Below are 72,089 nucleotides of genomic sequence, written 5' to 3'. Positions count from 1 at the left end.
GGATAGTTCCTTATGTGAAAGGGTTTACCAGCTGAAATAAGTCATGCAGCAGGTGTGGTTAGGTACATAAAATAAATCTCTGTCTGCATAGAGATAGAAAGCAGATAGAGAACACAGGATCTAATATATTACAAAGCAGATGAGCTAATCCAACTGAACCTAGCGCTAGATGCAATTTCAAGACAATGTGACATATAAAGTGTTATTTTATATTTTCTTTCTTCTCCCCAAGAGGTCCATGAGTTTAATCTATGAGAAATTTCATATAAATTCATCTATCTATAGCTTATTAAGGTTACTTATTTGTGAAGATCACAGCAGGAGCTAATTTTCTTATCTGGCAAATAAATTTCCTTATGATAATAGTATGTTTCTTGAACCCATTCAATCCATGCTAAAGATAGTCAAATCCCAAACTATCATTTTTTCCTTATGTGGGCTACATATACCATGTAAAGCAAAAACTTAATTTTAGGGGATTAGTTCTCTGCAGATTTTTCTCTATTTGCTCCAAAAAGGATGGAGAGAAGAGCTTTAAAATGCAGAGAGAGTCAAGACTTTTTCCCAGTATAATAGGTGATCCGAAAATAAATAACTTACAAAGACCACACATGCATTGCTTTTACAGTTCTTTTTGCAGTTTTCTTAGTGCAGAGAGTGCACAAACGTGCATTGTGTGTTTGGGATGAATGAGAATGACAGAATGGTTGGGGGTAGAAGGGACTTCTGGAGATCATTCTGTCCAACCACCCATGCAAGGCAGTTTCACCTAGAGCAAATTGCGCAGGATTGCATCCAGATGGGTTTCCAATACCTACAAAGAAGGACATTCCACAACCTTTCTGGGCAGCCTGTGACCCTATTCTGTCACCCTCACAGTAAAGAAGTTATTCCTCATCTTAAGATGGATCTTTCTGTGTTTCTATTGTGCCCATTGTCCCTTGTCCTGTCTCTGGGTGCCATATAAGTGAGATACAATATACATGGTGTTTCAGAAATGTCCTTGCAACTTTGATTAAAAAAGATACTCTGGTCCTTAGAAATCAAATTTCAAGGGACATCGCTAATTTAATCTGAGTTATGGATCTGTCAGATGGATGGAATTTTAACTTAAATAAAGAGCATTACTGATACACACAGTGGAATGCTAAGTTTACTACCAAGAAGATAAACTACATTGCACCAACTATGGTTGACTGAGATCAAATTGAATATCCGTTTAGGCATTCAGGTTAAATGGATACCTACTTTTGCATGGGTATAGATAACCAGAGTCTCAACAGAAGCAGAAAAAAAGAATTTGGGAAAATAGGACATAAATATCTGTCACAAGGTATTTTTTAATAGCTCCTAAACAAAGTTTGACCTGCAAACATTTTTATTTGGTCTTTCCACAGAAAAATTGCACCATTTGCCAAAAGCACTGAGATCTCACACACATTATGTTTCTAGCAGCTGCATGCAAACAGGAAGCCTGGCAGAGAAGAGAGAATATGCAGCTGCTTATACTCAGGAGATGGCTGAACTCACATGCCAGTTTCCTTCAGATATCAAGTACCCAGTCAGGAAAGAGCAGAATTTCCCCAGAACATGTTTAATACAGCGTTACACTTATCAGGATAACTAATCATGCTTTATTTCTAAAGGATTGTAGTGGACCTTACAAGCCCCATAGTAGAGTTTCTTACTTATAGATATCCTTTTTCATGTTTTGAAGTACTTGCTATAAAATGATAATATCCTGATAACACACAGTTCTGTCATTAAAATCTTAGGATATGTGAGTAAGTATCTTTAACCCTGAGGAAAAAGGAGAGACAAGAATATTTTTCCTTCCTGAAGATGTTTTATCTCCATCAGAGCTGAATATAAAAACAAAGAGGATAAAGATACTTAAGAGTTGACAGGGACTTCCCAAGAAGAATATCATCACAGTCCCTTTTATTTTCTATTACACTGTATGATGTGGTGCTGTGAAGAATGAGCTGAGAAAAGACATCCTTCCTCAGGCATCAAAAGTAATATGATAATATTGCAACGCTTGTGTGGAGATCTGCATAGTTATTCACCGTGTTTCTGGCTTGGACGTATACAGCTGTGGCTGGGAGGAGTATCTGCCCTAGAAGGTTACTGAGCCCACTAACCACTACACAGTACTTCCCAGCTGTTTGGAAAGAAGGAAGAAACCTACTGATGTCCAATGACTTTCACAGTTTTGTGAGACTGAGGAATAGCCTCATTCATTAGTGCACTACGTTGGGACATCTTTCCAAATGTGTTCATTGTTCTGAGGGAGCTGGTGCACAGAAACCTGAAGATAAGGTCTTACCATGAATTCCTTTTAAACCTCAAATGAAAAAATTTCTTCCATTTGGATACATTCCACCTGTAAAGGTCTCTTCCAAGCCGAACTACTGTGTGATTCTATGATAATTACATAGCATTTACCACATTCTTTACTGTTTTTTTTTTGTTTGTTTGTTTTATATTTTTTCTTTGTTTTCATATCTGAATTCAAAATAAAAAGTCTGTATTAAGATCATCTAAACAAATAATAAATTCTGGAGATCTATCATATGTTAATTAACATATCACCTCTTTAAGTTTACCACCTTACCTTTGATCCTAGTGATCAAAACAGAAATATTTTTTTTAACTAAAATTAATTTTTTTTTAACTAAAAAGCAGAGTTTTAAATAATCTAAGACAGTATACCAATTCTAACCTCCTCTGTGGTAAGTATTCCATGTCAAATGGAAGGAAAACTGCAATTTTCCTATTAAAATTAAAAGAATAACAGAAACAAGACAAGTTAACACTGCAAAAGGTTTTTTTTCTGCTTATGGAGAGAGATTAAAAATATCCAGGGAATTAAACACAATGCAAGGAAAGCTGGAAAAAAATGCATAAGTAATCTTAATGAATCATAGAGTAGAGCAATATACCTTGAGAGATCATACAGCTCATATACTTCCCCAAGCCACCAGTGAGAAAATCAAGAGAAAAATCACTTCGAAATTTCCAGAGTCTTGATGGGCTTGTATTAACAACTATGTTTTCTAAAAGTCAAAACTATCAAGATTAATAGTTCTGAGAGAACAAACAGGAAAGCTGAAGAAGGAAGTGTGACAAAGGTATTTGTAAATGGGATTTTTCCCAGCATCTGTAACTAATATCTTATTTTTGACTGGGTATCAAGTATCACTGAAATAGCATGTCAGAGCACTGATAGGAAAGCTATTTCTATTTTCTTTTCCCTCTGCACTGTGCAGGTAAGAATATTTGATTTCATACATCATTTCCAAATTGCTGTGGGGATTCCAGAAAGGCAATTTGACTTTACAAAAATTGATGAATGAGAAAAAAATAATACTGCTGGTTTTGTGTCTGTTGCTTTTGGAAGCTGCATGCCTGGGACTTTGGCAAACTGGGCGTTACTAATGATTCATTGTCACAGTGCTGCAGTGAAAGTGCTGAAGCTTCTTTTAATCCCCAAGGAACTTGTTCATCAGAATGCATAAATTATTTACATTTTACCGTTTTTTTATATGTCACCCTTAATAACAGCAAAAAAAAAGAAACACTACAAAACTAATCTTTTCAATCTAATAAAGCTTTTAAATTAAAATGGTCAAGCAGCAAAACATAAGGAAGAACACAATACAGGGAATACAGAAACAAATGACTGCAAGGGGGGGAGCATGATGTGCAACTGCTGCTGCATCAGGCGTAGGGAGCTGGTTTGCACAGGACTGTACCCAGTGCTGATGTGAAAGGGGACAGTGAGAGACACACTAATCACACTTTGATTTTTAATCATTTTAACAGAGCTACTTCAGATCTAAATTGAGAAGGAACTTGTAAGATCATCTGAGCTATTACATACAAAAGACCTGGAATCTAATCCAGTTATATTTTTTTGGACGGTAGTGATCATCATTTAGCACACTAAATGAAACAGACTTCCATGAAATAGTCTGTGAACTACAAAGCAATCATTCCCAGTTCAAAAGAGCAAAAATTATAGGCATCCTAAATTAAAAAAATTATTACATAAACATTTGAAAAATGTTACATAAAAGTTTCTATGTGCTAAAAATACTGAGACAATCTTTTAAAATCTTTAAAAAATATTATTTTATATAGAAGCATGTGTGGTTTTACCACTTCATTACATAATTACTAATCTGTGTTCTATAGACAATAATCTGCAGAAATTAATAAAAGTAATTAAATACAAACTAAATATTGAATAAATGTCAGCTCCTTCAACCATAGGTTGAATGGATAAACTTTAAAGCTATTAAAGCCATAGATGGGGGTACCAGTGGTGATCATCATGAAGTTGTTATTGCTGGTTCCAGCTCAGAAGAAACTGGTATTTTCCTGCTGGATGTCAGGAGGCAGATACACCTTATGAGGAAGATGCTCCTGAAACTGCTATTTTTCCCTCACAACAAAATGAGAAAGGAGTTTCCATTTTTCATGCCCATGGAGAAGCCCATTGTAAGGACCTGAACAATCACAGATATCACGTGGATTAGGCAGAATAAAGACAGGATTCTTTTCTGTAAGATGTACACACTACTCCACAGCCTCCTTGGAACAGTCAGATAACTTGAGGATTAAGATTGTAATGCTGTGTCACCTCAGACACACCATGCCTCAGTTTCAGCAGGCAGCATTCAAGACTGATTTCAGTGATAATAGGGAACAAGGCAACAAGGAGCTCATGTGTGAACAGTGGGGACTGAGTCTTCACTGAAGATCTTGCCGGATTAACCAATCTCACTGCCCAGCAAAGGGACATCACAGATGCCTCCTGCTCACACTGACCACACTTCCTTCCCTGTCCCTATTAAATATGAAGTTTGACTGGAGAAATATCTTGGAGAAAAAAAAAACTAACAGTTTTCATCACTTACTGGTTAAAATGTATGCCTGCTTCTTCAACACAAACATCTCTAATAGAAGAGATGATTCTTACTATATTGTATGTGTCCTGTACCTGTAAACCAACAAATACAACTCCATCAATCTTTAGAGAGAAAAATGGGAAGGTGGTATTGCCTAACCCTGTGCCCTAGAGTCCAAAAACCAATCCTGACATAAAATCGGCAACATTTGAATACCACTATTAAAAATCATCAAAATACCTATGAAAAATTAATAATTCTGTGAAAGATGAAGGAAAACATTCATATATCTGTTATGGAAGTTAATCTTGACCTGAGGATATATTAAATATAATGTTAAAAGAAATTATCGCATTACTCCTCAAAAGTGATGTCATTTATATTTTAAATTTGGACACTACCTTGGAAATGCTTACAGAATTACTTCATGTAAAGATATCCATCGTGATATATATGCATTAGCAATAATATGTACAACTACTTTGTGATCCTTGAAATCAACAAAAAATATGAGTGAAAGAATACCACACATTCTTGTTGCATAAACACTTAATAAAAAAATATATTTAAAAATAAGAAGAAATAGACAAACATCACCCAGGTCTCATACTTAAAAAAAATCCTCATTGTTCAATCTTGATTTATCCAAGACAGCACTCTCCAGAGTGCTAGAAGGTGAAAGTGCTGGGAAAATACATGTCCTCACTCAACATTTTGCAAGCTTTCTGTTAAGTCACATGGTAAAAGCCAAACAGAACCCTGAAAGACACAAAAATACAGTGTCCCAATTGATTTTGCTTCCCTCATCATCAATCCTTTACATAAAGACTACCAAAAATCTCTCATATAAGCAAGAATAATTATGTGCAGGGAATGTATATTGGGTCTGAGGGCCCAGGTTTTGGTTACAGGGGGCATCAGGGGTGGTTTCTCTGAGGAGCTGCAGGAAGCTTCCTACCTTTCCCGCAGGGACAATGCCAGCCAGCTCTGGATGGACCTACTGCTGGCCAAGTCCATGTCCATGCCCATCAGTAATGGTGGTAGCAAGCCTGGGATAAAGCATTTCAGAGAGCAGGAAAAATACTTTACAACAGCATTTGCAGCTGGAGAGGGGAAACTGCAACCCTATGGGAAACCGATGCTTGAGCAGGCTTCTGGAAAGACTTGTGGACCTGAAGGCAGAGGAGTCAATGATGGAGCAGGTTTTCTGGTAGGATTTGTGACCCTGTGGGAGACTCACACTGGAGCAGATGAGGAGGAAACATGGCAGAGACAACATATGGATTGGTTACAAACCCCATTTGCCTTCCATCTGTGTCTCACTATATTAGAAACGGTGAAAGTACAACACTGACTCTCTCAGCTGGGTTGCCGTAGAGAGCAAGGTTTATTATTCCCGATCTTCATTTATAGACAGGTCTGGGAAAGAATGAGAGATAAAACTCTCATTGGTCATTAAACCAACACATCACCATCATTGGTCAACTGGATACTACACCCCTTGATTGTTTCTTGCAAGTAAACAAGAAGAATCTAAACAACACCTACAAAGGTTGCTTTCCTTCTCCAAGGACTCTGAATTCCTCCTTATGATTTCTCAGGCCGGAGTGAGAACCTGTGTGACTTAGTTTCACACAGGATCTGTGCTCCCTGCCTGCTTTCTTGCATTCAGCATCCATATACCTGCACCACCATCTAGCAAAGACATAGACAAAATCTGGAGTAAAGGGAGGGGGAAAATTTTAAGATTTGGGTTTATTTATCATTATCCTACTGCCATTTGATTGGCAATAAATTAAATTAATTTGTCTGAGTCAAGTCTGTTTTGCCCATGATGATGATGAGATCTCTCTGTCCCTTTATCTCATTCCACAAGACTTCCATCATATCTTCTTTCATTCGACAAGTGAGGAGGGGAGTGGTAGAGAATCTTGCTGGACATCTGTCTCCAGCCAAGGTCAACCCATCACAGAGTGAAACCTAAGTTCCAGTTTTAATTACAGACTAATGTGACTGGAACAAATCCTTCATATAAATCCTAAATTTGCATTTCCAGGAATAAATGCTTAATACGCATAAGAACTCAAGCAATATCTGTTGCAGGGTAGTACCGCACCAATTCCCAAAGCTCAGCAACTGAGAAAAAGGGGTATTCAGCTTCACAAGTCACCTCAACCAGGCTTCAAACATGCTTTCCACTTCAAAGGATGACAGAACCAAGAACTAAATTAAAATGAAAGCACAATCCACCCAGGCATATCCATTCACACATGCAATACTTTCCCCCAGACTAAGCAGAAGCATCATCTCCCACCCCTGACTAGCAGAGCAAATAACAAAACACCTTAATGCTCAGTAGACCTGACTGGCACTTGAAATGTCAACAAAAAACATTTCTGGGAAGAATAAATCCCAGAAAGCAATAAAAATACTCCAGGTCCCTGCCACAATATCAGCACAGATACAGCCTTCTTTAGCACAACCAAATGTGCAAAATTCAGTCAAACCATATGCCGACTGATCTATCCCAAAATAGGTGAGGACATAAATAGTCAGAAAATATTGGATAAATAACTTATGCTCCTTTCTTAGCATAAATAAAAGCTGTTAAAACTTGATACTACATCATAGCCTTAATTGCACATATACTCAAAGACTAAACAGGAGAGACAAGCGATAGATCAGTTTTGACTCTGGGGAAATTGCATGGACTTGTAGCATTTTCATCTTTAGTACTTTCATGATCAATCAGGTTAGACACAAGAAATTTCACCTCCTAAGAAATTCTGTTGTTTCACCTTGGATCTTATACTGAACTCTAAAAACAGTTGTCACATGAAATTTACCAATAATCTAAGTTTCCAAAAATTTTATGCCTTCATAAAACAATTTCACACTGTAACATTAAAATTCCTGTAGAATTTAATTTCTTTTTTTTAAAAAAAAAATTCTGCCTTCTCAGTTCTGTTCTCTGCTGCAGAAAAAACATCAACAAATCAACTAAGAAACCAAACCAAAATCTCCAAGTCAAAACTAACAAAAAAACAGGGCCCAGGTTTTAATACATTTAAAACTTGCATATTGTCAGATAACTTACCAATCTTACTAATGACAAGCAAGAAAGGGAAGTGCATTAAAAATATTTATTAAAAAGAAGCCATTGACTTTAGACTTTCAGGGAAAATATTATTACTGAGTTACAACTCAATATTTGACATTGATATTATTAATGAAAGAAGTATAAAAATATTCTTGTCTGAATGCAATGTTATTATAGATACATACAACTCTGAATATAGCTTCAATTAAATAATTTGTGGTAATTTTTAATCATAGCCTTTACATTAGAGAGCATGACTCATAATCAGAACAGCAATCACTACTTCTGCCACACTTTCTTAAGAGTTATGAGAAACAGTTGCAAAATTCAGGATTTCACTTTGCCTCATATATTTTTTAATAATTTTTGGTTAGATTAAATTCTTACTGAACTCTGAGAATAAAATACAGAAACATTAATGATGGAGAAAGCAAAAAATAAATTTGTAAACCTCACCAGCAGAACTTACTCAACAAAACAATGTGTTTTAAGGAGTAATTTTATTTCAATAGAAAAAATATTAAAACTATTATATTCCTCTGAATTACCACTGCTTCATAATGAGTTTCTAAGCTATTGTGTAATTTAAAAGAGCCTCTTGTTTTAAAATTAAAAATTCTTTCATGTCTTAAATTAAATGTTAATTAGCAACCATATTTTTTCACCTCAAATGTAACGACAACTACGTTTTTGAATAAACAGAGGAAAAGAAGGATTTGGTTTAAACAACTAGCAAAACTTCTCTCCTTAGTAAATCCACACTTCCCTGAGAGTTTCTTTTATTTGGTTCCATTTGGGCTGTATTTCCTGCCTCATTCTATATGCTGAACCTCAAAAGTTGCAAACAAGGTTTATTTTATTCACTATTCATCAGCATTCTTCCTTAGAATTTTTGTAATCTTATTGTGTTTGAGAAGGATTATGAAGAAAAACTTCAATACACACAAAATAAAATGCACACCTCAGAACATTCTTTTTTTTTCCAAGGAAAGCCCAAATTGAAATAGGTCACCATATTTACTAGGCAATTTAAATAGGTAATAACAATGGTTTCTGTACTATATTTAAATTTAGATTACCAGAACTGTTAAAAGATGCAAAATGCAGCCAGATAATTGCATAGTCTTTTCTGCATGTTCTCTTTGAAGGAGAAGCTTGCAGATGGAAAAAAAAAAAACAACATTAGTTACCTTGGAGTGTTTAATAATTTACAGAAGTTTATCATAAACAATTTTGAAAAGTAAACAATTTGTGAAGGTGTATTCTCAATGCCCACTTCAAATCCTATTTATAAAATTAACTATACAATTCAAATCAGAGTTCAGTACTCAAAACACTGAAATTACTCATGAGTTATATATGTTTTTATATATATATATATATATATATATATATATATATATATATATATAGTATGTTTAGCTTGTTTTAAAATCTCTTAATGTAGTTTGAATGCCAGAAACAAAAAACACATTAGGAGACATTTTGTAATTGTTTCAGTCTTGCCCCAGTCTATATATTTTTAGGAACCCTAATGTGCTGTGGCTGCCAGTTCCATTGTCAGGCAAACCAGTATAAGAAGAGCAGTTTTGTTTACTGTGAATGTGACTCTTATTAGTTTAAAATGGTAGCCAAGTTCTTACATGAGAAGAGAGGGGGCTTAATCATTCCTTTAAACTCTTCCCAGTAACCCATATGGAAACTCAATAAACTTCTTGGTCATATCCTTTCTGATACATAATTTTTCAAGACTGAAGAGTCTTGAAAAGAGTAGCCTATCCTAGTCAAGCCTACTTATTTTATTTATCAGGTATAAACTTTTTCCATGTCTTTGATTACAACTGTTGTACTTCCCTACATTTTCTCACTTTGTGTCATTTTTTTCTCTCAAGCTGAAGGAAGACTGCACAAGGTATAGATCCTCCAGGAAAGCATGCAATTATAGAATTGTTTGATGATTTTCTTTGCTCTGATCTCTACTGCCTTCCTAATAAACCCTAACAATTCTCTTGTGACTGTCAGTGATGAGGAAGTTTACATTTTTGTGGCTCCCTCCTTTGTAATTGAAATCTACCATCTGGCTACAATGACTGCAAATCTATTTCAAACGGCAGTTTAAGGTTTCTCCACTCCCTTTGCCATCAGCATCACTTTAAATTGATATACACTGAATTCTATGCCATTAGCTGGTCACTGAATCTTTTAAGACTTTGTGCAATTAATCTCAGTTGGTCCTTGTCACACTAAATTTTAGTTTTAGACAGGTTCACAGAAGTCTTCTGCCACTTACCACAAGTTGCAGGGTACTTGATATAACCCATGGGATGTGGTGTTAGGTATAGGCCTTCTATAGAATAGAGGAATTTCCAGTCTTTGAAGAATATGAATTCCTGCTTACAGCCCATCAAAACCAGGCACTTATAAATCTGCTTTTCTTAGGACTTCCCAAACAACAGTGACTACTGAGAACTTCAGAGGATGATACTATATAATGTATCATTATATCAGTACATGATACTACAGGTGTCCTGGTCTTCTAAGTGCCTCCCTTAAAAGGTCATATTATGCTTTTTTAATAAAATGACTTGTCAAATGAATTGTAGACAAGGGGGAAAGCTATGGATGCCAAATACCTTGACAGTAACAAGGCTTTCATCAATCCCACATTAAAGTCTGGATGGTTGAACTGTTAGATGGACAAATAAAAGGTGAATGATTAGAATCAGAGGATCATGGCTAATGGTTTGTACACCAACTGGAAGTTTATAACAAGTGAAATTCCTCTTTGTTCTGTACTGCAGTCTGCACTGAACCCAAAGTATTTGACCAAAACTAAGCATAATTCCTTGCAACTGTTCAAGTCTGGGAAACCTGCTCTCTTAATGAATGCACAAAAGGAGAAAAGAGAATACAAAATTAAGAAACTTGCCTGGCAATTAAGTAGCTGTTGTCATACACACTTTTCTTAGTTTTTTCTCTTGCCCTTTAATTACTTGAATTGTATTTGTTTTTCTGTGATTATTGTTTTTACTCCTGATGCTACCTATGATTTCCTGTTTCTCATTTGAGTCTGTCCTCACTAGTGCTTTCTAGGAAAAAAAAGTATTATTTGAATCTTTCTTTAAATTTTCAATGAAATTTCAATAAAGGTGTTAGAAAAATAACCCTCTAGCAAAATGGTCAATATATGACATCTTGTACTAATATCATGCAGTTCAATCACTTTGAGAAAGCTTATTTTGTTTTTTATTGTTGGAATGTATAATTTGATTATAATTTTTTTTGTGACATGACTGTGTTCAGATTTATTGAGCATTTAATTATCTTGTTGCTGATAAATAGTTATATTGATAAAACTTAAATTCTGGCAATCTTCTACTATAGAAAGACTCAATTATCTCAGTAGCACTGGACTACTGGAATGAGAGGAAGTTTTTTCCGTACAAGAATAAAACTCTAGTTTTAAAATTTGCTGATTTTAAAATATGTTTTCTTACTTGTGTAAATTTCTACTATCTACAGCCACATTTTAAAATGTAAATTGACATTATGAAAAAGAGATATTGTTAGATTTTCAAAGATTTTTAAACACAGTAAAATGCTTTACTGAAACCCTCTATTTTCTGGGTATTTTTCCATGGCACACTCTGAAAATCCCTCTTGAGTTTTAAACTGTTTTAGTGACCAAGCACAACAGAAAACAGTTCTCTCTCACTGAAATGCAGTGTCACAAGAGAAGTAAAATCAAGCATTTCTCCTATTACATGTTCAAATCACATACACTCCAGTGTGAATGTGCTATCACCAGCAGTCTCTCACCAGAGCATCTTAAGTCTCCTGGGCTTGCCTTATAGACTATGGATTTGTCAATAGCCAGCTGCAAACAGTTTTGGTGCAACCATTCCCAGACTCATTCTTAGTGCAGATAGCCTAAAGACCCATCTAACCTCCTAGCATGAATTTTCCTTCAGCTGCAACACCCTTGGGAGTCTGAGTGTTAGTGTTCAGGAACACACATAATCACAGGATGATTATGTGAAGGTGCTTTATTGAAGAGCTCTGGGTGTCAGGGGTACACATACCCAAATCTGACCCGATTTGGTTTTGAGTTGAACATGTTTTATACTCTATCGTTATACAACTTACAAATTAATTATTAAACTTACATTGTTCTATTGCATGCATTGTTTTTACCCAAGCATGGATTTCTCGTGATCCCCCCTGGACCCCTAACATTGTTCCTCATGTTCTCTAAACAATAATTATATCTAATCACATCTAACAATTGTATCATTTATCATCTACTGACTACAGAGGTGCAGTTTGACCTGATCTTTAGCAAGCACAAGTCCTAACATTTCCCAGGGCCTACTTTTCCCAGGGCTTTCCAAACCTAACCTTCTTTCTAAGTCTCCAAATTTTCTAAGATTTTAAAACCTTTTACTATCATGAGCAACTGAGGCAAACTTGGATCATAACTGACAGCAAATTGCAGACTCTTAGGAATCACCCTTCCCACACTGCTAAGTTTTTGGAAGGTCTACCTCTTACCTGACAAACAAGTTTTGGTTTTGAGTCAGATTTTCATGTGACATTTTCTGTAAGAAATGACAGTTTCTAGACCTATGGACACACCTAATTTTGTTTTGTTCTGGTGGTTTTTTTGGGTTTTTTTCCATTAGTTTTATTCTCACTAACAGATATACACTTGCTGAGAAAAACTCCTTTTTCAGTAATGTTTGGAGAATACATTACTAGCTAAATATGAAGTTTCATACCTATATGAAAAGTTAACAAAATAATTGTTGATGAATTCTATTTAAATGAAAAACTGAAAACACCTATATTAGGATATTTTGTGAATATATTTTTTCAAAAAATAATTGATTCTGAAATTGTTTGCATTTGACATAATTTAAGTTTTTTAGGGCAACAATGAAATGAATATTTGAAACAAGTTCAATGTTTTATTTTTTAAAAAAAATTAACACTTTTCCCCCCTATTTGGTCACATGCCACAAAAAACTTTTGGTTTTCATTTAGAAAACCCATGTCTTCTTTCTCTTCCACTATTATCCTACTTCACCCTTCGAATGAAAGAAACCTATTGCTGCATATCTTTACCTACATATGAAGTGTCACAGGCTAGTACTCCATATTTCAATAAATAATGTGAGTAAGTGAAAATCTCTCCCTGTTCTGTTATGTCCTCCACAGCTGCGCTGTTACACAGCCAGCATTTCACAGTTGAAACAGTTTGTTTCCTTTCTCTATAAAGGCATGCTCTACTTATAATACATAACTTAAAAGTAATGCTGCTGGCTGCAGTGTTCATGAATAAAACTGTCCAAAACACATATGCTGTTAGCATCAGAGAGTGATTATCTGTTGTGTAGGAACACAACAAAGCAATTCAACAAATAATTATATAGGCCCTATAAATATAAAATATAAAAGGAAAAGTTTCTTAAAAATAATATCTACATAGGTTTTGGTGATATTTCTTAATCATATCCATTTAATTGTGAACAATGAGATGCATATTATGATATAAAGAACAGACTCTATTTAAAGAATTTCTGTTGCTGAAGACAGCATGGGAACTTTTTAAGGTCTCGCTAGGACTATTGCATCTATTTTTAAATTATATTTTTTAAAGAAATTAGACTGCTATATCAGACTTGTCCTTATAAATGAAAGAGTCAGCTAAATAAAACTTGTTATGAGAGAGTATGTTAAATGGTTTTTTTGTTATCTTTTCACTGTCTTTGCAGATTAGAAATCTAAATAAAATTTCAGCTGGGAGTTCTTTGTTCTGCTCAGTAATCACCACCCTCAGCTTAAATATAAAATACTATATTTTTAAAATTCTGTAGACCTTTGCTCAATATCAGTGGAAAAAAATTGCACAGTTTTCATAAATAAATGCAATTTAGAAAGGTCACACTTTGAATGCATCTAGGCTTAGTTGATCAAATAGCACAGAAAGTACAGTATCCTTACTCTATATTTAACAAGCTTAATCAATATATTTTTAGTTGCATATAATGACACTCTATTTATTTATCCATTCGTGGAATAAAGGAGAAATCTAATATAATATCTAAATTAGTGATGAAACTTCTGAAATAACCTTGATAAAAAACTTGCAATGTTTGTATTTTTTCGGCAGTCTTCTATCTCCTGAAGTAATTTTCTTCAAGAGACATGGAACTCTAGATTAATCTTGCTGGTTTTAGTCTTCATTTATTAAAATAGCACTTACTGGTACTCAACAGCTCAATTTGTATGAATGTGTTCATATCTCTGCACCTTAGTAAGGATTTCTAATTTATGATATGGTTTTGCACAGTTACCAAGTAAGAGACAGATTTATTTTTATGGAAGTGATTACCACTTTCAAACCGTTGTATATAAGCTATGGTTATCTTCAAAATAACTCCAGTCCCACCACTCTATTTTAAAGATAAGGAAGGAAGAAATAGGAAATTACAGAGGTTTTCTCCCAGATCCCACAGAAAACTCTGTCAGAACACATAACACATTTAGTTCTCTTATATCTCCATCTTGCATCCCAACCTTACAACCAGGCTTCCTGTCACTGCTGCAGATAAAATTGAAAGGTTTTGAGAAAAAAATGCTCTTTAAGGTCTGGAATACAGCCCTGCACAGCTAACAGTTAGAAACAAATACTCATATACAAAATAAGCAAAGCTGGAGAGAGAAGAGAGTAAGAAAGGAAAAGAAGGCAAGCCTAAGAATTTAATTTAGAAAGGAACATTTTCAGAAACAAATATTCAGTCTGTAAAATCAGACAAGATTGAGAAACCTTAGCTTATTCAAGCACTTTTCCATAAATTAAATTTCAACCAGAACAAACTGCTTCATCCTCAGAAGGACACATATGCAGGTGGTCCTCAGGCTGGGGCATCTCTTATAAAGCACATGGAGAAACTCCTGCTAACTCACAACTTCTTACAGAGAATGCTTCTGTTGAGTCTTGCTGTACAGATGAGATGGCAAGCTTTGTTGTCCCCATGGTCAGAGGCAGGAGGAAAGCACACTGGTGCACTCAGGAAATTCCATGTCCTGCCCTGAATTCAGGCTGGAATCTTGGGTAAGATCACACCTACAATCCTCAGCTTCTCTTCAAGTGTTGCTGAGTTTTTGCTCTGCTTCTCCCAAGGGCAATGCTGGATACTAAGCTTCCCCCAAACAAATATTAAGAACCTTTTAGAATACTTTTAGAAAAAGAAGGAAAAATAAGCATATAGAGCAAATATGATGATATACACTCATGCCTGTACCAATAACACATATTAAACCTTACAGGCTGGTAGCACTGTTTTTTATAACACACTATAAAGATTAATGAGATTTGCTAACATAAAGTATCTGAAAACAACAAAATACTATTATTAAAATCAAGATATATTTCTGAACTCTTTTCCTAGCTGCTTTTCTTTCATCTTATTAGTAGAAAACATGTAGGTCCCAGCTGTGTTTATATTCTCAAGGTTTAAAAATAAATTTTTTAAAAGCAAGCTTTCTGCAGCCTCCTGCTTAATCCCCAGCACTGCTGAACAAGAACAAATAAATAAATGAGTTAAGAGGCACTCAATCACTATTTGAACACACTGACTATGCAAAACTGAGATGACAAGTATCAACTTTTTTGTGTTAGGTTAAAACTTAAAATCTGAGAGGACCCTCATTTCCCTAATGATTAAATTGTATTGAATGTACACACAAAGATATCAGCAATGAAGTGATAGAGGTTCTAAAATCAGTTTTTCCAGGACTCATCATTGACAATAACAAACATAACTTTGACAAGAATTACATGCTATACTAACAGGATAAAGGCTAATGGCTAATTAATGACCAAATAGCTGAAAATACGGTTTATTACACTTTTTAAGTATATAATATTTTTTAAAAAATTTAAACACAGATGATCAATATGACCTTCAGATTAAGAAAATAAAATAATTCATGGAGAATGTTCAGAGGGCTTCAAATTCTAATTGAAATTTTGCATTTTTTTCAGATCCCAAGAGCTCTGAAATAAAACTGAATAGTTATAATTAAATTGCAACCTCGATTCATATAATTTTTCTTCAATGTACCGGACAGTAATATAGTAAATTGCTGGCATCTAGTATGCCACAACATAACTGAAAAACAGATTTAGGGTTGGGGGAAGAAGTAAAGTTAATTTCGTGGTCTAAGTGAACTCAGAAAAGGCTGATGTTATGTAAGCATTTTGAAGGTAATCACCAGTAAGTCTGAATCTTACAAAAGATGTCTTGCAGGAATAATAAGTACAGGAATACACTATACAGAGAAAAGCAAGACAGAAAAAAAAGCAGCCATAAGTGTAAAGGTTATGCTTATCAGGAAGGATATCCAAGTGTGGCTAAGGAAGAGGGTCCCAAAATGTGAATTCTATTAAGTCTTAAGAGTAATTTTGAAGAAAGCACAATAGTGTTCTGCAACATTGCATTGAAAAAACTGGATTGAAATATTGGTTACTGAACCAACAGAAAAGACAGATTTCTTTAATCTAGAAGAAAGGAAAAACTTGATCCTGAGGAACTTAAAGCAAGAGAAATTCCTAGCAGAAATATTTTTCATTCACTTTGCCAGATCAATGTGATAAAGAGCTTTTTTTGCTATTAAAAAGGGTTCCTTTCTAAGCACGAAAAACTACTGTCTAATCCCAGGAAACATCAACATCCTGGAACTTGGATAACAATCACTGACATTCTAGTGAAGTATTTTTCTGGTGTCACAAACGAATACGCTTTAAAAGATAGTTATCTGTTACAGACTTAGACATTGACCTCAGTGTTTAAGAAACTGAAAAATCAAATTATTTCCATGCTTCAAAATACCTACTAGACTGATTTTCAACAGAAGTACATGTTGCCAGTGCCTAGTTTCTATTCATTATCAATCATTATCAATATTTATTCAAAGCAACTATTCATTCCAAATGGATTTTGGAGCCAGAAAATATATAATGCTCCTTTATGGGCTCCGATGTGAAGAGTGTGACTTCAGTAATACCCTCATCTATTGGAGTCAGGACATTTGTCCATGCATCATTTATTGGAGTCTGCAGTAGCTGATTTGTACTGTTCAATAGGTAGATTTGGATGATGGATTATGTGACCCACACACCAGTTCTGAAGAGTGGTCCTTCAGTTGAAAAATAAGGGGATACCTCATGCACTGCTGCAGTAGCAGACAACAGTAGTACTAATTATCATGAGTACTTGAAATTGCAATGTCTGGAGGAAAGGTGGGATACATGTCGCTGGCCAGCCTGAGTTTCTGAATACTACCAGCATATGATTGCCAAGTCTTCACAATCCAGACACCTTGGGCTACGCATTCTAACTGTGCTCTCTATCCAAGTATGGATGAATGGAAGATGAGCCTGTGACTAGTGCAGACTCCATGAAAGAGCATACTTTCTATACTCTGTTGAGGTCTGTTCTTCCAGTGTATAGATTTATGGATCATGGATTAGCATCTCTAGGAAGCAAACATCTGACTAGATAACATCTATGTAGCTCCAGATTTGAACATAAACTTCCTGCACCAAAGTGTGATGAAAATATATACTCTGATGTCAACAAGAAACAAAAGGGTATTTTGTCAGTGTATGATGGCTATTGTAGAGAGAGGAGATGAGTCTGATCAAAATCCTTGCTGATGTAGACTTTGATAGTGCTCTTAGGAGTTCTATCTGATGACCGTGCTGGATGCCAGAGTACATAGCATTCCTGTGGTTTTGTTTATGCACTTAACTCTTTCGAGAAAAAAACAGTCATCCTTTACCAGTCAGGCATCGAGACATGAATCAGAACTTTTACCAGTGTATCAATTTATTTGGGCATTTTTCACATCATGCAGCAAAACTCTGTTATCAGGTTATATAGAGTGTCCCTGGTGGCCAGCCAGTCCCACAAAATCAGGAAAGGCTGGTCTCCACCTCTTCTCAGAATGGGAAAATCCCATGCTTACTGAATTGCTATCTACAGGCTGACTGCCATTTCCTTGATATCTCACAGATTCTTATTTTCTCTTGAATCCTTGAGCTGCTGTCACCATCTCAACAATTTAGTTTCTGTCTGTGTTCTCCCTTTTATTGTCATACATGGCTTTTGCTCACGTCTTTTCTGATTCCTTAGCAACAGACTACATAGTAAAATTGAATCAAGATCACACCACTGTGTTGTGCCAAATGAGATCTGAAGTGACAGGCTGAAGGTTACAGCTTGCTATCACTGCAACTAGGAATGTCATTGAACACCTGCTCATTAAATACATTCAGTGCCATGTAAAAATCAAAGGCCAGAAGTAAGAATGGATAATGATCCTGGTCTATTGTGAATCTAAGCCATTTAGAGTACAGAGAGTTGTTAGAGACCCGGAAAAAAGCTTCAGATTGAGAAATGGGAGTCAGCCTTTTTTTCTTGAACAAGAGGATTATCCCCACCAAGTCAGTATGCTACAACCAAATTTTTTAGAACATGTGGTTCAAGTTGCTCAAATCTGAAAGTGTTCTTTAATAACAGAAAGTAACTAAGGTAAGACTTAAAACATTGTTATGGACTGCTCTTTGAAAAAAAAGCCCATCCCCCATATCTTAAGTCAAGATTTAGTTACTATAACTGGAATCCTAAATGACCAGTGAATTACAGAACTCCAGATCTAATTATAGAAGAAGAAAAAGTCTAAGAAAATAACATTATTGTATTAAAAAAATATCAATAAAATTAATAGTAATATAGTTTAAACTACTTACATTTCCCAGTAACTTCCTCTTGTTAATGTTATAGTCACTTTTCTGCTCTCCAGCCAGGTCCTAAGGTTAATGTCTTCAGTCTGGACTACTGGAGGGTGAGGGGGAAGGTAAAGCAAAGCCACAGTATTTCCTTCATCCTTTCCTGGGAGTTAAGGTTTGTTTTTATATTGATGGTTTCTTCCTCCTCACTCTAGATCTATTTGAATTAATTTTATGTATTTCCTGACACATTTTACACCTTGTTTACTTCACTGCCAGCAAGTCCACGTTGCACTGAAATTTTGCAGTTCCTCCTTTTTGTGTTCCCTACCCTCACAGTGATTGGAACTGGGGGAAGCTTGGTCATGTGTAGAGATAAAGTACTTGGGAAACTGACTTTTTGGTATGGGCCAGTATGCTTTTTTTTTTTTTTGCATTCTCAGTAAGTTGGAGTGGGTAGCCTGTGTGTGAACTCAAAATATTGTGGTTCCTTTATGAGATGAGCTGTTTCTAGAAGCTGCTCTTAAAAGGAAAAAAGATGTTTGTAAAAGATACATTTTAGCCCAATGCACAGTTTTGATGAAAGAAAGAATACAAAGAAAAAAATCTAATGCAGTGCTTCAATTCAAAGATATCTGCTCTACAAAATGACCAGAAAGACAGAGTCTGCCCAAACTGTGAGGCTAGCTCAAACTGACAAGGAAAAAATATGATAGCAATAATTGCTATACGTCTCCAGGGCTCAATAAGGAAACTGGTCAGAGATTTGGAACTGACTTATGAAGACAGAAGTTAAAACATTTATCATAGCAAATTTCATTTTGTTTGGCAGTCAGAAGCAACTATGAAGTGTGGAAATGTTAAGAGATAGAACATAATATACTGTCTTCACTTTCCAGGAGAGTATGTCCAGGAATCCAGCCTTTCTTGGTTTTAGTGATAGGGACACACAGGTACATTTTTTTATAGTACATCAAAGTTTATGAATCTATGCATTTACTAATAATTGCAACTTTAGTTGTATGGAATGCTGGCCAAAGCATATGTATTGTCTTCAGGCCTTTCAAAAGAGAAGCTAGTTTAGAGGATGAGATATATTCTTCACATGTAAAAAAGCTTCCATTGTAAGATAGTGTGTTACATCAAAATCAGGAAAAATATATAAACATATAATTGTAGTAAAGGACTTAAACAGAATGTATAATATATGTTTTACTGAATTAAAGGTTTACTTTGATTCACAACATAACTACTAAAGCAAATTTATTTGTGAATTATATGTCTGTAAATACTATGCTGACTAAAATTTCTTTCAAAAGCTTGGTAAAAGATCCGTTTATACTGAAAAAACAAAAGAAAAAATACAGCCACAAAAAATCTCAGCTTTGGAGGAATTTGGAGCAAGTGATACTTACATGATATGATAATTTAAAAGGTAATCTAAAACTTAGGAAAAACAAAAACAGGAAAATAAAAAAGGGGCATGAAGATAGATGTAAGTAATTAAAGAGGTGAGGGGAAAAGTAATCACTGGTAAAATTAATAAACATTGAGAAAAAAAAGCTATGTTCTCTTCCATATATAAAAAAGAACAAACACTGAGGAAACAGAAGAAAATACAGGCATAACTGAGATGCAGTAGTGGTAGGCTTTGGAACCGTCTTTTTAATTGGAAAACTAAAATACCAAGGTATTACAAAACAGGTTCCAATAAATTATTTTAACATTAGAAAAATTAGAAATGACAGAAAGTTGAGAATGGGGCAAATACCGAAATTCATCTTAGAGAGAATAAAGCAAGAGCTGGTTCTGCAGTGGAGAGAAGGAAAAATATTAAAATGTGATATATTATCAGTGGGAGAATTCTGGGAATGATAGAGTCTTATACACTTATGTAAAATATGCAAATTTTGAGAACATAACATCATCATAAGTAGTGATACTTAGACTGAGCTATTAATGACCTTAGAACAAGGGAATATGTGTGAATAAATTTGCCTATAACTCTATTATTTCCCCTGTCAGAAGACCACACCTGGAATACTGCATTCAGTTTTGGTGCCTAACATTCAAAAGAGATGTAGGCAATCTGGAGAGGGTCCAGAGTAGGGCAATAGAGATGATCTAAGGTCTGGGAAGTATGCCATGTGATGAAAAGCTGCAAGAACCTGATTTGTACAATCTGGAAAAAGGTTTAGAAGAGCCTTCATTGCTGTGTTCCAGTGTTTAAGGGTGGCTACAAAAGAGATGGAGACTCTATTGACAAGTGGTCACAGGTACAAGTTACTCCTGGGGTGATTCCTATTAGACAAAAAAAAGGAAAGATTGTCACAATGAGCCAATGATCCATTGGAATAATCTTCCCAGAGAAGTGGTGGATTCCCCAATGTAGAACATTTCCAAGATTCATCTGGACAGGGTGCTGGGCCTTCTTGTCTGGATCATGTTCTTGCCAAGAAAGGTTGGACCACATGATCCCTGAAGTCCCCTTCAAGCCTGGTATTCTATGATTCTAAAGTAATGCAGTCCTATTCACAGTTAAATAAGCAAAAATAAAATCTACTTATATTTCTTGGCAGGATAATTCATTACACTGGACAATAATATACATCAGTTAACATTTTAAAATGTCAAGCACATCTGTTTAATTGCATTAGTACCTTTGAAGATAGGAATATATAATTTTGACCTTCTGAGTGGTCACATTAACAGTTAAGACAAATCTACATATATCAAGTAATCTAGAATATTTGTTGTAAAGTTCAAAATACTTTGAATCAATTCATGCAAGATTAGATAAGAACATGCAAAGGGCAGAAGGAACATGCAGAACTGCATATTCAGCTAAATATTGATAACCACAGATGTAGAAGTTTCGATCTGAATTTGAAATGACAAAAAAAGCCTTTATCTGTTGTGTCAAAAATTTACATGCAAGCTAAAAACCAAATATAAACTGAAACCAAAACTGTTACAAAGAGCCGTCTCATTAATCTGTGTCATCTGTTAAAATAATCCAAACACTTCACATTAGGTAATAGTACAATTGGACAGGTAGGTGTTTTAAGGATTGTCTTTTGAAAAATAAATTATTAACACCAGTGTACATTCTTAATTTGTCTTTGCCCATGAACTGTACATATATACACCTTGAAAATGCAACAAACATTATGTATTTTTAGTGGCTTTGTCCACCAAAGCATATTAACCAAATTTATGAAGCCAGGTTTCAAAATAGACTCCGTTCTAATACTGCTATTAGAAAAATGGGGTTTTTTTCCTCAAAAGGTGTAAAATTTTTCATCTTGTTTGTGTTTCCAGTTCTGAAGAATTTATTTTCACTCCAGCACATTTATTCTCAATAGCAGATTAACAGAAGATAAAAGTGACTTTGTCCCTGCTTACAACTGCCTATACTGCCCATGAACTCAGTTAAAACCAGAACAATTTTCTGCTTCCTGGAGCCCCAATTTCATTCCCTTCTGTTTAAATCTAATAAATTATTTAAACATCTGGAAAAGTGTGTAAAACAAATGTTTTATGATCACTTTTATTATAAAAAATAATGGCAATCTGGCCAGCCCAAAGAAACTACATACTATTATGTAATAGCATCTTAATTTAATCATTTAGAAATACCTTTTGCACTTGAAAATTTCTGTGCTTGCATTATCTTTAAGAAAACCTAGGGAAGAATTCAGATTTAGATTTTGCATACTAGGTAAATAAGTTACAGAGTATTTCAAGTAACATTTTTTCCTCTCCTTCCTTCTCCTTGATTCCATCTACAGGACAAAAACTGCTTAGGGAACGAGCAGGTGTTCAATTTTACTTTGTATTTACATCATTCAATGTGCACCACCAGATCTTACCGTTTTGCATACTAGTGCAAAATCAAGAATAGAATTTAAAATTTCCTGTTGGTCTCTTCTATATTACTGCATATTGTTTTATCTAGACAATAATTTAAAGGACCTTAATATTCACAATGCAGCCATTAAGCAAGAAAGGATCAATAGTCACAGTTCACATATGGGTTCTTGTTGCATTTAGTTGAAAATACTTTATCTGAATGTCATAAAGATTGAATTCCAATTGAAAGAGTATAGATTTTTTAGAAGTACTGGTCATTCACAGGTGGAAGCTGTGACTACTCCATATCTATGCTAATTAATCCCAGGTATTTATGTGAAGGAAGGTTTTCAGTGTCTTCTTGGTCAAGGAGAAGGAGTCTGCTTAAATGACACAGGGTTGAGTCCAAGACAAGGGAGGTCAATATTTTGTCCCTATATTAAATCTGGATTTAAGCAACTTTTAACATTCAGTAGAATTACAGAATAATTTAAATTGGAAGGGACCACTGGAAGCCATCTAATATGATTCCTGGCTTGGTTGTCCATGGCCTTGCTCAGTCAGGTCCATCTCCATGGACAGACAGTCCAGTTTTTCCTAACAACCTATTTGATACATTTGGTTACTTTCATTGGAAGAATTTTCTCTAGATATATAATAGGCATTTCCCTTACTGCAATTAGTGTTTGCTGATTCTTGTTTTGATATCCTGCACTTCCAAGAAGTACACTCCCAACTGAGGTAGAACACTTTAAAAAAATGTATATGATCCTCTCATGAACAGCAAAGGGGATGACAATTCAGATAAGAAGCTCTGAAGTTGTTTTGCAGAAGAAATGAAGAGCAGATAACTGCTTTGTGACTTTTGTGGGAATTCTAGTATTGCTGGACTCATGATAAATTACAGGCAAGATATTTAGATTTTCTGAGATAAGAAAGTTCCAGTTCAGCTGATTGCATATCAAAATACTACAAAAGACCAGTATACAGTAACTAGATGAAATTTACCCTTCCAATTTGTGAAACCTGATAAACTAGAAGAATATAAAATGGGGACCCAGAACCTCAACAGGAATGTGTCAGTAATTTAGACAGAACAGAGAAGAAAAAAAAAGTTGTCACTCACATTATTTGCATATATCATGAGGGTGAAGAGGCTTTAGTTAATAATTATTGTATTAGATGATGTTTTAACTATATTATAGATATGATGACTTTAGTTACAGTAACACAATATCTAGAAAATTACAAAACGATATAAATAATAGCCCTTTAGGGGTCAATAGACATGAAGTACAGTATTATTTCAAAATTCAAAATACTGTGAGAAATAACCTAAGAGCTGCCATATTAGGGTATTATCTTGGGAATGGAAAACTTCAATTTAAACAATTTATTGTACAATAGAAGACAATGACAGCAGGAAAATAATTTTTATATTATTATTATGTCAAATGATATGGAATGGGACATTTCAAATGTTATAATTAAAATTTATGAAAAAATATATATTTGTTTAAATACTGTTCCCCAAAAATGGAAATGCTCTTTCATAAAACTAAAAACAAAACAAAACAAAACAAAACAACTCCAAAAAAAACTCCAAAACCAAAACCATAAAAAGACAGTAAAGCTTTTACAGTAAGCGTACATCTGGAAAAACATGTGGAAAATTAATGCTGATTTAAAAAGTGAACTATCATATGACACTATTAATACAAGGAGCTAACAACACATTCATATTGAACTGGGTGAAAAAAAAACTTGGAAGATGTAATCTCTGTGAAATTACTTTGACCTCCAATGCTTTTAGCTAATCTACATGGACAGATTAATTTTAGAAACATGTACTTAGTAATGGAAGAGCATAAAATCTAACTTTATGACTGCAATTCTAATCCTGAGTAACTAACTGCACACTTGTGGTAGGTTGACCTTAGCTGGAGGCCAGGTGCCAACAAAGCAGCTCAATCACTCCCCCTTCTCACTTGGACAGGGAAGAGAAAATGCAATGAAAAAGTATCCTAGTTTCTTATAAGGCAGTTTACCAAAGCACAAGCAAAATAAAAACCCAAAGATTTTGTTTTCCACCTCCCACCAGGAAGTGATGCTCAGACACTTCCTGGGAAGCAGGGCTCTGCACACATAATGTTTGCCCTGGAAGGTGAACATTGTAAATAGCAAATGCCCTCTTTTCCTTAGCTTTTTATATCTGAGTTGATGTCATATGGTATGGAATGTCCATTTCATTAATTTGGGTCAGCTGGCCTGGTTCTGTCCCCTGCCAAGATCTTGCCCACCTACAGCCTACTAATGGTGGGGGGAATGTTGGAGAGACAGAACTGATGCTCTGCCAGTTGTACCCAAAACTCTGGTGTGTTATCAACACTTTTCCAGACACCAAGGCAGAGCACAGCACTGTGAGGGCTACTGTGGTGAAGATTATCTCAGTCAGATCCAATGCAATTTTCTTACCTGGTTGACAAAAAGATACTCTCTCACTTAACCTCTAACTATTTTCTGAAGTGAAAACAGAAGGATTCTAAAAATGGGAGAAAAGTTACTGAAATTATGTTTCTTACAATATGAAAGTGGTTTTCTGGAAAACCTACAAAAGAGCTTAGAAGTGAGGATTTTTCCCTGGATTCCATGTAATTTCTTGATTTCAAGATCTCTAAAATGTTCTGGATCTCACATAGTATGAAGAGTTATTCTGGGATATATGCCCTTATTCAAATTCTTGACACACAAGCACATTTCTGGGTGTTGCTTGAACTAGAAGAAAGCCTGTGCTAATTTAATTATGGAAAGTTCTGTCTAAAGAGAGACATTACATTTGCTGAGAAGTGTTCCTTCTGATAGAATCAGTTAGCCATCTAACACTATACCACCAATCATTCAGAATAAACAATATTTCCACTGGAAGTATGATTTCTGTAAAAGAAGGTAACACTGTTGATATCAGATACAGAAACCTCTATTAAAAATAAAATAAAAAATAAAAAATAAAAGTTTCCAGAACATCATTGTGGATGTTTCTGTAGGTGAGATGCAACCATTTTATTAAATTTTATAAAATGGCATTGCTGCAACTTTTAAACTTTCCAATCAAAACTATTCCTATGATTATTGCAGTGTTTAACCCCTGGAGTATTATAAGCACTACATTTCTTGACATTTGTAATCTAATCTATCTCATGAGGGTTCTGATTGTAACTCAAACAACTGCAGCATATGCAAAAACTGAAAGGGCAAGCATAGTTTTCAAGAAATTTTGAGTAGGTAATAATATTTCATTTTTATAGTGTTTATTAATGATTACAACAATTTAGCGTATCAAATGCCTTAGTGGAATTATATTATTTTACATAGTATCTAATGGACTATTCAATAAATAGTAATCACATGCTACAATTCCTGTGCTAAATGGGACCATAAATATTGCTTCAGATGAGTAGTAAAGCAGAGTCAATGATACTGGTCACAGTATTGGCTTTATTTCATTGCATCTCATGTTCAATCTTATGTCCATATTACCACAGCCTTTTAAAAACTATGGTTTAGATATTTTTTCTTTAATTTTTAATACTATTTACTGTAATTATGCAGCATCATAAATTTAGTTTGAAAAAATTACATTTCTCTGAATTCCATTAACATAATGTTTATTATTACTACTGAATCTCCAAAATATTAAATTCAGTATTTGGTAGTCCCAAACTGAACAGCTCTCCCAGTATTTTGTCAAAAAATGTGGCTGTGGAAAATATTTCCTGTTCCTGCTATATATAAAGAATATATTTGAATGAAAATAACAAACTTTTTTAATTGAAAACAAATATATTTACAATTCCTTTATAGAAGAATAATTGCAGAAGCTGAATGATTAATTTATTTCAATTATGCATCTATTTCAACTGTCATTTTGCACAATTTAGGTTATTTCAAGAAATTGGATATTAAGAACAAGAAAGTAAAGTATTAAGAAACTGTATATACTTCCCCAGTCATAGTAGTTTTCCATATGCATGTCTAACCTAAATACTTCAATTTTTTTCTTGATATCTTTATTTTAGATTATATGGGTATACTAAACAATTTTTTTCCATCTTCATAAAGTCTTCTGCATTCATATAGTTATGTGGCATTTACTTTATTCCTGCAAGGTTCTAAAAATAATTTTCCAGGTTTCATCAAATTGTTCTGTCATTAAAATCAATGATGCCACCTGTCAACAGAAATTGAAATATTGTTAACAGAAGACAGTCTTTTTTTCCTTTTCTTCTTAAATATCACCAGTTTGATGCCGCTTTTATCAGTCAGACCACTGTATCTTACTAACTCCCTTAAGCCTTTTAGATGTCACTCTGCTCTTTTGCTTCTATTCCAACATCTGTACATGCCGCATTGGAGAACTACATTAATTTGCCTGATCTTTTTCTACATTTCATATAAAGCTGCAAAATATCTACTTAAGAAGTAAAAACCTAAGGAGTTTTTGTTTGTTTCTTTTAAAGAAGAAATATCAGAGTATCCTGCGCATCACTTTGAAATCACCTCTGTTGATGTACCAGAAAGCCAAGGCCTGCCTAGGGCTGGCTCTGTGATCCCAGCAGTGCGACATGTAGGCCTTACTACCTTGAATTATAAATTGTATGAATGATTTTATGGTGGTAACTCAATTCTGATAAGATCTTGTTTCCTGAAACTGAATCTCCTTACACTGCTGTATTATGTAAGCTCAGAGCTTCTTCAGCCTGAAGAATTCCAGTCTTCAACAAAATTAAGGTGTTTGGTATTTACCAGTAACTTTCTTAGTCCTATTAAGACTACCCAGCTGTTAAGGAAGGCTCATTTCCTTCTCTGGATCATAAAGGAATCATTCAGAATAAGCTTATATGTGCTTTTCCTCAGCTAAAAATATAAGGGGACATTTATCATCAGGCATAAAATATCAGGCAACAGCAAGGGCAGGCTGCTTCTGGGAGGGACAGGGAGTAAAGCATGGCAAGGCAGGCAGAGGCAGTTGTCACACTGATAATTTATGATCTTTCAGCTAATGAAAAACAAAGGCCTGAAGCAACTATCTCAATTTCTTTGCTTGCAAATTGCACTTCTGTGTAATTTTGGGTTTTAGAATATAATAAGGAAAGGAGGAAGAATTTTACTTCTCAGACGGATGGAGTGATTAAAAATGTAAAACACAAGACTTTCATGCAGAAGCAGGTTTAAAACTTTTCCTTCAAAAAAATCAACACTCTTTTCTCTTATGGTGCAACCATCATTTTCTTTTTATACAAATTTATACACATTATTTATAGAAAATGCTTTAAGTGAGGTTCATATACTGAATAAAGACACTGTTTTTTTGTCTTACATTCTAAGATTAAAAGCACAGTTGAAGCTACAAGTTGCTCATATAGAAATGAACAGTACAGGTATTTATGTGGTCTGACTCTTTCTTCTGGCACAATTTATGCTTGTATATATCCTCTTTTCTTCACTTGCATATCAATTGTACTTCTACTGTTTTCAAAACATTCATATTCCATCTCAGACAATCTGTCTTTGGATTTTTCTTTTGTTTAGGCTTTATTACATTGCCCTATTTAAATTTGTCCAGACACAAGGCAAAAAAAAACCCCTTTCAAGAGACTCTCCCTGCTCATGCATTTTGTCTAGAGGGGGGCTGGATGGCTGTGTGAATTAGAATTTTAGATCCAAGCCTTTATTTAAATTCTGTCTGCTTTTTCCTAGACATTTGTATATATGCATTGACACCACAGCAAAAGAAAACACACTGAATCAATCTACCAAATTCATCCATTGCTTAGTCCTTATGCATGCACCATGTACCTGCAAGTTCCTAGCAGAAAATTCCATTAAAAGGGAAGCAAACTGTTAGTCAAATACATTCTAACTTTCTCTGGAGTGTCCATGCTAATCCTACATATTTGCATGCTACTCTTTTCCTCTGGTAAAACTGTTTTTGTGTCTGACATTCCACTCCCTTACCCTTCACCATTACAAATTAATGATGGAGGTGTTCTCATAGTCTGATGCATTACTGGTATGATGTGTCACAGTCTGGTGTGTTAACTAAACATGCATTTTTAATTTCATTCTCCTGATATAAGTCAGAACGTGGGGCAACAAGATCACTGGTATTACCCAGTAGAATTTTCATTCATACATACATGTATGTATATATATATACACACACACGCTTACATTCCATGAACCTCTTATTTTAAGAGTTCATGTCACAAAAATCCTTCATGCTATTTCACACCAAGATATTCTATTTCCCTATATTCTCCTTGTATCAATACCTCCTTGTGTTCTATGTTTTAATGTGTTATGTTTATGTTTCTATGTGTAAATGTTTTACACAGCAAGGCTTCATTCTTGCAGAGGACACTGAGGGGAGATCTCATTGTTGTCCCACTTACCTTATGTGGGGAAGCAGAGGGGAGTGCTGTACTCTCTGATGACCTATGATAGGAATGGCATGAAGGTGTCAGGAAAGGTCTAGGTGGAATACTAGGAAAAAGTTCCTCACTCAAAAGGTGGTCATTTTGAGTGAAACAGGCTCTCAAGGGAAGTGTTCACAGCACCAAACTGACAGAGTTCCAGTGTTTGGACAATGCTCTCAGGCATATGGTGTGATTCTTGGGGAGATGCAAGGCCATGAGCTGGACTCAATGATCCTTGAGGGTCCTTCCAAATCGGGATGTGATTTGATGATTCTTACACTCTCCATAATATAATCATATTAATGACATAGAATAATGATGTGGTACACATAAACCCAGATATTTTCCTCCTTAATAAACTCAGAGTCACAGTCTGCAGTAAATACTATTGCTGTTCCTCTCTAAGTGTTTAAATGCTCAGTGTTACGCCGCTTGTACTGTCATAAACACTCAGGCTCCTTAGTTCTTCCTAGCTAATGGTATTGTCTTCCCACTTCCTTAAAACTTCTTACCTTTATACCTGCAGGTATCTTTAGCCCTCTTCTACTTTTCCTACTGTGACATTTTTAAACAGAAAATACATTTCCCAAAGAGTAAGTTTTAAAAACACATTTAGTAAGGCCTTTCCCCACTATTTTCCATTTAGATGCAAACTCTGTTTTTCTCATATAGCCAGTTCTTCGAACTGGGACTCACACAGCAATCGAGTAAGTATTAATTCCTCACTTTAATCCAGTACATTTCATTTGACACTATACCAGATGTTTTATAAATTATGGGATTGCATCTGTTTAATGTAGCTTGGTCAAAACCAGAAGAAATAGTAGAACAGAGGAATGTGACATGATGTCACTGGTATATTCAATTTGTACTATTTCCTTCCAAATCCTTTGAGGTTGAATTTGTATGCTTCGGCCACTCCAGTAACAACCTAACAGTACAGAATTTTGGTAAAAAATCCATAATGCCCTATCTTACTTCAATATAAATGCATCCTTTATCTTACACTAAACACAAGATTCAAAAACACCTTAAAATATTAATCACCCTTTCTAATGGATAAAGAAATAAATATTTTCCACTTTAGTTGATCCAAGCTTTTAAAATAGTCCTCTGTATGAGTTTCTTTATCCTTTAGTGCTTTGTCCCTTCTAGTATCTTCTTAGTGTTGTGTAATTGACCACTGGAAGCATAAAAGTGAGTCATTTCACTGACTGAAAAAATTTCTGCAGGTAACGCAGTTCAATTAGTTTCCATGTTATCATTATTGCCAGTATTAATCTATGCCAGCAAAATGCATAAGATTCATTTTCTTATTTTCACTTCAGGAGGCAGTGAAGAGATATTGAATATTCAGAATTTAACCTTTTATGTAATGCATTTCAGTTTAATGCATCAACAAACAAAACTGATATTGATGCACTTAATCATTGCCAGTGCTATTTTTACCTAGTTTTTATGTATTAACTCTCTGAAAAAAAATATTGATTCTTACCATTAGAGTTTACTCTTTCCTTCAAGAGCAGTTTTACAGTCCCAAACAAAAGCAAGAAAAATTATGAAGTTGTATGTGGGTAAGCTTGAGCTGTATGTAAACTGAAATCTCCAAGTAGACAGAATGCTAATCTCCATAAACTGCACATTTTACTTACTGAGAGTTTAAATAGACTTAGCATGCTCAAAATACTTCCATCATTTTTCTCTGGGAAAAAATCCACATCACTTGCAGCTTCAAATTAGTCCTGAAACAGAACATAAGGAAGAAGAATTGTCTTTTGGCATCTATCTACTCTCCTTTGCAATCTGGACAGAGTTAGGGTGCAGGTTAGCTTTCAGTCTGCTATCCCTAATACTCAGTACAAGCTAAATAATTCTCTGAATATAATTTCATATACCTCACCATGAAAATAATTTTATAGACCTGACAATGTACAGCCACTTAATGTTACAGAAATTTCTTTCAATTTTTTCCCCTCCAAATTAAGTTCCTATAACTCTATGTTCTCTAAACCTACACATTTTTCACATATTCTGCTTAACAGAATACTTCTTGTACATATTTACTTATTCTGCTCTCCCACAGGCCATACACCTAGATAAGCAATAAAATCCATAAATAACTATCTTGAAGATTGCTGTAGACTAAGTTTAATTCCTCTAGCTGTATATTCCACACTTGACACAAACTATCCTTCTCATAACACATTATGTTCAATATGTATATAATTTCACAGAAAATCTTTTTACTTCCTTTTATTCCACTCTTTTCACTTGCTCTTGGATGCTGCCAACATGAATGGCTTTAGATTTTGAAACAGTTTTATTGCATATTTTCTCCTTTACAGAACTTTGACATGTTACTTTGCAGTCTGTTCATTTTTTTAATACTTTCTTTGAGTGTTTATGACAGCTTACATCAGGTTCAAAAATCATTATTTGAACAAATGTGTTCAGTAAAGCTACTGACAGTGCTCACACTTGCAGAAGACAGCTTGATATGGCTAATTATAACAATCTAGATTCTTTCTTCTAATAAGCCTTTGACCAAGGACTCTATGCTAAAATTAATACTCATTCTTTTGAAGGTTTAGATTAGGTCAAGTGATACTTTAAAGACTCTTCTTTAAAATATAGACTGCATTCTTCTCTCTCCCTAAGATTTACTTTTGAAAACTTTTCCAAAAACACTTCCAGAGACTTTGACAAGATTTTCTCTTTTTAAACACATGTTTCCATCTGATGATGTCATTCCTAATTCTTTTTCAAATATCTGGTCTTAATATCACTGTGGATTATAGGCCTTCTCTGATATTGAAGTCCTCAGCCCATAATTACAAAGAAAAATTTTTGCATTTCAGCTATTTTATTTTTCAAATAGAACTTCTAGTAGGTTATATATTAACCCCCCCCAAAAAAAACCTGCTGTATTATTCATTATATTAAAATCTTCTATAACTAAACTACATACTCAAAATGTTGCACATGTTTCAATGCTAAAATGCTGACAAAAATAATTAGAATTTAAATGTCAGTGAGTGGGACCCATTCACATGCAAGAGAGGATGAGGTGGAAGCCATGGGTGATCCCAGCACACCAGCCAGGAGACAATAGCACAACACCTGAAAGCTGTGGGCAGAGTAAGGCTGCACTGTCTGTTCCAGACAAATTGAAACACTTGACTGGCTTCAGAGCCTGCCTAATGAATCTAGTCAGGTGATGGGGCCAGAAACATGATTGGAAACATGATTGGAAACTACTCATCCAGAGAATTTGAGAAAGCACACCTCCAGCATAGTTCTGCCAAGGAGGGGGCACCTGGCCAGCCTTGAAATGTGGACCCGCACTCAGAATCCAAGGGAAGCTGCTCAGGACAGTTAATGTGACATGATGCACTCTGGGTCCTGACATTTAACTAAGAGACTTTTTCAAATTTCTGAATCTATTTTGGTATTGTGACCTAAATATTCTCCTATTCTCGGTTCAGTTAAGATTTGCATTAAAGAAAAGCTTAAACATAATAAATCTTGGATGTAAGAACCAGATTTTGAAAATAGAAACGCAAAAAGTAATAAAATACAGACATGAAAATACAAAGGTTTCCCTTGGTCTCATTCGCTAAAGTTTTCTGTATTGGAAGTTTTCATGTAGCCTTCTAAAACATTCTCTGCTATTGAAGTTCTTAGCCAACAAACAGAATATAATGACATTAATTTATGCCATTATCAAGCTGAACATTTGTAATATCATTTCAACTGTCTTTTCAACTTGAACATTTTCTTTCCTCAACTAGAAATCTCCTGTTTCCTCTTATGATTATAGTTTCTCTTTAATTTAATTTCTTTAGACTCAAAGAATTATCCAAAATTTTATTCAAGTTACTCAACAACCAATCTGACTGCTTTTTTGTAGTCTTAGCTTTTCATTTGTTTAAACACATTCATCTTAAAAGTTTTGTTTCAACTGGGACTTTGCATGTAGTCTAGAAAGCCATTATAAGAGTTTTGCATTTGGGTTTTCTTGTTTGTTTCGTTACGTTTGGTTGTTTCCCCCCTCCCACTCTCTCCACCCCCCTTTAGGCTAGAAAAAAACACAAGCAATACTTTTGTATAGAGAAAATAATTTGACAGAGTTTTAAAACTTAACATTTTGAAAATATCTACAAGTGGTATTTATTTAATTGTTGTGACTGTTGTATTATTTTTAGAGCTTCTCATTTATATTCTTTTTCTGATATTTATCCGAATAAAAAATTCACAATGGAAAGAGTGTAGAAATTAGTTTGATTACCAGCTCTTCAAATTACTATATATATCAAGAGGCAAAGATCAGGTAGCTGTGTAGAGATCTTTGTTTCTACACAGCTTCCAAGCCATCCTGTATCATCATTTCTAGATATGTGTAAAAGTGAGGCATCTGGATAGTATTTTTTTTTAAAGAGATGGTTTGATATTAAGCATGTAGTCTCTGCATACTTACTTGCTTAAATGAAGGCCAACTTTTCTTGGACTATTAGCTAGTTACCTCCCTCAGCTTCATAATTCTGTCCAAACACTGGGGAAAACAGGGAGACTTCCATACTCAAGTACATGAAGGTACACTTCATGTTGGAAGGAAATTTTTAAGTGTAGTACCTTAAGAATGTATTTAAGAAAGAAAGGGCGAATGAGAGCATACATCTGGCAAACTTACACCATTACCAGAGTTCTGTGATCAGCTAGGAGCCTTTCTCTTACTATCTTACACCTGCTCTCAACCTTGAATAATACTGGTCCAATAAAACCTTGACTCATTCATCTAAATGAATAAGTTTCTTTTTTTCCAGTCAAATGTCACAAATATGAAGTCTCCTATCAGTGAAGAACTGCCATATAGCATCTCTATCAAAACAGAAACAAAGGGACAAGGACAAATACATTAAATTAAAAAGTCTATTATTTAGTCATTAATGATGTACTACTGTATGATTCAGTTGCATCTCATCCAGAGGCAATTATTTCTAATACAAAAAGTCCATAAAATAGTCCCATTTCTCCTGCTTTTCATGAAGCTATATCTTCCTAGGAAAGTGACATTCATTTCATGAAAAGAGTTTGTAAAATAATACATTCCTCAATGACTGTTACAAGTACAAGCTTGGTCAAAATAAAGAAAAAATTCATTTTCTGCTATGTCGGACTGTAAATAACAATGGTACCACCATTAGCAGTAAAGGCTAATTTTTAGCCTTTATAAATAGAAATAATATTTTTATTTTATTATTTTATTTTTATAATGTTTTTATTCATTATTTTATCTTTATTTTTAGAAATAAATTTCTCTAATCAGATAAAGCATCAGTCTCAAAGGTGTGAGATTTGGAGAGAAGCAACAAGTCAGCCATTGCTCAAAGGTAGTCAGGAGTTTCTTTTTTACACAGAGATATATAACATTTTGTCCAATTGACAGCTGATATGGAGTTTGTTTCTAATTAACTACCTATCACTTTTGCTAAGTTTTCTGATCTTCATCCAATAAACTGTTAGGTCATGTACACACATATGTCTCTATTACAACTTCAAGATTTTTAACTTACTCTATGAAATCACACTACTACAGCTTAAAACCCTTCAGCATCTGTGGAAGTTTCTGTTTTCCATTTCCCACACTGCTACACTTAATAACATGCACTGTCATCTCTTCACCTGCACATTAACTTTGCAACACAAATACGCAGTTAACAGAAATGAACATTTTAAACTCTAAATCAGATCAACGTGACAAGGCTCTGTGACATAAGCAAAACTGAATCCTAAAAATCTGTTAGGGAAGTTGTAGGAAAGTGCAAAGCCTCAAAAGAGTTTATAAATCAAGTAGTTCTCTCAAAGGGAATATTTAAAATACATTTCTCCTCTGTGGTCTTTTCTCAGGAATGATACATCAGTGAGAGAGTATGAGCTGGGAGGAACAAGATTTTGGCAGCAGAATTCCTACATTAGTCACAAATGTGTTCCTCATTTAGGACTGCTTGCCACCATGGGGATCCTCATGAACACATAGCAACACTTTAATTTCTTTATCACCTGGTGACCAAGAACACAGACAGTCTAGCAGATGGATGTGTACAAAAACAAGCCAAAAACTCAGCACCCATGTCAAGGTGAAGTATTTCGTGTGGAATCTTATCCAGCTACATCAAATGCAGTCTTGTGATAAATTACAACCTCAACATGTTTAGAATTATTACAGACTAAAGTTAGTTTAATTCCCAACAATTCTAATAATTTAGAACTATCGTTTTTTAACAGTTCCTAAGGAAGAGAGCAATTCAATACATTCGCACACTTTTTGAATTGTTCATAAGAGCCTTCCGCAGACAAGGAGAACTTCTCATTTGAAAAAAAAAATGTACATGCAAAAAAATCTAAGAGGCATAGATAATTTTATACAGATAGAAATACTGTGAAACTAACAGATGTAGTAAAACTCTATGTAAGATCCTACAAGAGAGAAAGGTGAGTTTGTTTTAACATGAAACACTTTTATTCACTTATGCTCTCACATCACCATCAACCACCAAAAAAATTGAGTCCAAGTAGTCTGGCCTACAGCATCAAAACATGTATCCTGTGGTCTAGTAAAGATTAAAAATTACATTAATAGCAAGTGACAAGAGTTATCCAGTTCTGCTTATCCAGGTACCATCAAAATCCAAACATACTTGAAATTTTGTCCATCTGATGATTGCATAACTAGACATACTCCTCCTTTCTCCATTCATATCAATTTAACAAATTTCTCTTTCTCTTCTGTTACAGATCTCTACTTATAACATTGATGCCTGATATTTTAGAATTATGGTGTGCTTAAAAGGGTCCCAGTTACCATTCATGAAATCCACATTATTCTGACAGTTGCTCAATCTCACTTAAGAACATAAGACGTTCTCAGAATTTTGTGCTCTGTACAGCTGATGGCCTGGCCTGTTATTTCAGAATCACTAATAATTTCTAAATATTATTTTATTTTATGATCTATTTAGAATAGCCACAACTATAAAAAGCTCATGCTTCTGATAGGCATAGTCCTAAGCATTGTCATTAAAGGATTAAATGCAATTAGACTGTCATGTAGTTCATAATGGAACGATAAAAATACATGATCAAAAGAGTGCCAGTCAGATTATATAGACTGACATATAAATTAAACTCTGTGATCATTTGAGCTCAAAAGAGTATTTGATGGTTATGCCACTACACAGAATTTATGAGAATAAGTGAGTGCACCTATGCCCAAAAAATCTAAGCGTACATTATGAAACAAAGAGTGTACTGAAGCTAACCACGGTGCAAATAGTTTCTAAAACCTTCTTGGATAAATTCTGCTACACATATAATTTTGAACTCATAAAACTGAGGGGAAAAATAACATCCCAACAGAAATAATCACATGAATTTTACTTCCATGAGCCAATAGCATTACTGACATGAACATAAGAAGTGATGTAGCCTATCTTTTAAGAAACCAGTGAAAACAAACATGTGTATTTGCTTTCGAATTTTGAAGTTGTCAGAGAGATCAGTTCAGACATACTGTGATTATATGACCACAAAAGGAGCCTGCAAGTGCAAGTGACTCAAAATGATAAGGCCTTTAATTCTGTTCAGAGCCAATCCCTATACTTGGAACAAATGCAGTCTTTAGTGTCCTCCTAGCATTCATGCATTATGGAATTAGCTCTATAAACCAGTAGAACAAGGTTGCTGAGAATTTTTCTTTCAAATAATTATTTTAGAGAATTCAAAAGGGAAGCATTTTGAAGTATTAAATGGTTAGACTAACTTTTGCTTTTGTTAGTGGCATGAGCACTCATCTCCAGTACTCTAAAGGGTTCTGCTCCTTGAATGGCTTCTAATGAAACAGAAAGTTGTAAATCTCTTTCTGTAATACATGTTACTGCACACATTTCAAGATACTTGATTCCTCCCTGAAGATTGCAGGATGAATGTTAAAGCAACTACAGCTCAGTGCATTAGAGCAAATGTCAAAGTGGAATAATGGACAGAGCTATTAAATACAGTATTGTCAGAATGCAGCTTGTCTAGGACTCATTCTGTATTGTGTATGAACTACAGAAACACATATATTATGGTATACAAATTGCTCTGAATAGACCACTGTGTAAATGCAATCCATTAACATTCCCTGCGAGAGGGTACATTCTAACCAATTTATTTTAAAATAATAATTTAAAAACATCCATTACACTCTTGTTAACTTTTGACTATATTACTGTTGATAACCTCCACTTGTAGCTAAGTATATTGGCTATTTCCTTTACCATTTTCATTCTTTTGTAATTTAATTCAAATCGTGGTTAAGATCAACAAAATGCCAAACAAGGGATTCAAGAAATGTAGTATAGCTCAGTTCTTGACCTTTCCTGAGTATTTCAGAAAATTGCAGAGACAGAAAAGTGCTAAATTCTGAAATAGTTTCAACAAATATTTCTGCCTAGGTGTATAAACAAGCCCTTCCAAGCTCTACATTTCTAACTACTATAGTTTGTCTCACAGCAAGAAGCATTAGCTTCTGCTTAGTACTGCATTACATTGCAAATTATATGAAGCTTATATATTTCACCAGCCAGTTCACAGAGGTTCCCTTTGGACAAAACAAAATTGAATGATTATAAAAGAGCGTATTTTCAACCTCTCTTTGCATTGTACTCCTAGTTTAAACTTCATGAACAGATTTGTAGGTTCTCTCTTCTCCCTCCCAAGACAATTACCTTCCTTTATTTTTTTTGGATTTTTTTTTCTTTTGAATCAGGAGGAAAAGCTGCACAACAGAAGTTATGGAGTCATCTAGAAAGCCTAATTCACCTACACTAAGCTCGTTTTGGGAGAAAAACCTGGTTGACATAGACCTGAGCTACAAATGTGATGATTGAGGTTCTGTGACCAGCAACATTCTTGTTTTAATGAACTCAAAACATGTAGAAGAGACACGAACTAGCCAGCAAGCTCCAATAAACGTCTGCAATTGTTTTGAAAAGATTTTTTTTTAAAAATCTTGGTTTCCACTGAGATAGAGTTAATTTTCTTCTTAGTAGCTGATGCAGTGCTGTGTTTTGATCAATGGAGCAGTGAGCAACTGTACAGTGAATTTCTTATTTCTTTGCAGTAAATTTCTCTCTCTCTCTCTCTCTCTCCCCCCCCCCCATTTCATTAAAATTTTGTTACTTTTATTGTTATTGTTGTTATTGTTATGAATATTTTTCTCATTATTGTTGTTATTATATTTTATGAAGTTTCAATTATTAGACTGGTTTTATCTCAGTACATTGGATTTACTTTTTTCTTGCTATTTTCCTCCCCACCAGGGTGAGGGTAAGAAGAAGAGGCTGTGTAATACTTAGTTAATGGCTGGGTTGAAACCATGACACATTTTCACAATAGAAAATTGTATAATCTCTCAAAAAACAAAACCAACAAACTTTCAAAACCATAGTTAAAAGCTTATTTAAAATCTCACACATTTTAAAAATGCAAACCTTTTCAAACTGAAATAGGTTGTTTTTTCTGTTTACTGGAAGTAATTTTTAACATGTTTAATAGGAAAAAATATTATCATGTAAATTGTTAATAACCAAAAATGAAATATTGAGCTTCTAAAGGGCTACTTTTGAATGATAGAAAAATGACCATAACTATAGCATAAACTTTCTGTTAGACAAAAATTAAAAAGGCATGTATATTACAAACATTGACCTACTTCAAATATTTCAGAATAGGCCTTCAGTTATTTCAGTGTTCCGTCATTCTCATACAGAAAACCCTGAAAAAGATTATATCACATTTATTTAGGTTGTATATTTCCACAGGAGGAATTCTGCCCTCCATTCAATGGATTTGTTCTGTTCCATCTGAGGTAACAGACTGTAATTTAGTCACAGTAAGGTGCTAAGAGAGATGAAAAATTCCCCTACAGCTTTGTTTCACCACAAAATTGCACTAAATGTTCTCTAATTCTAACAGAGAGAGGTTTGGTCATAAAACCACTTAAATGACAAAGGGAGAAAATGTGTTTTTCAGCCTTTCACATTTCTTATAACACTGAGGAAGTCATCCATCTCTGCTGAGATAACCGAATTTAGCTATGTGTCACGATGTATGAGATATTCCATAAATGAAAGCAATATGGAAAATAGAACCTCTAGATACTCACTTTTTAATTCAATGTTCAGTCCATAGATTGCCCAAAAGATCAAGACTGCATTGCAATGTGAAGATGCATCCTTCCCCAGGATACCCAGAGGTCTAGTGAACATAAAAATCTAAAGGAGCACTGTTTGAATAAATAAGCACAGAAATACAAACTGGGAAAGATTACCAGGAGCTATTTGCCCCTTTAATTCCGTTCAAAGCCAAAGTGGTGTATTCGGTGAAGCTGACTTCTGGGAAGTCAACTTTTTCTCTCTGATGAGAAAACTGCACTGAGAGTAGGAATGAAAATCCCCACCATACTTATCAAAAGAAGGAATATCAATCAAAATTACTTAAACATGCATACAGAAGTATATGATATCTGCAATCTTAAAATTTTTAATAGACCTTTTGGGTTTTTTTGTTTCAGTCCCTTGTAATTTTCAATGATGCCAAACTATACCCAAGAAATATGTAGGATGTTCGTGTTATTGCATGAAGTCTGCTTTCCAGTAGTTGAATAAGTCACTTTACAATGTTCACTAAGTCACTGGTTTTTTTGACTGTTGATGAAAAATATTCTGTAAATGTTTTTAGTTTTTCTAAGCAAATACACCATCATCACAGAATAAGCAGAAAAATAAATTTTGAATATATAACAATAGAAAATTCAGAAGTTCAGTTTATTTTCAGATTAGATAACTTTCAAGTACCATTTAGCATTACCAGATTTAGGCAAATTATTATTTTTTACAAACAAAATCACTACATTACCTTTTGTAAAACGCTGTTAGAGACACTAACACCTGATAATTAATTTTACTAGAGTAAAACACCTGATAATTAAAGAAGATTGACTATGTAAAATTGTTATTTCATTTCAAGTACATAGTTTTAACTCTTCTTTGTCACTCAAACATCAGCCTTAGTAGATATGAAGGTAGGAATGGGTAATTAATAAGATAATTCCTATGATAGTTGCATTTGACCTAAATCTACTGGCCTCAGAAACACTTGCAATTTGTCAACGTTCTCATTTATAAATTTTAAAGTTGCTAATCATGACTTATGTTACATTTAAAATATATTACTTTTGGTTTGCATTCATTTGCAAAGATTAATATCTGAAATCTGCTATTTGCCAAAGGCAAATAAAAAGGCAACATAAACTGGAACTATCTCTAAGCTGTTTAAACAAAGCTCTCTCATCTGAAGTAGTCTCATTTTCACGGTGACAGGAACCAATAGTGTTAGTCATGTCCCATTGCTACATATCAAATTAAGCCTTTGAGGTATAATGAAACACATACACTGAAAATTAATATACTGTGAGGTGTCATTTTAATGGAATGAATGAATAAATATAAAATCTTATTAAGGAAACTTCATTCCCATTCAGGTGGTCTTGGTTCTTTTCCAAAGAATTTCTAAAGTTTTTATGATTTCAGTAATATCTTGAAAAAGGAGTAGCTACAGAAAAGAGCTTCAAATATCTGTGATCATTTTAGCATACCTTATTATATGTGAAGGAAAAAAAACAACTTTGCTGCTTTTCTGATGTAATCTATCAAAACCTCAAAATTTTATTCTTTTAAACATTTATAATAATGTTAAATTAGATGTTATAATAAATTTGTTTTATTCTTTTTAAGAATAAAATAAATCAATAAACTAACATTACCCAGAAAAGGGACTGGATTCTTACAGTAGGACAGTAAGACAATGATTCAATTCCCCTTTTTTGAAACCTAAGATAGGCCACACCAAACAAACTATTACTGAGAAAACATTTCACTGTGACTTAACCTTTTCAAAATATAATTTGGTGTAATTTAGTTTGTGCATTTCCACACCTTCTCTTCACTCAACATTTTTACCTACACACCTCATTTTTACTCATTTTTACTCATTTTTACTTTGGTTAAGCCTTCCATTTATTTTCTGATTCCTCTAATTCCTTACTTTTTTCCAACATTGCAAAGAATCACTAATACTATATTTGATTTCATAATTCAAACACTACCTTTCCTATTTCCATTAGGTCTTCCACTTATTCTCTGTATTCAGCTAGTCTTAGAAATTCCTCATTTGAAGTCCTATTCATCCATCTCTAACTCACTTGCACACACTATTGTCCTCAGGTAAATAAATGTTGCCATGATATCAGAATTTGAGTTGAAATTAAATCAGTTTAAATGGGAAATACACATGGCAAAGCAGCAGGGCTTATTTATACTATTTTTATATCACAACTGTCCCTTCTGATATTAATATTGTCAGACATAAAAGGAATACTACAAATCCAGTACATAGAATCTTATTTGATATATCAGTCACATACTACAAGTAACATTTACTTTCCCCTTTATTTCAATGTGACCAGGCCACTTTGTGATGGTTATTAACAAGTGCTTTTTTTGCCAGTTTATTACTTTTCTGGATTGCTCTGTTGCATAACAACTTTTAGCATGATATTGGTTTGCTTACAGAGAATAAGGCAGATTTGTGAAGGCAAATAGGTCTCTGCTACAAGACATCTTGAGGTAAACTGCAGCAAGACCTACCTCTCTTCTGAGGCTTATGCAAACTCTTCAAGGACTTGATGCATTTAAAAAATGCAACCTATAAATCCTTTTGTAACACACCAAAATGGTAAGGCTACCTAGCTGCTTTATATACTTATGTTTTTTATAGCTGATGCTTCCCTTTTCTGGGAAGAAATCTGGTTGCAAGATTGCAGAAAGAAGCCAGAACATTCTCACACAGTGGGCAGCAAAACAGGGTGATCCAAATTGGAAAAGAAAATAAAATAGTAAGACAGAAAAAGAAAAGTACTTTTCAGGCATTCAAAATGAGGCAGAACAGCATACTGGTGTGTTCCTTCCAGTAAGTGTGACAATAAACATTTACTCTTTTTAAAAAAAAAAATGTGTCAATGGTGTTACATATTGGCATTGATGAAGAAGAACTTCAATGGGTATGGGTTGACATGTGGCCCCATACTAAATAAAGACAGATTTAACTTGTTCACATAAAATACAGTTTAAGGCTTGGATAAGTAACAACAGAAGTTTTAAATAATCAGTGAATCGAGAAATGCAAAAGAGCATGTCTACATCCTACTCACACAAGATATGCAGAGCACATCACAGGGGGCACCTGCTTTGAAATTTAGACTTAGCCCTTATCAGAGAGTCCATGGAGTCATTATTTTGACAGCTTCCTCATCTGACAGATATTCTCTTGTATCTTTTCCCAGAAGAACTCCTTTGAACCAGTAGATTAACATGGCAACAATACAAAGCACTAGACAAGTTTCAAGAGTTATACCAACTTGTATAAGGAATATACATTCTGTGCTCTGTAATCTGTGTCTGTGTCTGTTTTTTGATCCATGCAATGGAGTATGCTGCTATATGTGCCAAACCTAACTAGTGTGTCCTGGATGACCAGAAGCCTTTCTTTGTATTAGTTTATATCACAGGGACACATAACTTACCTGCATGTCATGGACAACTTCCTTCACATTTCATTATCTCCTGCAACCTCCAAATCACTGAAAGCCACCTTTCACTGACTACTTAGAATCTACTAATAAGTTGTCAAAATAAGAACAGTAATAACAATAAAAGTCAGACTGCTCACTCCTCCACACCAGTGTTTATATATCTTTTCTGAAAGAATAAAACATTAAAAAAAAACCAAAGTAAAAGTCTGTGAAGTCTTAAAAACAGACCTTCTTTTAAAAGTTACAGATAAAATTATTATATATATATATACTATATATATATATATATTTCAAGTATACTTGAAATACTTCAGTGCAATGCCTGATTTTCTGCAATGGACTATTTAATACTGTCACTTAAATGCAATGTCTCTTGAAACCTTCCTCCTTGAAACAACCTGGTTTCTATGCCATGGCATCCTGTAAGCCTCCAGCAGACTCCCCTGAAGTGCAGTCTTCTGACAACTAACACTCCTCTACCATTTGGGTTTTTTTTGGTAAAATTTTCTGTATGTCCACTTTAAAAGAATGAGTAGTTTAAAGGACAAAATTTAAACTCTTGAAACCTCAAATGCTGTACAAAGTGCTAGCCAACTTTGAAAAAGTCTGTAGACAAGGAATTTTTGGCCTCAAAGTCCCTATAAAATAGAAGACACAGTTTCCAGAGAAGAATGAAAAATAAAGAGATAAACCCTGTACACACTGAGGTTCCAGACCAGTGTAGAACTTCTGAGAAATGTAAAAAATCTTTAAGTGTGGGACTAACCAAAATCATAGCATCATAGAAAGATTTTAATTGGAAGGGACCTTACCAACTCTTGCCTAGGGCAGGGACACTTTCACTAGACCAGGAAGCTCAAAGACCTCCTCAGCCTGACTGTGAACATTTCCCTGAATGGGGCAGCCACGATCTCTGTGGGCAACATAAATTTGTGCTTTTAGGCTTCAATAGATAAAAAGTTAAGAGCATAATCCATTAATTGATAATTTTGCATTGAATATACTTTCATAATGAATCATCCCTGAAGTGAAATAGCCAATACAAAGTCTTTCACTGAATAGGAATGTTTATAAGAAAGAGTAAATACAAGTAAAAGTCTCCTTGTTCTTGCCTACAGTGAATATAGTTCTAAAAATAATTTCAATGGCTTCCAAACTACTTCATAAATTACACTACACTAAGAGCCTTTATAATATTTGTAGCAGGTAGAGCAACTATTCTTTCTGCACCACCAAACAATATTCAAAGCTAGTTTTCCTGCTTTGCTGGTTTTGACAAGCAGGCCATGAAAGAGATTTGCAAGACAATACACAAAATCAGGGAACTGCAGAGTTATTTCAGTATCCCTAATTACAGTGCAGTGCTGGAAAGGCAAGGACTGTCAATGCTTTTCTTCACAGAACTCAACTATTTATCAGCTGAAAAAAAAGACCTTATTATAGCAAAAGTCAACTGGATAATTACAAGTACCTCCAACACCTGAATAGTAAAATATCTCATGTATATTTCATATGAAAAATATATTCAATTATACTATTATTTCTGGTAAATCTGCATGAGAAAACAAGGTTTGAATTTCAAATTAAAGGACTGATCTAAAACACACCAAAACTGATATAATGTATGGGAACTCCGTAAGGTCCAATGAGAAGACCATGAATTGAAAGTAGTTTGTCACTTATTTCTTAAAGGAGAAAACTTAAAGGTTGCTCAGCTGTACTGCCTTAATAGTGAAACATATTCCCATTATGCTTGCTCATAACAGCATTATCATGAGCTTTTATGTTTAGCTATTGCTCCAGACAGGCCTGTGAATATCCCAAGAGGTGGTACATTCTTCATGGCTGTGGAGAGTAGACAGCTGTGAACTTCTTTCTATACAGCATGTCATTGCACACGTCTGGGTAGCTGTATAGTAGGGGTGTTGGAGCAAATCTGCTGACTGTCTGTGAGCTCTGTTTTTGCTGCCTAGTCCCTTGCCATGAATTTGGGAAAGGAGGTAGGCACAGTACAGCAAGGTAAGTTTCAAAACAAAGTGGTTAAACAAAAGTCAGGAAATGGTACAATAAAGTTTTAGAGTCATATAGAGCAGGAGAATTACAATTGTCTTAAAATGAGTGAAGGCCTTCAGCCAGGCTCTATAGTGAATGCACAAATATGTTTTCATATTTGTGAGGAATAATAGTAAGTTCAGAGGATGACATTATTGCTATAGTCCTTACTGTACTCCAAGGTTAATGTACAATTTATACACGAACATCAGTTTTCAAAAGAAATACTGCTAAGTCATTACCAATAGAATTAAATGTTATGAACAATCTTGAGAAATAAATAAATAGATCAATAAATAGTTTCTGGGAAAAAAAAAGAATTATTGTTTATGTTCATTTGAAAAGCTGATTCTGTTGCCATTAATCATGAGATTTTTCCCACCTCATGGCTATCAGTGAACAACAAAAGAGAGAGACACTGCAAACATGAGTGTGGACAGGTGGACCTAGGTAAAGCTGAATTTCTCCCACTAGGCCTGCCTTCTTTATAAAAGAAAAAAATAAAACTTTATATAAATATAAAATAATCTTTATCTCTAAATATTATAAATTTTTTCTTGTACTTATTCTATTTCTTCCTTGGTGACATGGGTTGTTGAAGAATAAACATAGCACTACAGGAAAGCAGAAAACTATTAATTCCATGTGAACCTTTTGTAACATGCTTTTTCGAGTAGTTAAAAACAGATCATACTTTTTTCTTCATCAGAGTGGAGGAACCTATAGTAAAATTGTTTTAAGAAAAAAAAGAATCAAGAAGATGATAAAAGCTTTTGCAAATGCAAGGAGCAAGTGAAAAAGAGATAAAGGAAAAAAAAGAAGTCCTTTGTTCCTTCAATCTTGAAGTTATAGCAAAGCCCAGATCACTGGCTGCTGTAGAGTTTGTTTAGGAAAATTCTCCTGCCACATTCTTCAGACATGTATTATCCCAGTTGCTTCTTCTTGCAGAAAGATGATTAAGATGATTAAGAAAGAGAGGTTTTAATGCTGTAATACTCACAAGTCTGTAACAATTATTGTCCCCTTTTCATTTTGAAATGCTGCTATCTTCAATCTCTATAGCATAAGTCACAGATGTTTTTTATACTTTATTGGACAGAGAAAACTATTGAGGTTCCCTCAGACCTTCTTCAGTTCTTCTCTAGCCACAGAAAATGCTGAATTGAAGTCTTTGTCAATTTGGTGCAATATTTTTGTTGGTTTTTTAATGTATAAAATAGTAAGAGAATAACTAACTTTCTATAAGAGAAAATCTTTGGACTGTGTACTCAGCCTGGGATTTATGTTCCAGTTTTTGTTTCTGTGAGAATGAGACAGGATGTTTCCCATGTAGGAAAGAAGTGTGGGTATGTGAGGTGGGCTAACCTTGGCTGGAAGCCAGGTGCACACCAAAACACTCAAAAACTCTTTCTCAGCTGAAAAGGGAAGATATAACTAAAGGCTTGTGGATTGAGATAAGGAGTGATCACTCACCAATAACTGCCATGGGCAAAACTGACTCTACTTGGGGAAGTTAATTGAATTTATCAGCAATCAAATTCAAGCAGGATAATAGAAATATAAATAGATCTTAAAACACATTTGCCCCACCCCTCTTTTCTTCTCAGGCTCAGCTTCAATCTCTCTACCTCTGTTTCCCATGGAGGAGGGAAATGGGGGACATATTGTCTTGTCCACTTCCCTCCGATGGGAGACAGTCTTCCACAAACTGCTTCAGTGTGGCTCCCTTCCACAGGGTGCAGCCCTTCAGGAATAGAATGCTCCAGTGAGGGTCCCCCACAGGGTCAGAGGTCCTGCCAGAAAGCCTGTTAACATCCTGGGCTCTTCTCCACTGGGTCACAGGTGCTGACATGAGCCTGATGCTGCACAGGCTTTCCACAGGGTCACAGTGTCCTTCAGGTACATCCACCTGGTTCTGTGTGGAGTCCTCCACTGGCTGCAGGTGGATCTCTGCTCCCTCATGGACCTCCACAGGCTGCAGGGGCACAGTTACCTCACCAGAGTCTGCACCACAGGCTGCAAGGGAATGTCATCTCTGGTGGCTGGAGCCCCTTCTCCCTTCCTTCTCTACTGATCTGGCTGTCTGCAGAGCTAGTTCTCCCACATATTCTCACTCTTCCAGCTGCTGTTGTGCAGAATATTTTTTTCTTCTTAAATCACAGAAGGGCCACTAGCATCACTGTTATGCTGCTCCCCTGAAAAACTCAGCTTTGGAGCTTGTTGATATTGTTTCTAAAGAACTTTCCCAGGACAGTAACTATAAACATAGAGATGTGTACATTCTTTCTGATACATGACTTGTAATGGACATTTCTCATGGCCAGTGCAGTTGGGAAAGTGTTATCCTGACCATCCAATCCCTGGCTGTGGTCAGGAGCCTATAAATCCTGGGAGGAGAAATAAACTCTCTCTTCCTTTCATCACACCTCGAGCTGTGTCCATGTGATCTATTCATCTCCAGCGGCAACATCTGGTGACCCCTGACGTGTGTTGAAGGTGATGTTGCAAGGCATTCTCTGTCAAGTCTGTAGATATGGATGCTTTTGGGTTCTCTCCTACAGAGGCCCTGGTTGTAAGGCTGTGGCGTGCTGCTTTTGATGGGGCACAGACTGATGTTTCGGATGCTGACTTTTGGCAATTGTATACTTATGGAAGAGCTGAAGGGTTTTCCCTGTGGTTGTGGCGCTTCTTTCTAAGGCAGCTTGGGACGCATTAGGCGATTCCCTGATTGAGGCTCTGGTGGTATATTGGAACCCTGTCTGGTCCGGCTGCTGGGGATCTGGCAATGGTGCGACCGCATTCTGAGGAGTTGTACGTCCTCTTATGCCAGATCGAGAGCTGCTTCCTCTGCCCTGGGTGAGAGGTCTGGCTCTGGCTCCTGCTCTGTGGGAGCAGGGTGGGGCTCTCCCTCTCCCCTGGTGGCACGGAGCCGGGGGGCGGCTGTGTCTCGAGCACGGTCCCGAGGTCAGCACCCCCGGGATTGCCGGGGCCCCCAGTGGGTTGAACGGGGGTGCCGCGGAACCGGGGGGTGTAACCCCACCTTGGCCAGTGCCCTGGCAATGGAACCCCGGAGCAGGGTCGCCTCCTTCGTGTTCCAGAGCGATGAGGGGCTGCTGGAACAGGGGGCGGAGCCACCTCTAGGGGATGCCTCAGGGACGGTCCCATGTCTCTGCTGCGGCTGGGCTGTGCCCTACTGTGCCGGTGGGGAACTGGATGGGCCCAGGCTCCACGCCATCGGCTGCACACGCGCAGGCTGTTCCAGTGGAGGAGCGGCTGGCGCTGCTTTTTGGACCTTTCACCCCTGAAAAAGCACTGGGCATCACTGTTCACCTAGGGGACATTGATTCGGATTTCCTGGGGTGCATTTCTGCCATGGGTTCCACACTCCTGCCTCCTGTTCCTATCCCTGTGGTATGGATGCTAGCTTTGGAACAGGCTGCAGAGAGCTGCAGAAACTGCAGGCCCATGGCCTCTCAGTCCTGCCTGAGAAGCTAGCCTGGGAACTTCATAGGAGGATTTCAAAACAATCCTCAGAGACAGAAAACAACTGCCAGGTGCTGTTTGTCTGTCCTCTTGTTTTCCTTGCAGGAGAAAGTCAGGGGGGTGGTGAGCCCCACTGACCAATGATGGTGATGTAGCACTTTGCTAACCAATAAGAGTTTCCTTTCTGTACTTTCCACGTATCTGTCTATAAGACAGGGCTGAAGCAATAAACTAGAGGAATTCTCCTGTTGTAACTCCCTTGAGAGTCCATGTCGTTCTTTATCGCCATTCCCAATCAGAACGACACTGTGAGACCCAGATTTGCTCATCCTGTGCCTTTTGAGTCTTGTGTTTGCAGAGCTGAGAACCAGCTGCGAAGAGATGGTGGCTTCGGGTTTCCTGGACCTCCCTGGGTTCACGGACTGCTGTTCTGACAGCCAGGGATCATCCTGAACGGGTCTGCACCCTGTCCATCCTTGGTGAGATGCTGTCAGAGATTAGCTTCCGTGGGCTTTTTGACACTGGCATGGACATCACGATTGTCAGGTTTGCCGATGGGCCCCGGAGTGACCCTTGGACCTGATGCTGACACATTCTGTGCAAAGAAGAACTTGAGACTGACTCTTTGTTCAGCATTTTCTGTTGTCCTCTCTCATGATAGACTAGACACCCTCCGTGACATGATGCAGGAACAGTTGGATCATGGTGATCTGGAGTTTCAACCAGTCCCTGGGACATTCCTGTTTTCTGTATCAAGAAGAAGTCTGGGAAATGGAGGTTGCTACAATACCTCCAGAAAGTTCATGCTATGATGGAAAGCATGGGGATGTGGCATGCTAGCATGCCTTCACCTACCATCCTTCCTGCTGACTGGCTAGTCCTCATTGTGGATCTGAAGAATTGTTTTTACAATTCCTTTGCATCCTGATGACAGACCGAAATTTGCCTTTCTGGTGCCAGCTATCATTAATGCTGAGCCCACACAGAGATATCAATGGAGATTTTGCTGTAAGGCGTGCAAAAATTTGCTGGCATTTGCCGATGATACGGGGCTCTAGCCCTCTCTGGAGTTTGCGAGCAGTTTCCTGCTGCTTGTCTCTATCCTTATATGGATGATGTCCTGGTGGCTACGCCCATCCAGGATGAACTGCAGCGGATACAGCCTCAGCTGTTCCCTGCCTTGCCTTCTCATGAGCTGCAAGTGACTCCAGAAACAACCTCCCTGAGGTTATTTGAGGGTCAAAATAATTTTTGGGACATACAGTCCCGCAACAGGAGGTGCAATTTTTTTCATTCAGTGCAGACACTGAATGAATGATGTCCAGATATTGATGGATTTTCACATGGTTGTGTCCCCATATGGGACTGACCACAACACAACTGTCTCCCTGGTTTGGTTTGTTAAAGGGGGACTGCGATTTAAAGTCACTTCTGACACTGACCCCAGAGGCACAGCAGGTGCTGGAGGAGGTTATGTGAGCAGTTTCTCATCAAGTTTATCACATTAATCTTTCCATTGATGTCGTTGTTTTTTCATTACCACTCCAGATTTGCATTCCACAGGTATCATTGGCCAATGAAATGATGAATGGTCCAATCCTTTGTATGTCTTGGAAGGGGTTTCTCCTGCCCCATCAGTCACGGACAGTGGCAAACTTTATTGAACTTTCTTTGTGGCCCAAACATAGTCAGGGCCTGTGTAAGGACCCACTGTCTTTACTGATGCTTCGTGGAGGACTGGAAAGGCCATTGGGACCTGGAAGGAAGGATCTAAGTGGCAAGTTTTGAAGAGTCATGAGGCTGGATCAGCCCAATGGGTGGAATTACGGGCTGCTGTCATGGCATTTCAGAAGTTTTCCCAGGCACCTTTCAATATGGCCATGGATTCTGCCTCTGTGACCAAATTGAGAGCCATCCACTAGCAGGTGTTGATGTTTTCACTTTAATTTTTTGTTGTTTTTTTGTGTAATAGCAAAAGGGTGAGATAGCACCCTGAAATTACAGCCTTCTTATTGTATGGAGTATTGTATTTTCCTATTATTTATCCTTTTGATTGTTTAGAATGTTGCTAGCTTCTTTGTTCATTTTTCTTTTCTTTTTTGTTAAAACCGAAAAACTCAGCTTTGGAGCTTGTTGATATTGTTTCTAAGGAACTTTCCCAGGACAGTAACTATAAACATAGAGATGTGTACATTCTTTCTGATACACATCTTGTGATGGACATCTCTCATGGCCAGTGCAGTTGGGAAAGTGTTATCCTGACCATCCAATCCCTGGCTGTGGTCAGAAACCTATAAATCCTGGAAGAAGAAATAAACTCTCTCTTCCTTTCACCACACCTCGAGCTGTGTCCATGTGATCTATTCATCTCCAGCAGCAACATTGTGCCATCTCTGTCTTGGAGCCAGCTGGCATTTGGCTTCATGGGACTGAGGTAGCTTTTGGCATCTTCTCGTAGAAGCCACCCTTGTAGCCATCCATTATCAAAACCTTGCCACACAAGCCCAATATAGTACAAATCATTATTGTGAAAAAAGTGTCTAACCTTACATCCAAAATATGTAGTCACCCTGGATGAGTTAGTACTTTGCCATTCTACAAACACTGATAGCTCATCATGTACTTGAACACTTTTAGACTGATTAATTCATGTCTGTGTGCCTCTCCTTGTTTTATGAACAAGCACACATGGAAATGTGGAGAAAGTATCTTCATTCTTCTTAGAAACTATTTATATATAGCAAATATTTGAAGCAATAATATTGATTTCTAAAGTTCTAGTTTGAGAAAAGTTACAAACCTTTTAGAAAAGTTCAGCTTTCATTCTTTGCAATTGAAGATAAACATCTGAAATGTATTTTGGTTTTGTTCCTTTAAATTTAGTTTGAAGAACCTCTATTTAAATATCCTGACTTAAGTGAAAAGTGTGCCAAACCATGCTGAGAAAGCACTGATTGTCCAATATTCATTGCTGCTAGCAAATGCACACTACAACATCAATTCTACTCCATTTTAGCAGAATCTTAATGACAACTTCTACAGCTGCAGAGATGTTGAGGCTGAATGGCCTGTAGCAGGATTCAGATCCTCTACAGCACTCAGATATACTGACAGAACTATTCCTTGCTTTAGAAAACTGATGTGCTATAGAAGTCTGGCTAACAAATTTTCAAAAGTATGCTCCATTTGTTGAGTTCTACCTGCCATAGAGAAGAAAGGTTTAAACTTCATCTAATTTATTAAGGTGCCATTCATGGTACCAGAATTATATTGCTATTTCCTATTGCTATTTCCTATACTGGAAATGCCATTTCCTATGATTGTGAAATAAGATTACTTTTTTTTTTTTTTTTTACTACCTTTTAAATGTTACTTGAAAGTCGTTTAGTTAAATGATCCCATATCACTCCTACAGCATTCTTCTGATGAATCTGCCTGCTCATAGATTGGAGGTTCATATTCTTCAATGGGTAAAAAACTTGCTGGATGGCCAGGCCCAGTGAAATGATGGTGAAATGGAGTTAAACCCATTGGTGGCTAGTCACAAGAGGTGTTACCTAGGGCTAAGTACTGGGGCCAGTCCTATTCAGTATCTTTATCAATTATATGAATGAGAGCCTCAAGTGCACCTTCTAAGATAAACATGAACAGCTAAAAAAATACCTATGCCTATACTAAGCTACCCTAATTCAAAATTATCATGTTACTATTTACCTCCTGAAATAGCTGAAAATAACCCTTTGGACACAACTGAAAGTGTTAGACTGTCTCATTTTATATGTGTATAATTTTCATCATAATTATCTTAAATTGAATGAAAGTATAATTTAAATTTGCACAGAAGGAAACATACAAGTTGAATTAGAGAAAAGAACACGTATCAGTTAAGAAATCTACTTGAAATTATTCCCCTAAATTAATATGCCCCATGAACTTCTAACACTAGAGACTTTTGATTATTTTGCCTTTCTACTAAAAAAAATAAAAGTAGGTATATTCACAAGTATGGTAACAGCCTAAGGAAAGAATTCTTTCCTCTTTCACTCTGCTTCTTGAGTCTGTAACTGAGGAACAAGACATGACAGAAAAGACCAAAATCTATGTGAAAACAGACTACATAAAATAGCACAAAATAAAATGTACAATTGCTTAACATGAAACCTTCTGTTAGAAAATTTATTAAGAAAACCACAAGAACTTTTTATTAGTCTCGCTAAATGTCATTTATGACTGAAGAATAAAGATATAGATGGAACCCCATTTTACTGGAACAAGACAATATCATCTATACAATTTTCATGGCTTAACCTCAACCAGAAAACAAACCCCATGGAGCTGTTTTCTCATTCCCCACCAACTGTGTGGGGGAAAGAATCAGAGGGATAAAGATGAGAAAACTCATGAATTGAGATAAAGACCATTTAAAAAGTAAAGCAAAAGCCACACACACAAACATAGCAAAGAGATTGGATGAATATATTCATCCCTTCGCATGGGCAGGTGAGTGTTCAGCCATCTCCAGGAGAGCAGGGCCCACTCACACACAGGGGAAGGCAAATACCATCACTCCATGCATCCCCCACTTCCTTCCTCTCCCCCAGCTTTGTATACTGAATATGACAGTTCTGCAATAACCCTTAGGTCACTTGGGGCCAGCTGTCTTGCCCGTGTCCCCTCCCAGTTCACACCAAACTTCCTCTCTTGCAGGATAGTACAAGAAACAGAAACAGTCTTGATTCAATGTAATCCCTGCTCAGCAATAACAAAATCATATCTTTATTATATCTTTATTATCAGTAAATAATATAATAATATAATAAAATTATTTTTCTGTTTACAGAAAAAATTCAAAACATGTCCCCTTAGTTGCTACTGTGAAGCAAACTAACTCCATCCCAGCCAAAACCAGCACAACAATGTAATGTGTAATGCTAGCATTGCCTGCTTGTCTTTTGAAGTCATAAAATCACGGAATGGTTTGGCTCCGAAAGGACTTTAAAGATCATCTAATTCAAATTCCCCTTCCATGGAGAGGACCTTTCACAAGACCAGGTTGTTCTGAGCCCCATCTGACCCAGCCTTGAAATTTCAGGGATGGGTCATCCACCACTTTTCTGGGCAGCATGTCAACTTCTACTGCTTTTGGTACAATGGATTATTTTCAAATACTTGGGTACAAGTAATTCATATGTAGTGGTCAGATCATAGAAATGCATTTTTTCCAATCAAGCCATTTCTCAAGGGAGAGACTGAAAAATTTAAGAGAAATTTAAAACCTAATAAGCTTAATTACTTTTAAACATATTAACAGATATAATTTCAGAGAGTTCTGTAGAAATTAAAGCACAGAGTACTGTTAGAATGTGATGTTTAAACTTTGAACCATGATAAGGATCATGATCCTTCATCAAAGTAAATATTTGTTCTTTGCAACCTTCCAGATAGAAAAAGAGTAAGGAAACATAAGGACTCACTCTTTCAAAACTCAAAGATCTGTGAACAATGTTGGGCTTTCTCCCAACTCTCCTGTTGTTCAGCCTCTTATTTACATGGCATGATTTTTAGGTGCTTAACAAATATATGTTACTGTGAGAGATTAAGAAAGAGAGTACTTGTCTTACTGTAAAAGCATAGTAAAATATATTGTTTTCCTCTCAGATCTTAAATGGAAAAAACACTGCAACTTGCTTATGTTTGAAATTCTGCAATTATATCTCAAGAATTTCAACAATTATATAGACAGACTTTGTTTACATTTTCAAAATACAGCATCCATTATTTTGAGACCTTAATTCAAATTAAATGTACAATGAAAATACTGCAGTAAGGGAGCTACTGGGTTTGTTTAATTCATCTTTGTACCTGGAAAGTATAAGCAGCTTACTTAATCTGCCACACACTTAAGGCAAATTTATTGTTTCTCAGGGAGTTTCTTAATTATACAGTTCTCAAATTTTAAATGACAAAATAACTTGACTAAGACTTTTGTGTGGCTGCCATTTTTTATCCATCTCTCAGGAGGAGCAAACCCCCATGAACATTAAGGAATTATTCTCTCAAGTTGCAAAGAAGTATTTGAACATCCATAATAAAGCCAAGTCTGTCACTCCAGCTGAGAACAAAGCTTTGCAAGCTTCAGAATTGCCACAGGGACACACTTCTTTTGAGGATCAAGTCCAAAGTGACACTCAAGATTATATGTCTCCTGTGGGACAGTGGTGATTGCTTTGCTTTTTCTTTTTTTGCCTTTATTTTTCTCTCCTCCACCTTGCAGGGATGCTGCACTTAAAAAGTTGGGGTTTTTTTGTTTATTTCCATGTCTCATTGGGAATAGGAAATCATGGCCATTCCTTTTCCTCTTTCCTCTCCCTCTCCACAAATTCAAGCTAACTCACATAGGCTTTTTTGTGTTTGAAGATGTTTTTATTTTGACTCAAAAAACCTAACCAAGTAGAACTGATACCCTTGGGCATAATGAAAGGTTTATTTTCATAAGTAAAGACATGAAGTTATTTTATCTGTTTAAAGAACAAGGTTGTGTATAGGTTAAGACTAACAATGCCATAAGAATAAACATGAAGGGTACACTCCCACCCAGAACAAAAAAAACAAAACATAACAATATCCAAAGACTGTGATTAAAAGATGTTCTTTAGCTGCATGAGAAGCCACAGCCTGCAATAGGGAAAAAAACAGAAACATAGTGGATGAATTTAATTTCTTAAATGACTCTTTTGGCTTCATGTTACAGCAGAATAAATTCATCTATCTCCTTGACAATCACTCATATCTCTAATGTAAATTAATTTTTAATTCTTTTTTACGATTTACCTAGGAAATAAAGTCAGGATTTTTTCATATAAGATGAACAATAATTTCACACTTAACCTAGATGGCAAGAATTACGGTAAATTGGACCTTTTTTTTCCTAATGAAAAATTATTAAGCAGGAAACACAGTGCAGTAAATCTACTTTACAGGTTGCTTTCTCAGACATAGCAGAAGTTTGACTGCATCTCACAGGTCCCAGATCCCACCCTGCGAACTATTACATCAAATTCAGCAGAACTTTTCTGGTTCATGTTACTCAGAGACTACTCTCTTCACTTATTTCTCTACATTTTCTGCTACCTTCAGTTGAAAGAAAGTGGAAAATACCTATTTTGTCAGCCATTAATGTCACAGTAACAAATTTCATTTGTGAGTGTTTAACAGAAGGAATGAGTTAGAGTCGGCATGGAACACTTTTAAATATAACAGTAGTTGTGAACATAATCACAAAAATCACAAAAATTATACTAAACCCAGGGTGTTCTACTGAGGCTTGAAAGTTGTTAAAAGGTATAAAAGAAATACTTTTGATAATTTCCCTCATTCATATTTTCTTAAGCATGTAACGGGGACATATAAGCTCTCAATATTTATGCAAGATAAATGCAGATTAATCCTTCAGTGCTCATGCTCTCAACAGCAAAAAAGCACAACACCACTTAAGGGAGGGAGGGAGGGAGGCAGGAAGGCAGGAAGGCAGAAGGCAGGAAGGCAGGAAGGCAAGAAGGCAGGAAGGCAGGAAGGCAGGAAGGCAGGAAGGCAGGCAGGAAGGAAGGAAGGAAATAGTTATATGTGGTCTCTTAAAATTTAAGCTTAACAATACTTTTGAAACTGAAGCTGAAATATTTTTGATGACTCTCTATCTTCAATCTTTTAATAATCTCATCATTTACTGTATGTTCTCCAACCCCACAGTAGTTGTCATTTGCTTGACTTCTTATTTATGACACATATGAACAATTCAGAGTAACTCAATAAAAGTGACAGAGGTATCCTAAATGTACACCAAGTGTCACACTTCTCAGGTTCTTCCTTTGGAGTACTAGGACCCTGGAAATGGATCAATTACATTTTCAGCACATTGAAACTGATTTTCTTTCAACATCTTTCAAGTTTTATCCCTTTTTTGCTGCTGGTCATTCTGTCTCTGTAAAAGCTTATGTTAGCCTGCCGACTTCCATTCAGGCTTTGAGCACTTAGAGTTTCTATTCCCTTTTCTTGTCCACAGTTGTGCTACAAGAGGATAAACTTCACCCAGGCCCTCATTTGAGTGCATCTAAGACCAGATGCAATCTTTTCCTTCAATAGCTCTGTGAGTTGCCAGATTTGGATCATTTCTACTTTGGGGCCTGGGAGATGACTACCCAAATAAGGAGCTTCTCATGGTAGACTCTGCTCTTAAGTGAGTGACAACAAGGGGATATCTAGGGTTTTCACCTGTAATAGCATAACTAGAATATTCATTCAGTTGTCACTGTGTAACAGTGATTAGACAGGCCACACTCTAGAGCATTCAAGCCTTAGTAGACTTAAATGATCCTCTACCTTGAATTTGCAAGGCAGGGTGTAGGCAAAAGACCAGGCTGCAGAGGCAACCTTTCATTCTATGTTCTGGATCCTTGGAGCTGCAAAGCCAGTCTAGGGATCTACTATTTCACAAAATACATGGCAACACTTTCCAGGACTTCATTCTGCATTATTGCTGATTTTGTGGATAAAACCAGCTTTATCATTTAAGTTCATTTGGCAAGCTGGAGTACTGCTGCTTCTTGATTAATTTATTCAGGGAAGAAAGGGTCCCTAAACAATCTGTCCGTACACTGTACAGTCATCGATCCCACTTGTAATCTCCTTAAGATGTCTCTCTATTCAGCTATTCATACTTAATTCTCAACAGATTCTGCTGACAGACACTCATCCTTGCTCATCAAGTTCATGAGCCCTCTTAATCTGCACACTTTTAATAGGAACTTTGAGATGTTTCATAGGCTTGGGGTTATTCATTATTGAAACATGGAGTTAATTGGGCAGATCTCAAATGCACAGGAGACAGGAGGGATTACAATTGCAAAACTAAGTGTTGCACTTCTTGGTGACACTTTTGTTCTCTATTCTTCAACAGATAACTAAGAATCCCATTTATTATGTGTGTTTCCTAAGATGTCTAGAGTTTCTACAGTTATTACTTAACAGTGTAACTCACTGTATTTTACAGAAATTCTTGCCTCCTAGAAAGTGACAATTTCCTCTCTTACTAGCATACTCAAAAGGGCTCTTCTTAAACCACTAATATCAGTTTGCAAAAAAATTACATCTTTAGAGTATATACCATGATGTTGCAAATGTGGGGGTTTTTAAGTCCTCTCTCTTTACTTGAACCCAAGTAAGGAAGAAACACACAATCTGTGCAAGGTGTTACTCAGAAGCACCTCTCTTTTAGAATCCATTCTTGAACATATACTTTACTTTGTTTTGTACTTCCCCACAAGGTAGTTCTCTCATGATAAAGCTTGCAGCCAGAAGCTGAAAGCAATTAAAGGATAGATCTATTTCCTATCATAAACTGAATTTTAAGGTGCCATAAATCAAAACAGGAGTAGTATTGATGCCATTTGGGTTTTGTCTTTTATTCTTTTGTATGTTCTCTGTATTCTTAACACATATATTTGTGACTCTGTCACCTATTGTATTAGTGACTAGTTTTCCCAATACTTTTCCATGGCCTTTCCCTAAGCAGAAAGAGAAATCAAATTCCAGAAATCCAAGCCCTGGTGGGGTACCTGGTGGTGCTATCTTGGTTCTTCCTGGGAACTCTTCGAAACACATACTCATGGACAAAGTACAGCTAGTGTCAAGGTGGGGACTCCAGAGAAGGGGTTTGAACTGGGGAAGAATTGCATCACCACTTGTCCTCCTAATTGGTGCTTTTTATCAATTATGCTAATTTCCTAAAACCTATGAAAATGTACTCACCCCTGGGGGAAGTGGGCTTTTGTGGACATCTTTCCATAACTGCTCCTGAAAGCCTTCAAATCATTAAAGATCCCCTTTCATATTAACTCCTTAGTAGGATTATCTTGAGTTTCTTTTCCAGGTTGGAGAATAGGCAACAGTACAGAAACAAAAACATTGATGCTAAGTTACCAGACTTTTCAGAGTTAACTGCCTCTTCTAACTCAGGTTATGAGTATTAAATGTATTATGCCCTGAACAAAAAGGGATCATGATTAAATTTAGACTGTTAAAAAAAACTCTTTGCATATTATCTGCAAAGTAAGTTCTACCAAACAGTAAAAATTCATTTCTCAAAATAAAAATATCAAAGACAAATGCTTAATGAGGCAGTTTGAAATCAAATGAGAAGTCAGGGATGAAAAGGTCAGCTGCCTTGTTTGTTTTTAAATGTCTCAAGCAAGAAGAATTCTGTATTATTCCTTAGGAGATAAGTACATTGTCATTCAAACCTTTTCTTATTAACTCTAACTGTAATCTTATTTTATAATCCTTTAATTATAAAACTTACAGTCAACAAGGCAATGCTATGCATGTATAACATCCTTCTAAGGACATTAGGGATCAATATTCCTTAATCCAGTGCCACCCCAGAGTGACTAATTATAACCATGCCTGTTTTCTGTCAAGAGCCAGTGGTAGGTACACATATTTATCCCATTAAAAACTAAGTAAACTTACCAGACTGATATAGAATGAAAGGCCGCATGCAAGTTTAAAACACATTTCCCACTGTGAGGTAATATACCAGTGGGAAAGAAGAAAGGCTTTCCAGGATGGAAGCTCAGTGTTAGCCCAGTAAATTGAGCAACTGGATCCTTCAGTAACAAAGATGAATCTGGATACTTAACAGAAACAATTTAATATAATCAGGCTGTCTCTTACAGTAGGACAGAAAAGATTAAACTTCAGAAGGAAATGTTCTCTTGAAGTTCTGAAAGAACTCACAGGGGGACTGGTAGCATGAACTAACATGTTTCATTAAACAAGAGTAAGCTAAGCCAATCCTAGAAATCAGAAAAGTTAACAGAGGGCAAATTGCAAGCATTTTTACTCAGGATATCTGGTAGAAACAGTCTGCTGGAAAAAAACAGAGACTTCCAAGTAGGCTGTCTGCAACAAATGGGAACTCAGGTTTAGGGTTTGCACACAGACTAGGCTATGGTTCTATTAAGAATCTGCGCCAATGTGGAAATGTGTTCCAAAAACAAGCTAACATCAGGAATCTGCTGCAGGTAAGTGGAGATCATTGCCAAAATTCAACTGATCAGAAGAACAATAAAAACAGATGTGAAAGTGTAGCATTAATCCCAGGAGGATACCTCAGTTTACATGACTCACAGTCACAGTGGAGTGTGAATTTGAGAGGATTTCACATTAAAATTCTGTCGTCCTCAGGCTTTCCACGAGTCTGAACAGCACAAGTAGTAAGATGGTGGGCCAATGAAAGAAACTGTTCTAATATAGTCAATTCAATAGTTTCATGAAACCTTCTAAGAAAACAGGTCACATCTATGATGAAAAAGTCAAAATCTATTGACTTGTTCACTAAAATTGTGGTCAGAGTCTTACATATAAAAAATATCTTTCTTTAAACATGAACTAGTCAATCCACTTGACAAAGGCTGTAAAAAACACCTGGGGACTAAGATGTTCACACACTTTATATCATATTATTTCTAGCATTTCAAGTGTCATAGTACACGTACCCTATGCTGTCATTTTAATGTCAGTTTATAACAGTTCTTGTTGGACTAGAAGATATTTAAAGATCAGGAACCATCTTTGTTGGTATCACACAGTAGTGCAAACATTCTCAGTGGGTTCCTTTAAGAACAAACAGTATAAGCAGCAGCATCAGAAGATTTTTACACTAATAATAACTACTGACACAATTCCCCATCTGACACAAAACCAGTCATTTAGACAAAAAAAGAAAAAATGAAAATCGTGAAACTGTATTTGAAAGCTTAAACGGTTTAAGACAAATTAAGCATTATTTCCCTATTTATATTTCTGTGAGCACTTTCAAAATGCCACTTTCAGTTAGTAAATCCAAATTTTATACAATTTTCCTTTTAGCATCTTGTTGCCTTTTTCCAGCCTGTAAATGAAACGCAATCCGACTAAGAAGTTAATATGGAAGGGGATCTTTAATGATCTGAAGGCTTTCAGGAGCAGTTATGGAAAGATGTCCACAAAAGCCCACTTCCCCCAGGGGTGAGTACATTTTCATAGGTTTTAGGAAATTAGCATAATTGATAAAAAGCACCAATTAGGAGGACAAGTGGTGATGCAATTCCTCCCCATTTCAAGCCCCTTCTCTGGAGTCCCCACCTTGACACTAGCTGTACCTTGACCAGGAGAATGTATCTTGAAAAGTTGTTCTCAACCTTGGTTCCCAGGAAGAACCAAGATAGCACTAGGGTGTTGCACCTCCCAGGGCTTGGATTTCTGGAATTTGTTTTCTCTTTCTATTTAGGGAAAGTATTGGGAAAACTAGTCACTAATACAATAGGTGACTGAGTTACAAATATATGTGTTAAGAATACAGAGAACATACAAAAGAATAAAAGGCATAAACCAAGTGGTATCTGTCTCTATCCTGAATCTTAAATCTAGAAATTAATGACTAACACAAAATATTGCTATGTTCACAATGGTAAAGATTGACATGCTCCTATTGCCTGAGTTAAGAGAATTTTAAAATAATCATCACACTCTTTTTCTCCTCTCTTGGCATCAGTTCAAGGCCATAATTATAAAGTTACATAAGGGTTTAGCTTGGCCCCATAGAGTCAGTTGAAGATTCTGGTTAGTCATTTTATCTAATTGGATAACACTAATAATACCTAAATTTGGGGGTGCTTTATCAAAATTATTAACCCACAAAATCATTGGCATTTCAAAAATTAATCTTTGATTTTAAGGTCATTATGAATGGAAGACTGGGATTTCTTTGACTGTCAATATGCATACACAATTTAGTTGTAATGAGCTCAGATTCTTCCTTAAGAAAGACAGGAATTGAAATAAAAGGAATTTTCTGATTTCATTTACCTTTATAACATTGTCCATTCAAATTTTGACTTGATGTGTCTTATGTTTTTATGTCTAAATAAATACTCCAAAGGACAGAAACAATTATGAAAAGAATTAAAGAAGATATACTATCCTTCATCAGCTGAAAACCTAATGTGCCATTTTTAATGCAGTTTTACATGTGCATGACAAAAGCTGCAGTTTATGAAATGTGAACCTCAGCACTTCATGGATTTGTTGACTTCTCATTACTAAGAGACACGGTGATGAAGACAGGAAATATTGGCAGCAAGCTTCCAATCATGTTAAGACTTGGACGCAGAAGACAACTGTTGGCTCCCTCTCATCATTCCAATTTAACCACAACCATCTGATTGAAGAATCTGGATTGGACAACAGAAAAACAAGGTCCTGAAATTCAGCTGAAATAAGAGTATTAACAGGACAAACTCCTTTTTTTGTTGCACACCATGTATGTTCTTGAATTTTAAACTGAATACTTGCTTATGAGTTATACATAGGAATTAAACACATGTTGAAAACAACACCGTTAGCAGTTCTAATATTGGAAGGGGGAATAATTATGAGGTGCCATATGAACAATATATATATAGAGACAATGTGAATGACCACTCAGATTATGTCTGATTTAGATGGTATAAAATGAAACTTAGACAAGATTAAGATTTAGTACACAAGACCATTGGGACTAGTTTAATTTTTAAATTCCAAGTGCTCATGGATTTAAATAAGTCACCCCATTTCTTCATGATTCGGGATGTCCTGGATAAAAGGGTTTATAATTCTGTCTGTTTTCATGAAGAACTCTGAAATAAGTCAGATGTAGAAAACCTCTACATTCTATAACTTAAATGCTTTTTGCTTCCATGATTTTGATCATTTCCCTGACCTCATTTTTTGCGAACCAGAATATTCTGCAGGAAAGAAGCTGCACAGTTTCATTAAACATTTTGTAAAGAAACACCCATTTTGTTTTGTATATATGTTTCTCCTGATTTTTCTCAGGTTCACTTACGATCGTATTCAAAGACCCGGCGGGATTATTTTTTTACAAGATATATAGATGGAGATACATTGTCTCCAAATGTGGAGCAGATGGTCAGTAGGAAAATCTCCTCTTTTGCATCAGGATGGGAGCAGATTATTTCAGTAAATACATGAGAAATTTTCTGCCACTGAAGTCTGTCTCATGGATCTCAGTTGGGCTCTGCTCCATGAGAACAGAACTCCAAGCTACCTGAGACCTACTGAAAGTATCTTAGTAAGAAATAGCATTTCTCACATATTTTTGACATCAAACTACTTACTGTGAGTTGCTAATTCATGACATTAGTTGGGTCCTAAGTAAGATTTCCCTTGCTTTGGTGAAACCATGGGTACAAACTATCCAACATCCATCTGTTTTTACCCCTGCCCCATTACGCCTGATATACTCAGCATCTGATAACTTGTCCCTACATCACACAACCCTCCACCCTGTCATGGGGTGGCTTTAACTTTAAGATAGCATTGGGAGCTAAGGAAAGTTGAAGCTGCTGGTGGCTGATGGGAGTCTTTCCTCCTGACCAATTATCAGTCATTTCTAAGAATTGACAGCAGTTTTGACCACTAAAAAGTGAGATCAACCTGTGAACACCTCCTTAAGATGTAAAGTCAAAGCACTCTTGTCCTCTTTGTTTCCTGGCTGTGAAATGTGATGTTGCTGTGACTGAATTCACCAGAGACTGCCGAGTAAAGAAAAGAAAAAAAGCTCTTGACCTGCGGCGTGCTGAGCCAGTGACCACACTCTCCAGAGCAGCCATGAAGAATCTTCCATCGCAGACAGCTCCAGCTGCTGCTCCGGCAGAGATCACAGAACCATCTACAAAGCCTGGGCAAGATTTTAACCCTTTCATTACCCAGATGAGACTTGCAGATTAATCCCTTTATCCAGAGAGAGAAAAAGAGAGTAATCAACATGTAAAGAGACTTTATAAACCATCAGAGACAGTGAAGAAAAGAAGCTTCAGAAAAGGTAGAGAATAAGGAGATGCTTTATAAGCTGAAATATTTTTCTGTTAAAGCTATGGAGATAGACAATAAGGTCTTGAAAAAACTCCTTTAATTCATGACAGAGTATATAGGGAGGAATAGAGTGTTCAAAGGGTGGATTTTGAGTAAAAAGTAGAGTAATTGTGATACAGTGAAGTGCTGGAACAGAGTGAAGTGAAAATTTGAAGCCTGGAGGGGCAATGAGAAAACTGATTTCCAGCGAAGCTCACAAAGACAGATGAAGCTTTGAATAACTCATGCTTAAAATGACATCCCTAGACTCATGACCCATACACACCTCAGAGTGATGTGAAATGGGAGGAGTGAATTCTGATGACCGGATTTCTGGGCAACTGGCATCAGAAAAATAGAAAGCTATAATAAAAATAGTTTTCTTGTGAAAAATTCTATAGATTAGCAGAAAGAGACTCCTGTTTCTCTACAAAGACTGATGAAAAGACTGTAGCAGGAATTGGGACTGTTTTAACCACTAAAGTTCTGAAGATTTTTTGTCTCTGTTGTCATGTGAACAAAGGAATGGTGGGTAGTAGGGGATAAAAAAGGCTTTCTGGAAGTTTATTCTGGTGTTCTTATTCTTGTAGTTTGTTAATAAACTTTCTTTATTCCTTTTTAAGTTTTAAGCCTGTTTTGCTCTTGCTCTAATCCATATCTCACAGCAAGAAATAAGTAATTTTTTAGTTACTGTTTTAAAACCACGACACACACACAAGATGCTTCGGCCTTCCCTTTCATATACACTCAAATTTGTTTATTCAGAGGCCTCCAAAGTGAAAGATCTTCAACCTGAACTCCACCAAGAGGGGTTTTTCCTCTGCCTCAGAGCAAATTTGTACTGAAGCAGATCTAGAAATTCATATAATATTGCAATCACTGTAATTTCAGGAATGTGCACATTATGGAATAGGGCTATAAAGCTGGACTTAAATTGAGACTTCTGTGCAAGCTGATCTTCGCTAATATATTACATGTCAAATAAACCTTAAGATCATAATTTTGAAGACAGATCACATATGATTGCAAAATTTTCTACTGGTATTTCTAGAAGTATCTTTGTAAAGTAACCAAACAACCATGCTCTTTTCACCCTGATTTCTTTTTTAATAAAATGATTGATGAGGTGTCAGTAAGAGAAGGGATGGGTATCTGACTTAAACCAACTTGCTCCAATTTACACAGGACATAAAAAAAAAAAATACAAGAGAATTTTTGACTTAGCAATCTTAGAAAAAAATCCAAAGACATCAGGCATGTAGCTGATATTGTTGCCCGAACTACTTTTGATGGATGTGTTCAGTCACATAACCAAGTAAACATTCCCTTCCCACACACCTCCCCAACTGTGGGAACCTAATTAGATGGGAAAGATCATACCTGATCCAGGCTCCTGAACAGAGGGAATAAACCTGAAGCCCTTGGGAGGCGGGGTGTGGGTGGGATGCTAGTAAAGTCATGCTACCTTAGACTTAAAAGATCAAAACCCTGTCCTATGGCTGTGATTGGATTTCTTTACCCTCAGATATCCCTTTACATTCTGAAGCTCGTCACACCTCTGGGTCTTTGGAAGGAGCCCCTTGGACCATGGGGTCTCTCTATGAACATTAAAATCTATCCTGGGGCTATCCATGGAATCTGTCCCTCTATTATTTCCATGCCACCCAGTTGGACTGGTCCCAGATCACAGTGAGCTGACTGTAATACCCAACAGATTAATTATTCTAAAATTATTTGTGTATGTATAATATAAACAGAATACAGACATTTCAGATGTGAAAATCTATGTTACACCTCACTAAAGTTCCTGCATCCTTCTTGGAAGGGAAACATGGCAAAACTTACTCTCTAATAAACCTGATGTCTACAAGAACAATTAGAGTTTGGAGTAAGGTCAATTTGGAAGAACAGGATGCCGACAGCACAATTTATTTGTGTTGCTGGTAGAGAACTACAGAATGAAATCATTATTTCCTGTCCTGAATACACTGGTAATATTATTTTTCATTCTTCCCTAGCTTCCAAAAATAGAATCCTTGTGTAGGCTAAGTGTACCTCTGATTCCTCTGATTCCAAAAACCCACTGCTAGTACGGTTGATTCAGTCACAGCCTAAGAGTTCACAGTCCTTAATACAGGTTGTGCTGATTTTGCATTAATTGACATTTGGTGAGGAGGGAAGAAGCCTCCCACAGAAATGATTTTTCTGAGAGAAGCTGCTGAGAGCTTCCTCTGTGCCTGGTAGAAACCAATACCTGGCTAGCTCTGAGAACTGACAACCTATTAAAGCCTTTAGAATCTGGGTCTACCTTTGTGAATTCCACATTTTTAAGACAGACAAGCCTGGGAAATCTCTCTCTTGCTTCTGGCCGTGAAGAGGTAACCGGGTGCCGGTCAGGCTGGCCCCTGCGGCCTGGTGGGGCTGGGCCAGACCCCAGGGGTGGCCAGGAGGGGGATGGGAGGCCATGGGGCCCCAGTTGAGGCTGGGCCAGGCCATGGCTGTCACATCTTGTCTGTCACTGAGCCCTCCCCATCCCTCAGCCAGGTCTGAGCTGGGGTCTGCCAGGCCCCGGGAACTACTCTGGTCTGGGCCAGGCCCCCTCCACTGCAGCCTGCAGGGCCCGAGGCTGTTGGGCAGAGGGAGGGGAAGCCATCACAGATGACATTGAAAGAAACAGGGGATGGAGAGCAGCCATGTGTCCAGAGCGGCTTCCACCATTCTGGCCCCCTGAGATCTTGGCACAGGCCCAGCACGGCCTGAAATCCATCACTATGACTGCTTCAGCCACTGCCTGGCAGAAACCATCATGGCCATCCACAGGCCCCAGGTGAGATATTAACTCTTTCACTGCACAGATGAAACCTGCAAAACATTGGTCCTCTCTTGAGTGAAAGAAAAGGACGTGAAGACATGTAGAGGACAACATGAAGACACCAAGGTGAGTAAAGAAGGATTCAAGTCACAGATGGAAGGAGAATGAGGAGATGCCTAGTATTAGGGCTGAAATTTCTTTCATTAAGGCCATGGAGATGGATTGATACATTAGAATACCGCTTTTAATTAATGAGAAAGTGTGGGGGGATGGAGTATTCAAACTGTAGACATGAGGCATCCACAATGGAGCAAAGCAGATGTTGAAGTAGCTGTGATCCCATGAGAAGCTTGAAGAGAGAGATGAGAGTGATGAAGACCCTTTCCCCCAGGGAGAGAAGAAGACCTCTTTTCCCAGAGATGATCTCAGGGATAGATGAAGAGAACCTTTGCTTTTGAACAGCTCATCCTTAAAATAATACCCTATAAGTTGACATGGCCCATGAAATTGGCTGTAGGAAGGCTGTGGAAGATGGGAGGAGCTTCACAATTGCAGATTTCCAAGGCGACTGACATTCATGGAAATTAAAAAGCCAGGAAAGAGCAGTTTCTTGCGGAGAAGTCTCCGTGGCATGGTGAGAGAGACTATTCTCCCTACAAGAACTGATGAAAGACTATTATAGAGGTGGCAACTGATTGAAAATCCCAGGTTTTGTCTCTGTGTTTTCAGTTGGGAAAGAAAAGAAGTCGTGGAGATGGGAGGAAAAGTGTTCCTGAAGGTTTTATTCTGTTTCTTATTATTCTCTTAGTTTTGTAAATAAAGGGGTTTTTTTCTACCTTTTAAATTTTGAGCCTGCTTTGCCCTCCTAATACATATCTCACTGCAGGAAATGAGCAAATAAATAGGTGCACTGGTGATTTTAGTCAGTGCTAAACCCACTACATGATATGTTGCATTGGCCAGGAAACTCAAATTGGTGAACCAAAACCACTACACAGGCTGATGTCAATAATCAATGACAATTTTTCCTGTCTCCTAACTTGCAAAGTTAACTCTGTTTCATTGCAGTCAGCAGCATTTAATGTATCAAGGGTGCTTGGTGATCCTCTGTTTGAACCCTTTGCCCTGACCCTTCCCTTGTTAGTAACAATGAAGCCTTTCTACTGCGTTACACTCCTCTCTTCCTTGCTTTATACAACCCGGAGTGGAAGCTCTGGACAGTCATACTGCAGGACTCTCTGTGCCAAAAGCCCAGCCTCAGGGTTTTGGTTCCCAATGTATAATCCCTTTACTCAGCTTGGCCCTGAGATCCCATTTAGCAGCAGAACAGGCATCCTCCCTTGCTTTTTTTTTTTTTTTTAATTCCTTGTCTCCCCTACAGCTGGTTTCTGGCTTTCTGCCCTTTCACAGAAAAACCTGCCCATGAGACCAAACACCTGGACCCAGAAAGGTCACAAAAGAGAACTGGAAGCAGAGATCTCTGAACTCTTCAGACTATGACCAGAGACTGAAACCTTGTGACAGCAAACCTGGGTCTTCTACATGGTTCCCACTTCTTCTCAGTTTCCTTCAGGGCCGCCACTTCTCTCCCTTGCTCTGCTTTGTTTTAACACTGTCAGCACCTTTGCTGACTCCTCTCTGTACCAATGCTTGCCCATCTGGACTTGTATTCTGACAGCAAGACAAAAGCAGAACTTATTTCTACATTTTCCTCAGGTTTTCAGTAAACCATACACACTAACAAACTTTAAATCATACCGATATTTTTAACGCTCCTATACACAATTTCTATACAGAATGACATTCATCGCATTGTCATACGTGTAAGTGATCCTTATAATTCTCAACTGAACTGGAACCAAACAAAAATATGGCAGAATGAATCAAATACATCCTAGTAAAATGATATAAATTACTACTTATAATTACAATTTGTATGCAGTCAACAAGGAAAATTAATACTTATTTATCAAATTTGATTAGGTGCCTCATAGCTGTAATTAAAGGTAAGTGTTTTGGATTTTAAATTTGTACTCTTGTTAATTTTAAGAATCATCTATCAAGAAGGATATAAGTTGGCCTGTGAACTTTGAATATTTTCCAGGGTTTTCATGATGATAGGAAATGTTTTGCTTGTGATTGTGCATCAGATCACCTACCACATCTATCTGGTTCACAGTAAATGGACATGCATACTTAATTTGGGTGTTAAACCATAATAATTATTTGTGAATTAAGCCCAGCATGCAGCTCAGCCCCACACAGCCACCCATTCTCCCACAGTGGAATTGGAGAGAAGGGGAAGGATAGCAATGAGAAATTTTCTGGACTGAGACAGACACTTTAGTAGGGAAAGCAAAAGCCATGCACAAACAAAGCAAAATGAAGCGTTCATTCATCACTTCCCACTACCTCTTCACACACTGTGGGTGTGGAGGAGCCCGCCGGGCCCGAGATCCTGGCTCTCCCCTGGAGACAAGACACTTCTCTGCAAGAGAGACACAATGTGTCGCTCCCAGGGCTCTTTGAGTTAGATGTGTTAAACTGTTGTGTCCCATTGGTGTTCCCCCCTGCTGTCCCCCCCGATACAGGTATCTCAGGCTCCCCCCGCCCCTCTACTCCCCTGTGAATATTCCGGGTTTTCCCCTGTTCGGGAGATTAGCTGTTGCTGGCTCCCTTCGCCAAAGCTCTGCCTGAATAAAGGATTGCGCTCGGCGGAATGCTAGACCAGCTTTCTCGTCCCTTCTTCCCGTGTCGCCTGCCTGCCGCCGCTGAGCCGAGCTGGAATCACTCGCCTGCCCGAAGTCACACACACGCGCTTCGGCCCAGCCCTTCTCAGGGCTGTCTCTAGAGAAATCGCGGCGCTCCGGCCTTTCCGCTGCTGCGGCACTTCACCGCTACCACTGGCAGGTAGATATTTGGCTATCCCAAGGAACATTAGGCTTCATCAAGCTTAGCAGTTACGTGGGAAGTCTAACACAATCACTCAGAATGTCCCCTCAGCTACATGTGCTGACCATGGTGTCATACAGCATGGAATATCCCTTGGGTCAGCTGGGGTCAGCTGTCCCAGCTGTGTCCCCTTCTCAGTCCTTGTGCACCCACAGCCTGCTTGCTGGTGGGCTGCATGGAGAGGAAGGAAAGAAATGCCTAAAACTTCCCTGTATTACCGAAACTGCTTTGGTCACAGGTCCAAGACACAGCACCATGTAAGCTGCTATGAAAAACATTTACTCTTATCACAGCCATAAACCAGCAAAGCATCTATCCAAGTTACTTTACATAATATTTTTCAGGACTTGAAGTAGATCTAGGTTCTTTTTGAATTGTCTCCAGAACCCTGTCTGGATACTTTTGGCACCTCATATGCCAAAGTATGCCAAAGAGGCCAGGTATCTGTAACTAGGCAATAAATAATTTACAGGTGCTTAATCATTACAGTTTACAGCACAGCACTCTATCCAGCGTTTGATTCTTAAGAATCACTGAATACATGACTAGCATAAGTGCTTAGGAAAAACAGCATGAGTCCTATCCTACAAATGCAACAGCATTTTCCAGACTGGAAGTGTAGCTTCAACAGTTTATTAGAAAAATTGCATGCACTTTACTCCTTGGTTCAAAGAGTATTAACATTTTTGCCAAGTGCTTTTAATTATGAGATTTTTGTAAACAGTGACTTTAAAAATGTAATGTGAAATTTGCCCAGCTTGATGAAAGCAATTTAAAATAATCCCTTATAGCAGTCATCAACTTAGGTTTTTAATTGTGTAGAAAGCTTCTTTTCTACAGGGATAATTATACAGAGCTATTTTGAAAAATACTAATAAGATTGAAAACCAGCTTCAGATCTCCAACCAGATTTTGCAGTGTTCTGATGTAAGTCACACCACTGTAAAGCTCTGAACAGAATTAGCTCCTTACTCTTTCACACTTAGCTCATCATGTCTATATAATGGGAAATTGATAGTGTCAACGCAGTGGCAGTTAATGCCTATGTTAGAAGAGAAAGCAATGGAATTACTTCGTGACAACACTGAAAGTCCAGACTAGAGAGCAGGAATCCTTAGTCATGCCAACATGGTCACACTATTTCTGGAATTTAATGTTATATTCACACTGTTGTCCTGAGCTATACTGGAAGAAGCAACACACTGAACACTAGTTTGGACAGCTTTATGCCATATTCAATTCTTCATGTAACAAGCCCAGGTAATCAAAACAGTATAGATCAGCAGTTTGGTTAACTGGAAATACTGACTGATGCAGTGAAAAACTAGAGTAGATGTCACCTAAACCGTTATCATTTAGACTGACACATCATTTTATGTCAGAATATGTATCTGTATGTGTAAGTGTGCATACAGCTAAACTACAGTTCAAAGTATAAATGTTCCATGAACAACACTCAGAACCATGATCATAACAGCTTGTCATCAGAAATTACCTTAAGCTCAGTCCAGAATTTATGCAAGTTTCCTTGAACTAACTGCCATGGAACAAGAAGTTTCGGCGTATAACAGAGAACAGCAATGGTTCCCATTCCAAGTCAACCTGCTTACACCTTAAGTGTTAACCTTTCACCCATACAGAGATGTCATTCAGAGCCCAGCCCTGGAGTACACCACCTGTGAAACAGTGTTGGATGTCATGCACTTTGATAAAAGTGCATTTCCTTGCCTTGTCCAGACTATTGATGAAAACATGAAACAGGATAGCCCTCAAGTTAAAACACAGAACTCCACTTGCAGCTGGCCTCCAGGTAGAGTACAGACTTTAAACCCCTTTCCTTCAGATTCAATCACCCACCCAGCACTCCACCAAGCTTTTAATCCACCCATCTAATGTCCCTCTCTGAAAACAGAGGTGCTTTGATGCTCTGATAAGCAGGGTTAAAAGTCTTTGCAGTCCTGTAATTAAAAAAACACCAACACTCCTACATCCATAAACCCAGTTGCAAATGCTAAACTTGTAATAAAGGGTAGTCAGTCTAGTCTAATTTACCATTTACCATTGGTAAACTCATGCTGACTATTAGCCACCACCTTCACATGGCCAGCATGGGTTTTATTAACACAATAGTTTTACAAGGGGTGAAGTGTGGTTAATCAGCCCCTACCTGGAGTTCCACTGACATTCCCACTCACCCTTTAAAACAAGTACAACATCTGTCTGTCTATTTCCAGTCATCAAGGGCCTCTCCTGGATTCCATGACAAGCTGTAGATGATAGTAAACAGCCTCATAGTGACACACATTTTCTCTGTGACTTTCTCATTAATAACAGTCTCAGGCCCTCTGCAGTCTCTCTGCAACATCAAGAATATGGGCTTTAAATCTATGGCAAGCAGTAAACTTTCTGTGACGGTGTCTGCTCAGCAGCTGGATGCTTCTGTTACCATCAAAAGAAAATCTCCATCTTGGTGCCAACCGTCTATTAAGGTCCAACTCTCCCACAGATCCTCCTTATGTTGTATGTATGGCTATATGGCTATTATGACACAATATCCATGTCTGTAAGATCAGATTTAACATCAGAGAAGCCCTTCTCTTATTCCAGAAAATCAAAAACTTCAAGCCTGCCTCATCTTGCAGGTCTCCATACATAAGTCACTCAAACATAGCCACTCTATATATGTCTTTCATTCTCTATGAAAAGTTCTTCCCAATGAGGGAAGAACTTAGGCCCTTCTCTCTGTAAAGAGAGAGTAAAGCCCCAGTCAACCCTGTTTTTTTACCTTTCTAATAGTATACAGCCTGCTCCTTTTCCCCCTGTAATATTTCACAGAATCATAGAATCATTTAGGTCAGAAAAGACTTCTAAAATCATCCCAACCTCATTTTTTCAGGTAGTAGTAGAGTAATAAGGATTCCCCTGAGACTCTTTTGCTCTAGAGTAAACAACTCCAGCTCTGTATGCTGCTCCTGAAGAGAGTTACCCGCAAGACCTTCACCAGCT

General features: G+C 36.7%; 1 long non-coding RNA gene across 1 annotated transcript; it reads right to left on the bottom strand.

The window, feature by feature from the left end:
* Positions 1–28,239: 28,239 nt before the first annotated feature.
* Positions 28,240–65,741, bottom strand: LOC147655641 (uncharacterized). The gene is made up of 2 exons (XR_015289538.1): positions 65,628–65,741; positions 28,240–30,884 (listed from the first exon to the last, which is right to left on the bottom strand). It is a non-coding gene; the product is annotated as an uncharacterized LOC147655641 (long non-coding RNA).
* Between the last annotated feature and the right edge of the window lie 6,348 nt (positions 65,742–72,089).

This window comes from Cyanistes caeruleus, chromosome 1 (genome assembly GCF_971803275.1).
Source record: "Cyanistes caeruleus chromosome 1, bCyaCae1.hap1.1, whole genome shotgun sequence".
Lineage (NCBI taxonomy): Eukaryota > Metazoa > Chordata > Aves > Passeriformes > Paridae > Cyanistes > Cyanistes caeruleus.
Note: the sequence above shows the minus strand (reverse complement) of the source record. Positions and strands in the feature narration are given on the sequence as shown.